This window comes from Myotis yumanensis, unplaced genomic scaffold, assembly GCF_028538775.1.
Source record: "Myotis yumanensis isolate MYYU_CA2020_CCGP unplaced genomic scaffold, mMyoYum1.0.hap1 SCAF_1, whole genome shotgun sequence".
Taxonomy (NCBI): Eukaryota; Metazoa; Chordata; class Mammalia; order Chiroptera; family Vespertilionidae; genus Myotis; species Myotis yumanensis.
This window is the reverse complement of record NW_027223752.1, coordinates 103,141,803-103,213,891: the sequence shown is the minus strand read 5'-3', so window position 1 is coordinate 103,213,891 and position 72,089 is coordinate 103,141,803. Positions and strand designations below refer to the sequence as shown.

General features: G+C 39.9%; 1 protein-coding gene across 1 annotated transcript; it reads right to left on the bottom strand.

Moving 5' to 3' along the window:
- Positions 1 to 33,450: 33,450 nt before the first annotated feature.
- Positions 33,451 to 61,972, bottom strand: MTPAP (mitochondrial poly(A) polymerase). The gene is made up of 9 exons (XM_070428670.1): positions 61,814 to 61,972; positions 57,904 to 58,076; positions 57,142 to 57,375; positions 55,794 to 56,018; positions 45,096 to 45,307; positions 41,829 to 42,055; positions 36,216 to 36,308; positions 36,049 to 36,122; positions 33,451 to 34,190 (listed from the first exon to the last, which is right to left on the bottom strand). The coding sequence occupies exons 1-9, from the start codon at positions 61,965 to 61,967 to the stop codon at positions 33,831 to 33,833; spliced, it is 1,752 nt and encodes a 583-aa protein (XP_070284771.1). The 5' UTR covers positions 61,968 to 61,972; the 3' UTR covers positions 33,451 to 33,830.
- Positions 61,973 to 72,089: the final 10,117 nt, after the last annotated feature.

Sequence of the window (72,089 nt, the reverse complement as noted above, 5' to 3'; positions counted from 1 at the left end):
GTGCGCTGACCACCAGGGGGCATGTGCAGAACATGGTGGGTGTTGGCCACGGCAGGATGGTGGAGCAGGTGAGCGGGGGCACCAGACCAAGGCGGGGTGCCAGTCGCTGTCATCGGGTGAGCCTCTGGTGGTTACTGAAAATTCTTTGCTCCCATGCTCCACAGTCCCTCCCGGCACTTGCCCCCGCTGCCGGTGATGGCCCTGCTCGCACCCGCTGATGGTGCGCAGTGATTGGGGCTGGACCCTGCAGCAGGTGCAGGACATCGGCGCCATCAGTGGGTGCGAGCAGCAGCTGCCAGCCTCAATTGCTCCTGAGGGATTCTCCACCTCCCCCTGCTCCTGAGGGGTGATCTAGGCAGCAGCCGCCATTGACACCTGCTGCTGATGCCAGCCCCAATCACTCCGCACTGTCAGTGGCTGCAAGCGAGGCCGGCACCATCAGCACATGGGAGCGGCAGTGGTGGGAGTGGGGCTGCCAGCAGAGAGGGGACCAGGGGTCACAGTGGCAGGGGCTAGGCAGGGGCATGGAGGATGGGCCAAGACCCACCCCTGTGCCCACTGCAGCCTTGCAGCCAACAGTTCCTTTCAAGGTGCATGAATTCGTGCACTGGACCCCTGGTGTGTGTGTGTGTGTGTGTGTGTGTGTGTGTGTGTGTGTAAAGAGCTAGGGTCATAACATCCATGACTGGAGATTCGACCGAATACCAGGCTGTGTACGCAGCTGGTGAGCAGGCTGAACTGCTGACCTCTGGGAGAGAGAGAGAGAGAGAGAAAGAGAGGTGGGGCCGATCAGCAGCAGCAGCGCCTGCTGGCGAGGCCAGAGAGAGAAGCAGGGTGATCAGACCCTGCTTCTCTCTCCCGGCCTCGCCAGCAGCCAAGCCTCTCTCTCTCTCCCAGAGGTCAGCAGTTCAGCCCGCTTGCCAGCAGCCTGGACCAAATGCCAGGCTCCACAGGCAGCAGGTGAGCAGACTGAACTGCTAACCTCTCAGAGAGAGAGAGAGAGAGAGAGAGAGAGAGAGAGAGAGAGCAGCAGGGCTGATCAGCAGTGGCAGCAGCTGATGGTGAGACCCGGAGAGAAGCATGGTGATCAAATCTTGCTTCTCTCCAGGTCTCACCAGCAGCCAAGCCTCTCTCTCTCTCCCAGAGGTCAGCAGTTAAACCCCCTCACCAGCAGCCTGGAACGAACACCAGGCTGCGCACACAGCAGGCAAGTGGGCTGAGCTGCTGACCTCTCAGAGAGAGAGAGAAGCAGGGCTGATCAGCAGTGGCAGTGCCTGCTGGCGAGGTCGGAGAGAAAAGCAGGATGATCAGACCCTACTTTTTTCTCCCGGACTTGCCAGCAGCCAAGCCTCTCTATCTCTCTCCCAGAGGTCAGCAGTTCAGCCTGCTGGCCAGCAGCCTAGGCAGCTGCTGAACAGCCCCGCCTCTTTGATCAGGCCCGGAGATAGGCCTGGAGATGCTGACTGGCATAGAAACTGACCAATCAGAACCAAATCTGGGTGAAGTGCAAGGAGCCAATGGCTGCTTAGGAGGCAGGGCTTTTGACACTGACTGGCATAGAAACCGACCAATCAGAACCAAATCTGGGTGAACTGTGAAGGCAGACCCTAAGGTCAGGGCTGAGGAGGGTTTTTAAGGGCAACAGCTGTTTGGTGTAAGGTGTAAGAAAGTGGTTCAATTTTTTAATGACCGGTTTGGCAGTATAGTGCATATGGCCAGCTATCAGTCCAGATATAGGGATTATGTGTTTTTGTCTGGCAAGAGCATCTCCTCCTGCTGAAAAAGGCTCCCCGCCCCCATTTAAACAACCCTATCCTATATAATCTATCTATACTAATGAAAGGGAAATATGCTAATTAGATCAGGTCGACAAGCTATCTTCCAGATGTCCAACTTCCTTCCAGACAAAGCCATTGTGGTGGGGGCCGAGACAGAGGCACTTAGGGGCAATCAGGCTGGCAGGGAAGGGCAGTTGGGGGTGACCAGGTCGACAGGGGAGGGCAGTTGGGGGTGAGATCAGTCTAGCAGAGGAGGGCAGTTGGGGGAAGGTAGTTAGGAGCAATCAGTCCAGCAGGGGGGCAAGATAGGGGCGATCAGGCCAGCAGGCAGAGGGGTTAGGGGCAATCAGGCAGGCAAGCAGATGGGTTTAGGGCAATCAGGCAGGCAGGCAGGCAAGTGGTTAGAAGCCAGTTGTCCCAGATTGCAAGAGGGATGTCCGACTACCAGCAGTTGGACATCCCCCAAGGGGTCCCAGATTGGAGAGGGTGCAGGCCAGGCTGAGGAACCCCCCTCCATGCACGAATTTCATGCACCGGGCCTCATGTATATAATAAACCCTAATATGCAAAGAGACCGAACGGCAGAACCGAACAACCGGTCACCATGTTGTGCTCTGACCACCCAGGGGTGTACGTGAAACATGGTGGGCATCAGCAGCAGGCAGCAGAGCGTAGAACATGGCAGGTGTCGGCCGTGGTGGGATGGCGGAGCAGGTAAACAGGGGTGCCAGACCAAGGTGGGGTGCTAGTCACTGTCATCGGGGCGAGCCTCTGATGGTTACTGAAAATTCTTTGCTCCTGTGCACCGCAGTCCTGCCCAGCACTCGCACCTGCTGCTGGTGCCAGAGCCACCGTTAGCACCCACTGCCTGCCGGCACCCGGCACCGACCCTGATCAGTCGGCGCTGTCAGTGAGTGCGAGCAGCAGCTGCTGACTCCGATCACCCCTCAGGGTTTCCCCACCTTCCCCTGCTCCTGAGTGGCAATCGGGGCTAGCAGGTGCCTCTCACACCCGCTGCTGGCAATGGCCCCACTTGCACCTGCTGCCGCTGCTGCTTGCACCCACTGCCAGTGCCCGGTGCTGGTCCCAATCGCTCTTGGTGCCATTAGCGAGTGCAAGCGGGGCCGGCACTGTCAGCATGTGGGAACGGCAGGAGCGGGGCTGCTGGCAGACAGGGGACCAGGGGCTGTGGCAGGAGGGGCTGGGCAGGGGCGTGGAGGATGGGCTGAGACCCACCCCTCTGCCCACCACAGCCTCACAGCCCACAGTTCCTTTTAAGGTGTATGAATTTGTGCACTGGGCCCCTAGTCCTATATAATAAAAGCCTAATATGCTAAGTGTCCAGTCTTCCAATTGCCCATTCAACCAATCAAAGCAGAATATGCTAATGAAATGCTAAGGCTGCTCAACCACTCACTATGACATGCACAGACCATCAGGGGGCAGATGCTCAACACAGGAGCTGTCTCCTGGTGGTCAGTGCGCTCCCACAGGGGGAGAGCCGCTCAGCCAGAAGCCAAGGCTCATGGCTGGTGAGCACAGCGGTGGTGGTGGGAGCCTCTCACACCTCTGCAGCAGCGCTAAGGGCTCATGACTGCGAGAGGGCGCAGGCCGGGCTGAGGGAACCCCTCCCGTCAGTGCACGAATTTCGTTCACCAGGCCTCTAGTCCTTCATAAAATGAAGGAGCAATAGTCACCCATAGACCTGTCCTACAATAAATGCTAAAGGAAACCTTCAAGCTTGAATGAAAAGACAGTATACATTACTAAAAGCCATATGAAGAAATAAAGAACACCAATAAAGGTAACTACCTGAGTAAATGGAAAAGCTAGTAAATCTTGTTTATAAATCTTATTTTATTTTCTATATGATTTAAGAGATGAATGCATAAATTAATAATTATAAATCTATGTCATGGCCACACATATATAATAGATGTAATCTGTGATAATTTGAACATAAAATGGGGACAGAACTATATAAGAGCATAGATTTTGTATACTATTGAAGCTAAATTGCTATTAATTCAAACTAGATTGTTATAAATTTAAGATGTTAATTTTAATCACCAGTATAACCACTAAGTAAAAACAAAATACAGAAAAGTAAATAAGAAGAGAATCGAAATAGTATGTTAGAACAAAGAAACAGTAAAGAAGGCAGTATGGAGGAATTGTGGAACCAAAAAAACCCCAACATAAACAAATAGCAAAATGGCAGAAGTAATCAGTAACTGTTTTAAATGAAAATAGATTAAGCTCTCCAATTAAAAGGCAGAAATGGCAGAATGGTTTAGAAATATGATCCAACTATACTCTACCTATGTCCCTCCCTCCTTCTCCAGTATTCTGCAATGCAAACCACTGAGCCTTGGTTTCCATTTTCTTAATTCAGGAAGTCCTTTTATTTCTTTCCAGAGCTGCAGCTGGAGACGCTCAAGCAGTGAGCTGGGAAACCATAGGGCTCACTTCCTTTTTCTCTTAGGTCCAAATTCATGAAAACTGCATTTTTGTGGGGTTGGGTTTTTTTCATACTGTTTGGTATTTTAATTACTACATGAGAGAGTAAGTCCAGTTCCCGTTACTCCATCTTGGCTGGAAGCAGAAGCCATTTTTTTATAAAAAATGTTTTTATCTATAAAAGTTTTACAATGGCTTAGGGATTAATTTTTTAAGTCATTCAATTCTATTAAACTTTGGTTTTCACTAATTACTCTATAAACTGAAGTAATATAATAACCTTATAATAGTCCAAGAAAAAAAAACTATTTCTTTGGCCTTTAAAAAAATATTTTAATGACAAATATATTAATTAAAAAGGCATTCTAGTTTTTTTTTAGCATACTATAAAGTGCTTTATAATACTCTTAATGAATAAAGTAATCTTTTACCTTTTCTCTTCCATGAGTAAGAGAAAAAAATAATTTTGTATGTGCTGTCAACTATCCATTGCCAGTAAGCTATTTTTCATGTGTCAAGAAAATACTACCATGTGCACTAGGTCAATTATGGACTTATATTAATTACAGCTGTTATAGTAGTAAAGAAAGAACGCTTGGGCAGGCATTCTAATTACTGACCTGGAAACAGAACAACTAGAAATGTGGTTCTAAGTTTTCTTTAAAAAATAAAACTTCTCGATCTAAAAACATTAATTTATATAGCAGAAAACTTATGTTTGTATATATTTTAGGTTCAATGAAAATAATTTTGTGTGTCTATGTCTGTAGTTGGTCTCTTTCTCTGAAAACAGCTTTAGATTAGAAACGGGAAACAGCTTTATATTTGAAACAGGGAAACTGCCATTGGGAATGTGAAAAATACTGTTTTCAATCCCTGTCTGTCTAATCCATGGATGCAACCCTGCAGATATAAAGGGCTGACAGTATTTATTGGGAAAAAATCCACATGTAAGTGCACCCGCACTGCTCAAACAATGTTGCTCAAGGGTCAATTCTATTACCTCCCAGTTTCTTTTTAGCTGAAACTGAGGTCCCTGATTTCTTGCTACTTGTTAGTAGGGATTGCTCTCAGCTCTTAGAAGTCACCCTCAGATCCTACCTAGCCACAAGGCCCTTCACAACATGGCAGCTACTTCTAAGCTGGCAGGAATTTTTCTCTCCAGTCTGCTAAGAAGTCTTAGGTCCTAAAAATGAAAGGAATGATTCAACTACCACCTTTGCCATTTAAGGAGAGTGACGATTCCATCAGATTCGTCACAGGACTGATCACACTAAAAGACAGAGGAGTATACGGGATGTATACTCAAGGGGGCAGGAATCTTAGGACCATTTTAGAATTCTGCCTACAACATTATGCATTAATTTTAATCTTATTTTTAGGAAAATAAGATTAAAGATTTATGTGGCAGCTGGGCTCTTACATTTTTCTTGGTACTATCTCTATTAATATCTTTAAAATCATTGGCTAAGATAGTGGGGGGACTTAAGGAGTAATGGAAAGAAAGTGATGTTTATTGATTACTAATACATGCCAGGTTCCTTTACTTCATAGTTTATTCCATATCAGTGGAAATAATTGCATCTGAACTAAGGAGGTACTATAAAAAACATGTTAGTCAAATCAAATATTAGAGTATTATTAAGGTTCTCAAGTACAGTTAAGAAAATTACATGATGATAACAACTGTCATTAAGTTGAAAGGCTAAACTAGTATTTCAAAATTCTCCTTAATGTGTGATTGGGTATGCTTTTGATGGTCTTGGAAAACAAATACTCAACACTTCCCAGTGTAATGAACTTTTTTCAAAAAAAGCAAGACAGATTTAATTACACAGAATTTAAAACAGACTGTAGCTTATGTAACTAAATTTAATGACCTAAAATATTTCTCCTAAATCATGCTGCACATATTTTATGAATCTATTAATAAGATTTATTCCAGGATGGTACTGTACATATTTATATGTACTCTAGTACATAATCATAGTCAAATCTTTCATCATCTAGAACAGCAGCCTGTGGATCGCGACCCCTTTGGGGGTCGAACAACCCTTTCACAGGGGTCCCCTAAGACCATCGGAAAACACATATATAATTGCATATTGTTTTTGTGATTAATCACTATGCTTTAATTATGTTCAATTTGTAACAATGAAAATACATTCTGCATATCAGATATTTACATTATGATTCATAACAGTAGCAAAATTACAGTTATGAAGTAGCAACGAAAATAATTTTATGGTTGAGGTCACCACAACATGAGGAACTGTATTAAAGGGTCGTGGCATTAGGAAGGTTGAGAATCACTGATCTAGAAGATCAAATATAGCTAATATTGCTTGAAAAATAGGTACTACAAAGGGTTTTAGAATTAAGAAACATTGCCGAAACCGGTTTGGCTCAGTGGATAGAGCGTCGGCCTGCGGACTGAAGGGTCCCAGGTTCGATTCCGGTCAAGGGCATGTACCTGGGTTGCGGGCACGTCCCCAGTAGGAGATGTGCAGGAGGCAGCTGGTCGATGTTTCTCTCTCATCGATGTTTCTAGCTCTCTATCTCTCTCCCTTCCTCTCTGCGGAAAATCAATAAAATATATTTAAAAAAAAAAAAAAAAAGAAACATTTTAAACCACATTTAAATTCAAAGATTACTTAACATAACTTTCATCTTGAAGCAACAAGAAGTTTGAAGTACTGTCTTTGTTCAGAGAAATCAAGATAATACCAAATAATTGCAGTTTTCAAAAATGATTTTATTAAATATTTAAAGGCTTGAATTAAAGTACTTGGCAATAGTGATGCTAGAATATTTGTAGCAAATTATAAATACAAGTTGAAAACTCAAAATAATGACAGCTATTTTTAATTGCTTCTTCTCTGTTACATAAATATAGAATGACTACACAGCTGAAAAACTACAAATATGAAACAAACATTAGAGAAATAACTGACTCACAAGATAGAAACACCTAAATTATTTCACTGGTGTAAAAATGCACTAAAATTTTATTCATGGATAAGATATCCTGATAATAACATAGGCTTAAAGTTCAAAAAAGAATTTCTATACCTTCTCTTATAAATCCCTTATAAATTTTTCAAGATGTTTTCTGGCCTAAAATGCTTGATTCTTGTTTAGGCCAGATACATATTTTGGGAAACTGGAAGAAAAATTGTATTTCATATTTGTTTGAGATATCTCAATACGGTTGGAAAAAAAAATATTTTCCTCATTCTTATTTGGGCATTTTGCACTCATTCACACATGGCATAAATTTAAACTTTGAATTTGCATGTATAAAATCCTCTATGAGGGAATCACAGTCCAGAAATAAATGCTGGCACTTTTTTATTTCTGAGGCAGAGCACAAGACATTTGCAGTACCCTGTTTCCTATGGGTGAACTAGGCACTCATTCCAGCCCGGTGTTTGCACTTGTACTCAAAACCCAACTCAAAGCATGTTGACAGTGAGATAGCATTTGAAAGCTCTTTACAAGAAAGCAAACTAAATGCATAATATACATAATTCCTATAAAGTTAAAAATATATATGAGGACCAGAAAGCTAGAATCACAAAGAACTCAATTATTTCCAGTAATGGCAAACTGATTAATATACACCAACTCTCTCACTAAAAACTAGAAAAGCTGGGCAAAACAAAAACCTGAATGCTAACCAGGCAGTGAAAAATTACAGGACTGTGGAGAAGTAAACTTACACAGGTAATTCTAGCATTTGGGGCTGCTTTTCCCAGAGGGTCATCTGCTGACCAGGCAATTCCAAAATTCAGACTTGAGCAGAGCTTTCAAAAGACTCACAAGAAAAGGGGACCAAAGCTGGAATCAGGAGTTCAGGGCCTACGAAGGAGAAAGGTCCTGGCTTTGGATGGGCCACACTCTGAATAAAGATGAACGAGAATCTGGAACTGAATGCAACTTCAAAATCTCAAGGCCTTTCTAGATCCAAGTGATCCAGGATCATGAGTACTCCTACTTGCCTTCCCCAAGCAAAACGAAATCATCCTCCCTGAAATAATCTCTATTTTTCACATACAGTGCCAATATATAAAATAACAACTAGGAATACTAGGAAAGAAATCAACATAATAAAACAGAGAATCCAGGTAATCCAGTTGTCAGTCAAAGACTTCAAAATAAGTATATTTTATACAAGAAAATCAGATAAGATTGAGTATTTTGTCAGAAAATTAGGAAAAAGGGAATCAAGAAAAATAGCAGCCAAACTGAAAATACAACTAAATTGGAGAACATTCACCTGGAATTACCAACTGAGGTGCCGCTGAGGAGGAGACTTATATCAAGAAAGGACAGAAAACACCTGAAGACTGGTAGGAAGGGCAAGATCACAAGAGGAGCTGACTCAGCTTCCAGGGGTGGCAGGCTGAGAGTGAGGAGGGAGCTCTCAGATACAGGTAGGTCTGTTCCCTCAGAAGATAGAGGCCCAGAACCCAGGTTGGGATCCACAGCCTGAAGCACCAGAGCTGAGACTCGTGGCCCACGAAACATCCAGCCATGAAAGGAAGCAGGGCCGCTGGCCACAGTGGAGTCTGGAGACTATAGACTGGAGCTGTTGGAGAGAAAGCTGCAATTTCATTTTTTATTTGTTTGTTAGTTCGTTTAAATCCAGAGAACAGAAGTTTTCATTTGCAGCTACTCATCACAGGCTTTGGTGCAGGGATGGAGGCAAGGACTTTAGGTGCCTAAGGAGGGGCTGTGGTGGGGAGCATTGTGGGGACAGGTGGAAAAGCAGCAGCCAGGAGTATTAGGTCTTAGCCCCCAAACCAAAAGGACCATTTTTACTGAGAGGAGCTAGCTGCTCCCAGCAGCCGGAGAGCAGGTAAAGGAAAAATAAAACCACCCTAGGTGATACAACCTGCCTCACCCACATGTTCCCTGCATGCCACACCTTGCATTTTGAGCTTTTCAGAGGAAACAAAAGCATAGGCCAAGCTTAAGGGTTTGAAGGGTCTCAAGGAGCCCTCAGTGACTGGATTGGGGTTAGGACAGTGATGGCAAACCTATGACACGCGTGTCAGAGGTGACACGCGAACTCATTTTTTTGGTTGATTTTTCTTTGTTACATGGCATTTAAATATATAAAATAAATATTAAAAATATAAGTCTTTGATTTACTATGGTTGCAAATATCAAAAAATTTCTATATGTGACACGGCACCAGAGTTAAGTTAGGGTTTTTCAAACTGCGGACACGCCGAGCTCAAAAGGTTCACCATCACTGGGTTAGGACAACTGCCACAATATCCTGGGAGCCAGACTGATATTTTACCTGCACAGGAGAACTGATAAAAACTTCAGGTTTCCAGCCCACCCCATTGGTCTCAAAAAAAGGATCTCTGTCCAGCCAAGAGCAGAATAGCTATGGGACAGGGAATCAAACCCACCATATTCCCTGAAAGCTAAACAGCACCCCTTACCCCCCACCTAAAGCTTATTCAGAAACAGACTATTGAGTTATTAATATAGACAGCTGGCTACCAGGCAAAGGCAGGCAGAGGTGGAGCCTGGGGAACCAGGGAAAAATTCCTGACCCAGCCCTGGGCCTCATGCTGCTAACAAACCGACTTTAGAGGGCAGATTGGCCACTCCTGCTTGCAGCCAAGGCCTATGGAGACAGAACCAAGCAGTGGATCAGTGAATCACTTGAAGCATCACACAGGTTGCCAAAAGCCAAAAGACAGTGCTTGACAATGGTTAGCACCTAAGCACCAAACAGGAAGCCCAGAATTGGCAGATAGAACATGAACTTAAAAATCCACTACAATAAAAAACAATCAAACACATGGAGGCTAAATAGCATGCTATTAAACAATAAATGGGTTACCAAAGAGATCAAAGAAGAAATTTAAAAAACAAAAAAAGGACCCTGGCAACAAATGAAAACAAACACATAACAATGCAAAATCTCTTGGATACAGCAAGAGCAGTCCTGAGAGGGAAGTTCATAGTACTACAAGCCTAGGTAAAAAAAAAACACACACCAAAAATAAACCAAGAAAAATTAATAATAAACTATTTAACCCCACAACTTAAAGAATTAGAAAGAGAACAACAAGAAAAGCCCAGAGTAAGTAGAAGGAAGGAAAAATAAAGATCAGGGTGGAAATAAATGACATAAAGACTGAAAAAAACAATACAAAAGATCAATAAAACCAAGAGCTGGTTCTTTGAAAACATAAACAAGATTGATGAACCTCTAGCCAAAATCATCAAGAAACGAACAGAGAAGACCCAAGTAAACAAAATCAGAAATGAAAGAGGTAAAGTAACATGTGACCCCACAGAAATACAAAGGATCATAAAAAAATACTATGAACAACCTGGATTAAATGCACATACTCTTAGAAAAATACAATCTTCCAAAACTCAGTCAGGGAGAATCAGAAAACCTGAATAGGCCAATAACTACTGATGAAATTAAAGTAGTAACAATAATAAAAAAAATCCCAGCAAACAAAAGCCTTGCTCTGGATGTCTTCACAGGTGAGTTTTACCGAACATTCAAAGAGGAACTAATACCTATCCTTCTCAAACTATTGCAAAAAATTCAAGAGGAAGTCAGATTTCCAAGCTCTTTCTATGAAGCCAGCATTACCCTAATCACAAAACCAGATAAAGACACTACAAAGAAAGAGAATTACAGACCAATATCCATAGTGAACATAGATGCTAAAATCCTCAAAAAAATATTAGCAAATTGGATCCAGCATTACATTAGAAAGATCATACACCACACCCAAGTGGGATTTATTCCAGGTATGCAAGGCTGGTACAATATTTGCAAATCAATAAATGTGATACATCACATAAACAAATTGAATGACAAATCACATTATCATATAAATTGATGCAGAAAAAGCACAATAAAATCCAACAACCTGTTTTGATAAAAACTCTCAGCAAAATGGGATCATACTGCAACATAATAAAAGGCATCCAAATTGCAAAAAAGGAAGTAAAACTGTCATTATTTGTAGATGACATGATATTGTACATAGAAAACTCTAAAGACTCCATCTAAAAATTACTAGATTTACTACATGAATTCAGCAATGTAGCAGGATACAAAATTAACACCCCAAAATTGATAGTATTTTTTACATCAATAATGAATTCTGAGAAAGAGAAACTAAACAAATAATCCCATTTACCACTGCAACAAAAAAAATTAAGATGCTTAGCAATAAACTTAACCAAGGAGGTAAAAGACTTGCACTCAGAAAACTACAGGACACTGAAAAAAGTGATAGAGGAAGATATAAACAAGTGGAAGAATATACAATGTTTATGGATTGGTATAATCAACATCATTAAAATGTCCTTACTCCCAAAGCAATCTATAGATTCAATGCAATCCCTATTAAAATACCAATGGCACATTTCACAGCTAGAACAAACACTCCAAAAATTTATATGGAACAAAAAAGACCCTGTATAGCCACAGCAATCTTGAGAAAGAAGAACAAAGTTGGAGGAATCACAATACTAGATATCAAGTTATACTACAAAGCGAGTGTACTCAAAACAGCCTGGTACTAGCACAAGAACAGGTCTATGGATCAATAGAAAAGAACAGAGAACCAGAAATCAACCCAAATTTGACAAAGGTGGCCAGAGAGTACAATAGGGTAAAGATAGTCTCTTCAATAAATGGTGTTGGAAAAATTGGACAGGTACATGCAAAAAATTGAAACTGGACCACCAACTTACACCATACATAAGAATAAACTCAAAATGGATAAAAGACTTATCAGTAAATGTAAGTCATGAAACCATAAAAGTCTTAGAAGAAATCATAGGCAGCAAAATTTAAGATATATCTCATAGTAATATGTTTACCAGTACTCTTTCTTTGTCTGCTAAACTCTTTATTTCACCTTCAATTTTGAATGATAGCCGTGCTGGATAGAGTAGTCTTGCATTCAGTCCCTTGGTTTTCATTACCTTGTATACTTTATTCCATTCCCATCTAGCCTGAAGTGTTTCTTTTGAGAAGTCAGCTGACAGTGTAATGGAAGCTCCCTTTTAGGTAACTTTCTGTCTCTCTCTTGCAGCCTTTAAGATTCTTTCTTTGTCTTTGACATTTTAATTAATATGTGCCTAGCTGTGGGTCTTTTTGGTTTCATCTTGGTTGGGATTCTTCAATGACTTTTTCCTTCATCAGGTTAGGGAAATTATTTACCATAATTTCTCCAAACAAATTTTTTATTCCTTGCTTGGATTCTTCTCCTTCTGGAACCCCTATGATCTGAATGTTATATTTCATGTTGTTCCAAAGCTTCCTTAGACTCTCCTCCTTCTTTTTAATTTGCTTTTTCCATTTACTGCTCTGCATGACTGTTTTTTTCTCCCTTGTCTTTTAATTTGCTGATTTGGTCCTCAGCTTCTTCTAGTCTACTATTGAATGCTTCTAGGGTGTTCTTTATTTCAGCTATGTAATTCCTCCTTTCCAATTGATTTTTATTTATTGTTTCAATCTCTCTTTTCATGTTAGTATAGCCCTGTTTGAGAACCTTATAATTCTCATGAAGTTGCTTGTAATTCTGATTTGTTTGAGAAGCCTTAGTGCCATTACTCAGAATTCCTTATCTGACAAATTGCTTGCTTCCATTTTATTTAGTTCCTTTTCTGGCAGTTCCTCTTGGCTTTCATTTGGGGATTGTTTCTTTGTCTCCCCCTTTTTGCTTTTCCTTTGTTTTTGTTTCTATGTATTAGATCAATCTGCTATGCCTCTCAGAATTTTTGAGTGGTTTTATGTAGTTGGTGTTTTTTGGGACCCAGTGGTGCAGTGTGTTAGATCTCCTGTGCTGGATGCTCTAGGAGAGCCCCTTACTTGAGTTATTTGTGTTCTCCTGTTGTAGTTGGTTCTTGAATGTTATTGTCCCATTCGTGGATGGAATATCATCTCAGGCCAGCTGATTATGTGGCTCACTCCTAACTATGTGGCTCACCCCTGACCACGTCGTGCAAACTATTGTGGAGGTGCTGAATGAACAAAACAAAATACAACACAACACAACACAACACAAAACAAAAGAAACAAAACAAAAACATGCAGAAGACCCCACAGCACCAACAAAAGGAACCACCAGAGAAGAGAAAATTAGGAAAGAGGAAAAAGCAAGAATGATAAAGAAAAAGAATGAAAGAAAAAATATGAAGATAAAACAAAACAAACAAACCCATAAAAAAACACAAACAAACAAAAAAGGCGGGTGGAGAAAAAGGAATATGTAGGTGCAATGCAGAAATAAAGAAAATAAGGATGATGAATTGGGGGAAAAGGGGAAGGAAAATTGTTTAAAATAAAGGAAAAAGAAAAGAAAAACATTTTGAAAGGGAAAAGAGAAACCAGATAGACCAAAAATAAGAAAATAAAAAAATATGGAAAAGCAGGAGAAAAGGAAAAAAGAGAAAGAAAAAAAAGATTGAGTAGGAAAAGGGAAGGGGAAAATTAGATAATGAACAAAACATTAGAGACTAGAACCAATAAAGCAATTAGACTAAGAAGATAAATTTTAAAAAAAGAGAAAACAATAAAAAATGAAAAGAGGAGGAAAAAAGAAGAAGAAGTGGTATATATTTCAGCAGAGTTTAATGCACCTGGGAGCTCCCTTTGGATCAGACTCTTCTGTTCTATCTGCCAATTCTGGGCTTCCCATGAGGTACTGAGGTGCTAACCACTATTGAGAAACTGTCCTCCTTTGGCTTTCAGCAACCAGCTTGAAGCTCCAAGCGATCCACAGTTTGTGTCTATCACCACAGGACTTGGCTACAAGCAGGAGGGGCCAATCTACCCTCTAAAGCAGGTTTGTTAGCAGCATGGGGCCCAGGGCTGGGTCAGCAAACTTCCCCTGATTCCCCAGGCTCTGCCTCTGCCCACCTTTGCTTGCTAGCCAGCTGTCAATCTTAATCACTCAAAAGTCTGTTTCTGAAAAAGCACTGGGGGGCGGGGGAGGGGGGGGGTGGCGTGTACGGGGGCGGGGGGGGGCGGGCAGGTACTGTTCAGATTTCAGGGAATATGGTTGGTGTGTTTCCCTGTCCCAGAGCTATTCCTCCATGAGTGGCCCAAAATATTACTCTGCCCTAGCCTGGGCAGAGATCCTTGTAGGCAGTCCAGGGTGTTTGGTTGGAAACCTGGAGTTTCCCGCGGGGAAAGTACCAGTCATATTGCGGGCATAGTGGGGCAGAAGGCACTCCTCCATTCCAGTCACTGAAGCTCCGAGACTGTTCAAACCTGAAGGCTTGGCCTCTGCTTTTGTTTCCTCTGAAAAGTTCAAAATGCAGGGTGTGGCAGGCAGGGCTCCTGAGGGTGGGGAAGACAGTATCACCTGGGACAGGGTTTATTCCTGTTCCTGCCTTGTGGTTACTTCGAAGGGCTAGCTCTTCTCAGTAAAAATGGCTGTTTCAGTTTGTGGGCCTACAACCTAATACTCCTTACTACTGCTTTTCCTTGTTTCCCCACAATGCTTCCCACCCAAGCCTCTCCTTAGGCACCTCAAGTCTGCGCCTCTGTCCCTGCACCAAAGCCAAGGATGAGTAGCTGCAAATGAAAACTCCTGTGCTCTGGGTTTAAAACAAACAAACAAACAAACATGCAGCTTTCTCTCCTATGGGTTCCAGTATACTATCTCCAGACACCATTATGGCCAGCAGCCCTGCTTCCTTTCATGGCTGGATGTTTCGTGGGCCACGAGTCTCAGCTCTGGTGCTTCAGGCTGTGGATCCCAACCTGGGTTCTGGGCCTCTATCTTCTGAGGGAACAGAGCTGCCTGTATCTGAGAGCTCCCTCCTCACTCTCAGCCTGCCACCCTTGGAAGCTGAGTCAGCTCCTCTTGTGATCTTGCCCTTCCTACCAGTCTTTAGGTGTTTTCTGTCTTTCCTTGATATAAGTTCTCTCCTCAGCTGGACCTCAGTTGGTAATTCTGAGTGTATGTTCCCCACTTTAGTTGAATTTCCAGTCTGGCCCTGGGAGGAGGTGCAAAAAAAATCTACTTACTTGACTGCCATTTTCTCCTCTCTTCCACTTTTTCTTTTTTTTTTTAATGCTCACCCAAAGAGTGAGGATAATTCCATTGATTTTTAGAGAGAGGAGAGAAACATCAATGTGACAGAGACACATCGATTGGTTGCCTCCCATACATTGCCCAACTTGGAGGAGGGGAGGTCCGCAGGGAGCGGGGATTGGACCCGCAACCCAGGTACATGCCCTTGACCAGGCATCAAACCTGAGACCCTCAGGTGTGAAGGCCAATGCTCTAACCACTGAGCCATGCTGGCCAAGGCTACTTGTCCATTTTAATTGCTTCAATAAGCTATCTTTGCCTTTGTTTTTGCCTGTAAACTTATAGATTTGTAGATCTCATTAGAAAAATTAGCCCTTTTCCACTAATATCAGAATTTTTTAGTGGTACAGCTTTCCATTTAGTCAAATTTATCAATATACAATTGACCCTTGAACACCACCAGTGGTAGAAGCACTGACCTGCTTACTTGAAAATTTTATTTAACTACAGTCAGCCTTCTTCTACATTCAGATTCCCCACTCCCAACAGAGTTGACCCAAAGAAGTTTATATATTTCTTTGAACTGTGCAAGTCAACTAAAGTGTGAAGTCAAGTGAAAAACATCTGCATATAAGGACCTGCAAAGTTCAAACCCATGTTGTTCAAGGGCCAACTGTATTCTTTCATAAGTGCATATCATTCTTTAAAAGATATACCCCCTTACTCCAAGTTATAATATTCATCCATGACTTTTTACTTTAAGATGTCACTTTTTCCCCCTCCACATTTAAATTCCAACTCATCTGGAATTTATCTGGGTATAAAAGTGACAATGGGATCAAACTTTTTTCCTATAGCTAACAGTTGTCCCTACACAACTTACTGAATACTTCATCTTTCTAATGATTTTATATGCTGCCTTTAGCATATTACTAAATTCACACATGTATCTTGAATACATTTCTAGACTGTTGTATTGGTCTACCTCAAACCAGTAGCATTAAATTACTAATGTCATATATTTTAACTAAAGGCCCAGTGCATGAAATTCGTGCACTGGGGTGGGGGTTGTCCCTCAGCCCAGCCTGCACCCTCTCCAATCTGGGACCTCTTGGAGGATGTCTGACTGCCGGTTTAGGCCCGATCCCTGTGGGCCTAAACTGGCAGTTGGACATCCCTCTCACAATCTGGAACTGCTGGCTCCCAACCACTCGCCTGCCTGCCTGCCTGATTGCCTCTAACTGCTTCTGCCTGCCAGCCTGATCACCCCTAACCACTCCCCTGCCAGCCTGATCAACGCCTAACTGCTCCCATGCTGGCCCGATTGCCCCCCAACTGCCCTTCCCTGCCGGCCCGGTTGCCTCCAACTGCCCTCCCTGTTATGCCCAGATTTAAGGATCCCCAAGAAACCACACCAGGGAGCCAGCCAGGTCCGATGCAAAAGCATAAGAGTCTTTATTCGAGCTAGCTCGGCTCCCCCACCTCGCAGACACAGCAGCAGGAAGCAGAGAGAGAGAACTCTGTGTGGAGAGGGGTTTTATAGGGGGGTTGGAGTAAGGGGAGGAGAAAGGACTGTGGGCCCTGCCGATTGGCCAGGCGCAAGTCGGTGTCTTGTTACACAGGATGTGGTCATATCTATGGTGACTTCCCTTGATTGTCATTGGTTAGTTTAAAGAAGTCCTGGGTGTGGCTAGCAGAGGCTTGGGCTTCCGGGAAAAAGCCTTGCCAAGCACATGGCCAAGGTAAGATGGAGGGCATAGCCCTTACCCTGGGGCAAGATGGAGGGCGTAGCCCTCACCCTTTCATTCCCCTGCAGGCCTGGTCCTCCCCAGCTGCCCTCCCCTGCCAACCCAGTTGCCCCCAACTGCCCTCCCCTGCAGACCTGGTCACCCCCAACTGCCCTCCCCTGCCAGACTGGTCACCCCCAACTGCCCTCCCCTGCCAGAAGCCGGTCCATCCTTGCTGCTTGACACAGTCGCTGCAGGGAAGAAACATCTGCACAGCATGTTTCAAGGGACCTGGTGTATATGGCATACTGTTCTTAATATGTTTTCTCACTTTAGCGCTATGTGCTTTAACCAAGGTCACCTCTCCGAGAAAGGTTGTTTCCCTAGGTAGGGATTTTTCCCTGAAGTTAGGGAGGGAATAAAACCCCTTAACTAAATGCCAGGCGGGTAGTTAATCACTTTAACTACAAACAGTCACCCTTAAGCTACATAATTTTTACTCCCTGGAATGGAGATAAGAAACGCCCTAACCTTTGGAATAGAAATTGACAGGATTAAAATCAAATGGTATAAATACAGATGTAACAAGACAATAAAACACAGAACCTGGCTGGAGATCCTAGATAGAACTTGGCTGGAGATCCTGGCTAGAGATCCTGGCTAGGCTGCTGATCAACTGAATGCTGTCTCTGTGTCATTCCTTCTTTGCCGACTCCGTCCACACCGTGGGGAACTCCTGGACCTGCTGGGGCAGGACCCCAGCACTCCCCTGCAGGCCTTGTTGCCCCGAACTGCCCTCCCTTGCTGGTCTGATCACCCACAACTGCCCTCCCCTGCCAGCCATGTTGTGGTGGCCATCTTGTGACCACATGGGGGTGATCATCTTTGACCACATGGGGCAGTGATCTTGTGCGAGGGTGTGATGATCAATTTGCATATTACCTCTTTATTATATAGAATGGTATTTACTAAAATTAATTTTTTTTCTCCTAGCTATTCTTTTTTTTTTTAATATATATTTTATTGATTTTTTTACAGAGAGGAAGGGAGAGAGATAGAGAGTTAGAAACATCGATGAGAGAGAAACATCGACCAGCTGCCTCCTGCACACCTCCTATTGGGGATGTGCCCGCAACCAAGGTACATGCCCTTGACCGGAATCGAACCTGGGACCTTTCAGTCCGCAGGCCGACGCTCTATCCACTGAGCCAAACCGGTTTGGCATCCTAGCTATTCTTATATAATTATTCTTCCAGATATACTTCTGGTGACTCAAATTTCTTATAAAAATGCTTATAGGATTTTGACTGCATCATCAATTCATAAATATATGTAGGCAGAACTATTACTCTAATACTAAGCCCTTTTATTCAATAATAAAAATCAGTTTTCCAGCAATTCAAACCTTTCATATCTTAGTAGTGCTTCTTGATTTATGGTATCGGCTACATGTAGTAAGCATGGGTATATGTTTACTGAATAAATAACTCCACTGAACCAGTATTTTGGGATTAAGCATCATATCAGAAAAGTCTGAAAATGTTACATTAGTGGAGGAGCCCTGGCCGATGTGGCTCAGTTGGTTGGGCGTCATCCTATGCACTGAAAGGCTGCTGGTTTGATTCCCGGGCATGTATGGGCTTGATCCCTGGTAGGGGGCATGCAGGTGGACAATCCATATTTTGCTCCCACTTTCTCTTTCTCTCCCCTTCCTCTCTAAAATACATAAATTTTTAAGAAGTCAGTGTTTACTTAAAAAAAATGGAGTTTATATACAAAATATATTTTGGATGTTACAGAAAAAATCCTGTGCTTTTTACTAATTAGAACCTTTAATCAATCTTTTTTGTTCACCTATACAAAAATGTTCACTGATATTTAGAATGACCTTAAGGCTCTGCACAATTCCAAGGTATCTGTAGAATCACAACAAACACATAATTTAATATTGATTTACCACAAAATGTACTTTCTTGAATCCTACTCCTTAGAAAATTGATGGTTTAAATGGGTACACAGAAAGGGGAAAGCATAAGTTTGGGAAGTGAGCTAATAGATTAGTATTGTGTTAAAGTAGGAACGAAATAAAAGAAACATTAACTAAGCTAATGGCAACAGAAATAGAAAAAAAATTAATCAAATAAGGGGGGAAAAGGATCCAAAAATTTGAGCTATGGTGGCAGAAAACAATGGCACTAACAACAGAAATAGGCAAATTATGAGGTTAGCCAATTTTAAAGAAAATAATTTCAATTTAACACAGGCCGAATTAGAGGTAAAGAACTCTAGTTAAAGCACAAAGTCCAGTGCACAATAAAGATGAAGTTCTAGAGCAGCCGTGGGCAAACTACGGCCCGAGGGCCGGATCCAGCCCGTTTGAAATTAATAAAACTAAAAAAAAAAAAGACCGTACCCTTTTATGTAATGATGTTTACTTTGAATTTATATTAGTTCACACAAACACTCCATCCATGCTTTTGTTCCGGCCCTCTGGTCCAGTTTAAGAACCCACTGTGGCCCTCGAGTCAAAAAGTTTGCCCACCCCTGTTCTAGAGGGTGAGTCTAAGATAATGACTTGACAGTTATATGCCCAGATGTGATACCAAAGCTATGGACATCAATATTACCTGAAAAAAATGTGTTTATTTGTGTGGAGAGTGGCTACAGTGCTTGGACAGATTCAAGCCTTGGACTAATGAGAGGGCACAGTCCTCTCATGGCCACGTGCAAGTCCCAGCTTGGAGGGCAGAGCCCTCCCAGCACAATTATAGCCAACAGCTATAGTTGTAAGCTTGAACCTATGGTCCGAACACGTGGCCCCATGTGCCTGAGTGATGTGGGCTTGACAGAGTTCAGGTGCGTGTAATTGAGCAGATCAAAACCCACAAGAATGTTGTAAACACCTTGACCATGCCCTTACTTTGCCTCGTGGAATCTGGCTTGTAGTCCATGCTGCTGTTGCTAGCTCTCATTCAGAGGACAGCGTCACACCCAGACCCAGCTTTTTTCTCTTGTCTGTCTTTTCTCAATCCTTCACTGCCCTCTCTCAGGGTCACTGAGATCCTAGATAGAACTTGGCTGGAGATCCTGGCTAGAGATCCTGTATTTTTAAATAAATTGTGATCTCATACAACCTGGCTGAGCTGGCGCGGCACATAAGGCACCCAACGTGGGGATGAGTATGCCATGGCCGTGCCAGTTTGCCACATATTTGAACCCATCTTACCCCTCTACCACAGAAAAATGAAGTGCTACTACTCTTCATTTTAAGTGTAGCTACTGCTTTTTAAAAAGGTAAACAAATCAAATATAAAAATATGCATCTCCAAAAAACTTGTATGCATATATGCATAACCTATTGACACAGACAAAAGAGTGGTGAAGGACTGGGGCAGGGGTGGGGGGTTAAAAGGGGTCAATGGGGGGAGGGAGGGGACATATGTAATACTTTCAACAATAAAGATTTAAAAATAAAATAAAATAGCAAAAAAAATGCATCTCTTTCAAAAGCAATCAGTAAAATAAATTAATAAAAATATATGCAGGGTCGGCCAGCAAAGGCACAGCGACCACGCCATCTTGGGGAACAGAGCTGCTTGAGACTAGGATCCTGGCCTCAGCACCACCCAGTCTGATCTCAGAAGCATACCAGGACCCTGCAGCTACTGGGGACAGAGACCTGCGACCACAGCTACAGACCTTCGGACACCAAAAGTTCAGAAATCCCTGCAGCAGATCCGTGAGTAACAGAGCCCATCCCCCCTTCCCCCAGGCTCGCGGGCAGCTCCAGAGTAAGTAACTGATAGACCTACCCCTTGCCGGGGCCTCAGCGCTGCAGGAACTTTGGCCAGGAAGTGCGCAAGCACCTTTGAACTGATCCTATGCGCACTGCGGGCTTTGGAGCCCTGGGCTGGGAGCAATAGCGCGAACAGGAATTTGTCCACCTAGCACAGGCCCAGGGACCCTGTTTCTCAGGGCAGGAGGCAGCACCAAGCACCAGTGACTTGACTGTGTTTCTTATCACCTGCGCCTGAGATCCTGATTTCCTGTGCATTCATACTAAGAGCCAGTGAATCCAATTCCTGGTGCAAGGGCACACAGGGACCCTGATTCTCAAGGGGAGGTCACACGAAGCAACAGAGACTCTGATACTGGACTCTTGGGGAACTCTGACTCCTGGCGCAAGCTAGGGGGCTCTGGTTTTCAACACGCTCCAGGGGGGCCTCTATTTCAGCACAGTGCAGGCAGGGTCCCTAATTCTAAGGGCACGTGCAAGGCCACATTGAGCGCTGGCAACACTGACACAGAGCAAGCCTGGTTCCCACCAACCAACAACAACCACACATCTTAGTGTCAGAGCTCTTCAGTGACACTAGGGTGGTGGGAGCCTCCCACTGCACACGGCCCAGGCCCACACATCTCGACCTTTGAACCATCAGGAGATAATCAGAATGAAGAGACGACACAACACCCAGAGGAAAGACAATGAGGAATCACCAAGAAAGGAAATTAATGAAGTTGAAGCGTGCAACATGACAGAAAAAGAATTCAGAATAATGGTTGTACAATTCATTCACCAGATGGATGAGAAAATCAACAACCTATGCAAGAATCAGGAAGAAATGAAAGGTGATATAGCTACAATCAAAAACACCACGGAAAGTTTCAACAGCAGACTAGAAGAAGCAGAGGACCGAATTAGTGAGTTAGAAGATAAGGCAGAGAAACAAGCTCAATCTGAACAGCAACTGGAGAAAAAAATTAAAAAACAGGAGGAGAGCCTAAGGGAGCTTCGGGACACCATGAAACGAAGTAACATACGCATAATAGGGCTGCAAGAAGGACAAGAAGAGCAGCAAGGATTAGAAAATCTATTTGAAGAAATAATGACAGAAAACTTCCCAGATATGGGGAAGAAAAAAGTTCCACAAGTACAGAGAGTCCCAGGCAAGATGAACCCCAAAAGACCGACACCAAGACACGTCATAATAACGATGGCAAATGTACAAGACAAAGAGAATCTTAAAGGCTGCAAGAGAGAAAAAGAGAGTTACCTACAAAAGATCCCCCATCAGATTATCAAACGATTTCTCAACAGAAACACATCAGGCCAGAAAAGAATGGACAGAAATTTACAAAGTGATGCAAAGCAAAGGACTGAATCCAAGAATACTCTATCCAGCAAGGCTATCATTCAAAATTGAAGGGAAATAAGAAGCTTCACAGACAAAAAAAGGCTAAGGGAGTTCATCACCACCAAGCCAGCAATGCAAGAAATGCTAAAGGGACTGGTGTAAAAAGAAGAAATAAAAAGCCCAGAAAGAAAGCAGCCACAAAAAAATAGAAATGGCTACAAACAAGTACCTTTCAATAATAACTTTAAATGTAAATGGACTAAATGGTCCAATCAAAAGACATCCAGTGGCTGAATGGATAAAAAAACATGACCCATACATTTGCTGTCTACAAGAGACCCACCTCATTAGAAGGGACTCACACAGACTGAAAGTGAAGGGATGGAAAAATATCTTTCAGGCAAATGGAAATGAAAAAAAAGCTGGGGTAGCAATACTTATATCGGACAAAATAGACCTCAAAGTGAAGGCCATAACAAGAGATAAGGAAGGCCACTTCATAATACTAAAGGGATCAATACAACAAGAGGATATAACCCTGATAAACATAGATGCACCCAATGCAGGAGCACCCACATACATAAGAAAACTCCTGGAAGATATCAGGGGAGAGATCGACAACAATACAATCATAGTAGGGGACTTTAATACACCACTGACATCACTGGATAAATCCGCTAGACAAACAATCAGCAAAGAAACAGCAATCCTAAATGACTCACTAGATCAGATGGACTTAATTGACATCTTCAGAACACTGCACCCCAAAGCCACAAAATATACGTTCTTCTCAAGTGCTCATGGGACATCTTCAAAAATAGACCACATATTGGGTCACAAACAAAGTCTCCCCAAATTCAAGAAGATGGAAATCATACCAAGCATCTTCTCAGACCACAAGGGCATAATATTAGAAATAAACTACAATAAAAACAACCCAAAATACTCAAACACTTGGAAGCTGAATAGCATGTTATTAAATATTGATTGGGTTACCAATGAGATCAAAGAAGAAATTGAAAACATCCTGGACACTAATGACAATGAAAACACAACAATCCAAAATCTTTGGGACACAATGAAAGCAGTCCTGAGAGGGAAGTTTATAGCTCTACAGGCCTACCTCAACAAACAAGAAAAAATGGTAGCAAATCACCTAACTCTACAACTCAAAGAATTAGAAAGAGAGCAACAAGAAAAGCCCAGAGTGAGCAGAAGGAAGGAGATAATAAAGATTAGAGCAGAAATAAATGACATAGAGACCAAAAAAACAATACAGAAAATCAATGAAACCAAGAGCTGGTTCTTTGAAAGGATAAACAAGATTGACAAACCTCTAGCCAGGCTCACCAAGAAGCAAAGAGAGAGGACCCAAATAAACAAAATAAAAAATGATAGAGGGGAAATAACAACAGACCCCACAGAAATACAAATGATTGTTAAAAAATACTATGAACAACTCTACTCCAACAAACTAGACAACCTGAAGGAAATGGACATATTTCTAGAAAAATACAACATTCCAAAACTCAATCAGGAAGAATCTAGAAATCTCAACAGGCCAATAACTATGGAAGAAATTGAAGCAGTCATCAAAAAGCTTCCAGCAAACAAAAGCCCAGGACCAGACGGCTTCACAGGGGAGTTTTACCAAACATTCAAGGAAGAACTAAAACCTATCCTCCTCAGACTACTACAAAAAATCCAAGAGGAAGGAACACTTCCAAGCTCATTCTATGAAGCCAGCATCACCCTAATACCAAAACCAGGTAAAGACAACACAAGGAAAGAGAATTACAGGCCAATATCCCTCATGAACATAGATGCCAAAATCCTCAACAAAATCTTAGCAAATCGGATCCAGCAGTACATCAGAAAGATCATACACCATGACCAAGTAGGATTTATCCCAGGGATGCAAGGATGGTACAATATCTGCAAATCAATAAACGTGATACACCACATAAACAAATTGAAAGAAAAAAACCACATGGTCATATCAATTGATGCAGAAAAAGCGTTTGACAAAATTCAACACCCATTTTTGATAAAAACTCTCAGCAAGGTGGGAATAGAAGGATCATACCTCAACATAATAAAAGCCATATATGACAAGCCCACAGCCAACATCATACTCAATGGACAAAAACTAACACCATTTCCCCTAAGAACAGGAACAAGACAGGGATGCCCAATCTCACCACTCCTGTTTGACATAGTACTGGAAGTATTAGCCATTGCAATTAGACAAGAAGAAGAAATAAAATGTATCCAAATTGGAAAAGAAGAAGTAAAACTGTCCTTATTTGCAGATGACATGATATTATACTTAAAAAACCCTAAAGACTCCATCAAAAAACTATTAGACTTAATAAAAGAATTCGGCAATGTAGCAGGATACAGAATTAACGCCAAGAAATCTATGGCATTTCTATACACCAATAGTGAACTTGCAGAAAGAGAGACTAAAAAAGCAATCCCATTTACCATCGCACCAAAAAAATTAAGCTACCTAGGAATAAACTTAACTAAAGAGGTAAAAGACCTCTACTCAGAAAACTACAGGACGTTGAAAAAAGAGATAGAGGAAGACATAAAGAGATGGAAGAACATACCATGTTCTTGGATTGGTAGAATCAACATCATTAAAATGTCCATACTGCCCAAAGCAATCTATAAATTCAACGCACTTTCCATTAAAATACCAACGGCATATTTCACAGATCTAGAACGAACTCTCCAAAAATTCATCTGGAATAAAAAACGACCCCGAATAGTGGCAGCGATCCTGAGAAAGGAACAAAGTAGGTGGGATCTCAATACCAGATATCAAGCTGTATTACAAAGCCACTGTTCTCAAAACTGCCTGGTACTGGCACAAGAACAGACATATAGATCAATGGAATAGAATAGAGAGCCCAGAAATCAGCCCCAACCAATATGCTCAATTAATATTTGACAAAGGAGGCAAGAACATACAATGGAGTCAAGACAGTCTCTTCAATAAATGGTGTTGGGAAAATTGGACAGATACATGCAAGAAAATGAAACTAGACCACCAATTTACACCATACACAAAAATAAACTCAAAATGGATAAAGGACTTAAATATACGACGGGAAACCATAAAAATACTAGAAGAATCCAAAGGCAACAAAATCTCAGACATATGCCGAAGCAATTTCTTCACCGATACAGATCCTAGGGCATTGGTAACTAAAGAGAAAATAAACAAATGGGACTACATCAAAATAAAAAGTTTCTGCACAGCAAAAGAAACCATCAACAAAACAACAAGAAAGCCCACTACATGGGAGAACATATTTGCCAACATTATATCTGATAAGGGCCTAATCTCCAACATTTATAGGGAACTCACACAACTTAACAAAAGGAAGATAAACAATCCAATCAAAAAATGGGCAAAGGACCTAAATAGACACCTTTCAAAAGAGGACATTCAGAAAGCCAAGAGACATATGAAAACATGCTCAAAGTCACTAATCATCCGAGAGATGCAAATCAAAACAACAATGAGGTACCATCTCACACCTGTCAGAATGGCTATCATCAACAAATCAACAAACGACAAGTGCTGGAGAGGATGTGGAGAAAAAGGAACACTTGTGCACTGCTAGTGGGAATGCAGACTGGTGCAGCCACCATGGAAGACAGTATGGAGTTTCCTCAAAAAACTGGAAATGGAACTCCCATTTGACCCTGTGATCCCACTTCTAGGAATATATCCCAAGAAACCAAAAACACCAATCAGAAAGGATATATGCACCCCTATGTTCATAGCAGCACAATTCACCATAGCTAAGATTTGGAAACAGCCTAAGTGCCCATCAGTAGATGAATGGATTAGAAAACTGTGGTACATCTACACGATGGAATACTATGCTGCTGTAAAAAAGAAGGAACTCTTACCATTTGCAACAGCATGGATGGAAATGGAGAGCATTATGCTAAGTGAAATAAGCCAGTCAATGAAGGAAAAATACCACATGATCTCACTCATTCATGGATAATAGAGACCATTATAAACTTTTGAACAATAATAGATACAGAGGCAGAGTTGCCTCGAACACACTGTCAACCTACAGCAGGAAGGCCGGGGAGGGTAGGGGGAGCAGGGGGGTGGTAAGAGATCAATCAAAGGACTTGTATGCATGCATATAAGCATAACCAATGGACATAAGACACTGGGGGGTAGGGGAGGCCAGGGGAGTGTCAAGGGTGGGGGGAAAAAAAGGAGAAATATGTAATACTCTTTGTAATAATTTAAGCAATAAAAAAATATATTAAAATATATATATATATATATATGCAAAAGGTGCTATGGTTCTCTTTTTAAAAACTAAGTTATATAAAGCTGAAAGAAACCACTCAATACTAATAATTGGTAACTTTATAACCAATAATGCCAAAGAACCAAGCACAGAAACTCCAAAGATGCTTATTGTAGGCTCAATTAAACAATGACAGAGAGGAAGATGTGAAAGGACATTATCACATACGTCATTAAAAACAGCCCTTCTAAATCACCAAAATTAATTGCCAAAGGGGAAAAAAATGTAGTTGGTTTTATATCATGTGTATTATATAATTGCAATATATATATAAGAGTAAAAAAATCAGGCTTTGAGTTTCATATTCCATTATAAGATATCTGCCAGCTTCAAACTCCATATTTTACTGTTAAGACAGTTTTGCAAAACGAGAGAACATGTCTGTATGCTATTTTACACCCTACTCCAAGTCCATCTGTAAACTAAGCAAAATTAATTAAAACATTAATCATTAAGCTGCATTAATCTAAGCCCAGTACTAGTAACTCTGCAATAGAAAATGTTTCAAAAATGTAACATTCATTGTACCTGACACGTTTATGTTAAAGAATTTTGGTAATGCAGAATGTAATGCAGGTCTAATTAGTAATATTTTCATTAACTTGCTGTTTTATTTGATAACATCCATTATAGTAAGTTTTCAATATACCCTACTTCAAAATAAAACCCAGAAAAAAAAATCTATAATTCATATTTTTCATTATATTAGACTTGCCCTGTTCCAAATTACACATTACTAATTTGGTAATTACAGAATTAGCATATTACAAATTAGGTAATATTAAGTATTCTTCATAGTGTAACATTTACTTCTTCAAATTATATCTTTCCAATGCCCTTCAAAATGTCTCAACACTACATTTTCAAGAGTTCAGAAACTTTACCATGAAAAGTTTAAATGTACTCATCTACAAATAGACATAAAAAAGTGAGCAATACCTTTAATTTAATTTTGACTCCACTTATTTTTTAAAGGTGGATGGATACACATACACACAGGTAACACAGGGATCACATTTAAAATACAAACACTGTATTTTTAAATAAATTGTGATCTCATACATCCAATATCAGATACTTCAGATTAAAATTTTTATCTAAACTAGACATTTTCTGGGAATTGCTCCATGGGAATTCCAGAGGAACATTGTGTTTATGTTCTTTGTAATATGCATCCACAAGGTATTGAACTCAGCATGGAAACCAAAGTAAGTCTTTCAAGTATTTAAAATAAATTTTCCAACATCATCCCAAGTTGAAAAGTGATTTCTGGTCATGTTTTCATTCCTTCCCAAGTATATATTACATAGAATTTCTCATTAATCAGGTTTTACAAAAAATTATATGTTATGACCTGGTATTTCCTGATGATAACTTTAAACTATTTAATTTGGACTTCCTTATTAAGTATTAAGAATACTCTCCTGAGTTATATGAGCATCAGCTTCTGGATCTTTATGGAAAATTTAACAGACAAATTTTACCCAACTTAATAATGAGACCTATGGTACTCAATTTTGAAGAAAATTTAAAAGCCGTGATCTAAAACTACTTGGTATCAACAGATTGTCTAAAAGCACTGCTTTGATTTTTATGACTCTCTTATATCAAAACCTTTAATAGTTTACCACTGAAAATACAGTATGGGGCAAATGTAGGTTTACAGTTGTGTTTGTGCAAGTTTATTCTTGCATTATTATTTATTACTAAAGGCCCGGTGCCCAAAAATTCATGCACTAGAGGGGAGTCCCTCAGCCCGGCCTGTCCCCTCTCACAGTCCGGAAGCCCTAAGGGGATGATGTCCTACTGACTGGGAAGGGGCCTAAGTTGCAGTCTGGTCTCCCTCTGCGGGAGGCGATGGGGCCAATCAGGGGAAGGCATTGCCCCCATCACCCCGTGGCTGCTGCTGCCTCTCGCCTCCCTCTGTGGGAGGCGATCAGGGGAAGGCGACATCTCCATCACGCCTCTGCTGCTGCCATGGCCACCGCCACAGCTGACGGCTGCCTGAGCCTCGGACCTCACGGCCACAGTGCCTTGCCTGAGCCTTGGGCCAGCCCTGGCAGCGGCAGCTGCCATCCGCAGCTTGCCTGAGTCTCAGGCAGCCGCTGCAGCTTTGTTGGGAAGACATCTGCTCTAATTAGCATATTACCCTTTCATTAGTATAGACTAGAGGCCTGGTGCACGAAATTCATGTACGGAGGGGGGTTGTCCCTCAGCCAGGCCTGCATCCTCTCCAATCTGGGACCCCTCAGGGGATGTCTGACTGCCGGGATCGGGCCTCTTGCAATCCAGGACCACTGGCTTTTAACTGCTCCCCTGCCTGCCTGCCTAATGCCCCTAACAGCCCTCCCCTACCGGCCTGGTGGCCCCCGATGGCCCTCCCCTGCTGGCCTGGTCACCCCCAACTGCCCTCCATTTCCAGCCTGATCTTGCCCCCAACTGTCCTCCCCTACCAGTCTGATCTCACCCTTAACCCCCTGGCAGCCTGATCTCTCCCCTAACTTCCTCTGCCTCAGCCCCCACCACCATCATGGCTTTGTCCCAAAGGAAGTCCTTTTATTAGTATAGATCAGGGATGGGCAAACTTTTTGACTCGAGGGCCACAGTGGGTTCTTAAACTGGACCGAAGGGCCAGAACAAAAGCATGGATGGAGTGTTTGTGTGAACTAATATAAATTCAAAGTAAACATCATTACATAAAAGGGTACGGTCTTTTTTTTTTTTTAGTTTTATTCATTTCAAACGGGCTGGATCTGGCCCGCGGGCCGTAGTTTGCCCACGGCGATTGATAGTATTTTCCATAGAAACAACTGTAAACCTACTTTTGCCCCACCCTGTACATTTAACTTCTTATAACTTGCCATTGGCAGTCCTTCATAATCTCACTCAACCTTCTTCTGAGCACCACAGTAAAAACTATATCCCAATCTGAACTCACAGTTCTCCAGCCATGCTTCCCTCTTCCTAACTCCTAAGGAGGCTGGCTGTCCTCTTTTCCCAGAACAACAGTCCTGGTGCCCCTCCCTTGGTCTACCTTCCATCCCTTCATACCTCCCCTAACCTGCCCTCTATCTGATAAAGTCCTTTCTGATAAGCTCAGGCAGAAATGGTTTCTACATTTCTAGAGCATTTTGAAAGTCCCACACCTACAATCTTTCCTGAAGGGACTGAATCAAAATACAGTAACAGCCACTCACCAATTCAATCATGCCAAACTGGGAAGCAGAGAGTTGCTACCTAGACAAGCTGCCACTGCAGGCTTTGCAGCAGATGTTCACTGGGTTGGCTTAAATGATACATGCAAATGTAGCTCTTCCCTTCAGTGGCAACTGAATTTCTTAAGTCCAAGGAATTTCTAGAAACATGGAGTTACTTGAAACAATCAAATTCTGTTATCACCTGATTATAGCCCTAGAGCAAAAAAAGAAGAGGCAAGTAGGAAATGACAGCGTGAAGAAAATCCTTCTTCAACTGTCTTCTCTTTTTTCCTGTATGATGACTAAAGGTTAGTGAATGAGAGCAATTATACTGTGTTATCCTAGAATGTCTCTGGCCAATTTGCTAATATCCTAAAGACTGGCAATAATTCCAAGAATTATACTAATTAGCTTTTAAATCTGGAATGATATATGACTGAAATCAATCTGATCAGTGTAGGCTAATATCAAACTACTTTCATATGCTGAATAAAACTCATTGTAAGTGAAAGCTACTGAATAAAAGCGTAGTAATAGCTAGAGGAAAAGAAAAACCTTGAAAAAATTATTTTTAACTAAAAAAATGACAATCTAATCTATAAAATATAATAAAAACTACCTTCAAAAATTTGGAATGTGGACATATAGATGGCCAAGAGGCATATGAAAATATGCTCAAAATCACTGATCATCAGAGAGATGCAAATTAAAATGACAATGAGGTATCACCTCACTCCCCTCAGAATGGCTACTATCAACAAATCAACAAATGACAACTGCTGGTGAGGATGTGGCCCTGGTGGTGGGAATGCAGACTGGTGCAGCCATTATGGAAAACAGTATGGAGTTTCCTCAAAAAATTAAATATGGAACTGCCATTTGACCCAGGGATCCCACTTCTAAGAATATATCCTAAGAAAACCAAAACACCAATCAGAAAGAATGTATGCACCTCTATGTTCATAGCAGCACAATTTACAATAGCTAAGATCTGGAAACAGCCCTAGTGCCCATCAGTGATGAGTGGATAAAAAAGCTGTGGTACATTTATACCATGGAATACTATGCAGCACTAAAAAAGAAGAATCTCTTACCCTTTGAGACAGCATGGAGGGACCTGGAGAGTATCAAGCTAAGTGAAATAAGTCAGTCAGAGAAAGACAAGTATCACATAATCTCACTCATATGTGGAATCTAATTAACAAAATAAACTGATAAACAGAGTGGATGCAGAGACATGGAAGCATGGAACAGAATGCAGAAGCTTGGAGGGAAGGTGGAAGAGGGTGGGTGGGAGGTAATCAACCAAAGACCTTGTATGCATATATGCATAATCCATGGACAAAAACAATAGAGTGGTGAAGACCTGGGGCAAGGGTGGGAATGGGCTGAAGGGGGTCAATGGGGGAAAAGGGGGGACATATGTAGCACTTTTAACAATAAAGATTTTAAAAAATAAAAAATAAAAATAGAACAAAAAAATACATTTGGATTGTGACACAATGAACTTATGAGAATACATTAAATTTGGTTGTAGTTCACATTCAGTTAACTAGAATTAAAACTTGGTATTAAAAGAACATTAAAATCTTAAAATTTATCATAAGCTTGGGTTGCGGGAAACGAATTAAGTCGGCTCGCGTGAATTGCGCGTACTCCGCGGGAGCCGTCTTAAACTCGGTTCATATAGATTTGCGGTGGAGTGCGGGAAACGTGTAAACTCGGGCCGATTGTAACTGCGTATTACCAAATATTTCATTTCAATCGAACCCATACTTCAAAAGATATAGGCATTTTAACGCGCCATCTTATATTTTGGCGGGAAATTCACCCGCAACCCAAGTGTTAAGTTTAAAAAGTAAAGTAGACCTACAGTATCAAAATTGTCTATACATTACAAAAAAGAAAATGCTAACACATATACACTTTATGTACTTATATGATCATGTTAGACATAATACCAATCTAAAAGAGACAATGTCCAAATAATGAACAAAAAAAATCATCTCATTTAGAAACTCTTAAATATGTTTTTAAAATTTTTTAATTCTTAATACAGATTTCTAGCCCAACAAAATAAACCTAATTAAAGAACAAATGAAAAATGGCTTTTAAAGACACCATTTCTATAAAAGAATACTAATACTTATTTGTTGTTTCAGATGTTGGTTATGCACAGAACTTATTTGCTTCATAACAAGTCTATTGGAGTTTCCCAAAATATCCCAAGAAGAGCTCATTATAGTTTCTGACTGAAAATTTACATGGGAAACTAATTTGAAAACTACTACACACTCTAAATGTTAATCTTGAATAGCCAAGAACAGTCACATACCACAAACACAAAAAAGGAATGGTTAAAGAACCGAGTACTACGTGCCAGACTCTTGATGTAACACTCTATGTAACTCATCCAATCTTCACAAGCTGTAAGATAGGCACCATTATCATCACTATCCTATACTAGTGGCCCGTTGCACGAAGATTCGCACAATAGGCCTTCCTTCCCCTGGCTGCCGGCACCAGTTTTCTTCCGGCACCTGGGACCCAGGCCTTTGGTCCGGCTACAGCGGAGAAGCCAAGCCTCGAGGCTAGGCTTCTCCCCTGCAGCCACAGCGAGGCTTGGCAAATTAATCGCCATTTTTGTTGGGTTAATTTGCATAGTCACTCTGATTGGCTGGTGGGCATAGCAGAGTGACACCAATTTGCATGTTTCTCTTTTATTAGTGTAGATAATAAAATCCTAATATGCAAATAGACTGAACAGCAGAATGACCGGTCGCCATGATGCGCACTGACCACCAGAGAGAAGATGCTCAACACAGGAACTGCCCCCTGGTGGTCAGTGCGCTCCCACAGGAGGAGCTCTACTCAGCCAGAAGCCGAGCTCATGGCTGGCAAGCACAGCAGCACTGGTGGGAACCTTTCCTCACTCCGTGGCAGCGCTAAGGACCCCGAAGGGGATGTCCCCCTGCTGGCTTAGGCCCGTTCCCTGCGAGAGGGTACAGGCAGGGCTGAGGGACCACCCCTGCCACCCCTCCCCCCACCCCAGTGTATGAATGTCGTGCACTCGGCCTCTAGTTTACAGATGAAAAAACTGGGGGCCCAGAGACACTGAGTAATTTACCAGGAAGCCAGCCTAGCTCAAGTCCCTGTTTTCAAGCACTACACTTTTTGCTTCTTAACCGTTTGAGTCCCAAGCATGCGATCGCGCTGCTTGGTATTTCTCGACATAAAATAAAACAAGCGCTATCACGTTGTTTGGGTCTTTTCGTACTCATTTAGAGAAAGCACGGTTGCGCTGTTTGGGATTCTTCGACAGTGTTTTTTCAATACCCCCTGGGACTCAAACGAATCGTATGTTTTCTCGACATAAAATCTCAGCAGCGCGATTGCGCTGCTTGGGACTCAAATGGTTAAAATGGAAGTTACTCCACAGGAAATGTAATGGAATTATATTTCAATACACATCTATTTCCTAAAGGAAGAAAGAGTTCTCAAAAGAGAACTGAAGAAATACTACAAATATTAATAGAAACAGGGTTTTCTTTTTTTAAAATAGGAAAAGTAACTAAATAATATTTAAAATACAATGTACTGATATGGCATAGAATATCCTGAATGTAGTGAGTGAAGTGTCTGTATTCATCTTTTAAAAACATGAACATTTTTTGAAATCATTACCAACCTGTTTTAATTTATATGTGAATAAGAGCACTTTGCTCAAAGAATACAAAAGTATATACTAAAGAGTACTACCAAAATCTGAAGCTTTATTTTACTCATTGAATGTATATGTACATACCAGGGACTGACATAGATATAAACAATGGTGTGATTCTAAAACTAATTATTACCATTTGCTCTGTACAGTTCATCTATTAAAGTACATTCCAATCTTCTTTCACCTGCTCCTCCTTGTGGCTGCTGTTTTAATAAACTGCCACTGGGTAGCAGCCTGAAAATGTCTCAGAACTTCAGACCAGGAAAAGGGCCCAGCAAGAAGATGGAAGATCAAGAAAAGAGACATCACATGAAAGTTGAGCTCTGTGAAAATTCCATACCAGTTCTTCCAGGCAGTCCAAAGATCATGTTATAGAATAAAACCAGTTCATGAAGCAAAGTAGTACCCATTATGCCTGTGTACTAACTGTTCTTTTCCCATTGGTGTTTGTGGAGTTTTCTGGACTGCTTTTTATGGATTCCAACAAGTTTTTAATTCTCTCACTTGCAGGTTTCTTCCTTTTCTTCTTGTCATGAGATACACTCTTTGCTATAGAAGGTAGCAACAAGGCTGCCAGCCCCCATGGCTGATTACTTGATGGGGAAGGGTGATCTTTATCTTCCTGATGTAAAATCCAGGCACTTTCTCTGGCCAGATCTACAAATTTTTGCAGCTGGCTTTGACTTACATTTTTACTGATGTTGAGAGAAGTTTCAAAAGGATTCTGAATGTGCAATGGAGAAGGTTCAGGTTTGTTCTGTTCCCTTCCCTATAGATTATTACAAGGAAGAAAAAAATATATACATACATGAAGGGCTCAGATATAAGAACAGTTTGGTTTAATAAAAATGTCAAAAAAATGTAAGCCCTGGCCTGTGTGGCTCACTTGATTAGAGTGTTGACCCATACACCAAAAGACTGCAGGTTTGATTCCCAGTCAGGGCACATACCCAGGTTGTGGGTTCCATTCCCGGTCAGGGGTCATGGGGGAGGCAACCTTGATTGATGTTTCTCTCTCTCTGTCTCCGTTCTTCTCTTAAAATCAATAAAAATAAAAAACATGTAAAATACCACAATTAACTTTACAGAGTAAACAATTTCTTTCCTAAGAGGATTAGGTATATATGTGTGTTATGCATTTGTGTATATGTGTGTGTATTTCTAAATGATTTTTCATTGTAGTTTTATGAGTATTCTTTAGAAGAAAATTAATTTAGTTGATAAGCTATGCATGATGCTGCTCAGGTAACAATATCTGAACTAAGTCAATCAATAATAAGTATTTTTAAAATAACAAATCTTTTACTTAACAGGACAGATCTAAGAAAAAAGAATGAAAAAGAAAAATGGCAGAATATAAGGGAAAGAAACATTTATGTTCGAGACTTGCTAAAAACATATCTACTATATTGAGAATAGAACATACAAAATTAGCAACCTTAAATTAAATATAGTAATTAATGTTTCCTGCATATAAAGTCAGAAAGGAAGAAAAGGAACAAAAGATTATTCATTATTCATTTCAAAACATTTTAAGTTTCCTATTTCATCATTCCTAAATATCCAACAAAATAAGGCTCTGCCAGGTATGACATCTCATAGAAAGAAAAAAAAAAAAAGCTGAAGCTATGACTCATATGAGCATCAGTGATCCACTAGCTGATATTATCTTCTCTTTCAAATGATATCACACATTACTTAAAAATTATAAAACAAATGGTCAAGATTCTCCAATGTGAGTGAGCACCTGTTTATTCCCTAACTTTTCTCATGTCACTACTCAACAGGGCTCCTGCCTGTCCATCATCTCTGAGCCCTAGCGGTAAGAGCACAGAAAGGATAAAGAATTTTATCTGTTCAGTAACCTTTTTCTAATCTGAAATCTAATTACAAATCAGATTGCATTCCTCTTCCCCACACTTTTTAAAAACAAAATCTCCATCAGCAGGACAAAGGTTAGGGAAGAATGCACAAAGTTGAGTTGAAGAAACAGCAAATAAAAGATATCTGAGGATGTGTTTTATGAAACCACTCTTACAAGGGTTGTAAACAAATGTCCAAACGATAAACAGAATAAACCCAAACAGAGAACTATCTCAAGTAACCCCCTACCCCCCATTTTATAAACAAATTTTCCCTAGGGATCTACTCCAATTTTCTTTTTCAGAAAAATGTCTATCATTCCAACTATTCAGATGAGCCAAAATCATAAGTTCACTTGCCAAAATAAATTAAATCCTAAAGGCTCAAATTGAGGGAATCACTAAAATCTATCTTTCAGAACAGATATCCAATTTGTTCCCTAGGAACACAAATCCAGTTTTAAAAGAACTGTATATAAAATTATGCTTTCCAGAAAACTTTTCAGAATTATATTCCACATTTTGAAAGATACAGTATTAGATATTGAAAGAACTGGCTACTGCTCTTCCAAAAAAACTAGATGACTGATCTTAGTTAAGTTATGTAGCTCATCTAGGCACCAATTCCTTATTAATATTTATTACTATAGAGTTGAAATGTAATATAACATTTGTTAGAATGTTTTGAAAACTAAACTAACTAATTGAATATTAGTATAGTAGGAGACCAGATACCTAATCACCAAATATTAAAATATTATTTACCTGTCGAATATTTATGGAATTTTTATTGAAAGCAAAATTTCCAAAATATTCAAAAAATTCCTTCAGTAGTAATTCTGCAAGAAAAGAAAATAAGAAGAAAGTCTGTTTCAATCCAAAATAGAACACACACACACAAAAAAAGAAAAAAGGAAAAAGAAGACACTTACCTAATGTTTCTGTGTTTTTTGAAGGTTTAATTCTATTCAAGTCACAAATAAAAGTACAGTTGTGGCCTTCTATTATACATTTATCTTCTGCATCTTACATAAACAAAAACAAAAAATGTTTCACATTATATTTCAAAGGTATTTCCTATTTCAGAAAATAAATCTGTAATTAAATAAATCAAAGTTATAGATGAATGTTTCCTATTATTACTCAGTGTTATATACATTTATGGTTAATGGGATTTAAAAGATTTAGACTTACACTACAGTGAAAAGAACATTACATTTAATTTAGCCTACTAGAATTGCCTTTGAACAACCAAGAATTCTTAATCTATCTTTTGAGATAGTCAGTTTTCTAGTTATAAATGAAAATGTAGACAGTGCCCATCTTTCCCCAACTCAAATTTTGGCACTATCTTTGATCAATAATATTGCATTTTTATCTCTATTTCAATTCTTATCACCTTTCTAAGCATTTTCAACAATACATCCATGACACAATCTGATACTCTAAGTGTTTTGAAAAACAAACAAGTAATTTCTACAATGCAATACTTTGAAGAGACTGGAATTCAGTACAACAAATTTAACAGCACACTGGATGTAAACATTCCCCTTTTCTAACAGTATATATACCTTTAGAGGTAATCATTTCCCTAATTATTAATAAATATACAACTACCAAAAAAATCCCTCACCATTCTAATCTACCTTCTTTCCAGTGTATAATATTATAGGAAAACTCTGAATTTTCAAAAATCGAATCAACGTCCACCTAACCTGAAAGCATTTCTTAACTCCAAGGTTGGTGCTCCACGCTTTTGTCCCTTTAGCACTTATCTGACTGTATTCTGATTGTATATATACTGTCTACTCCCCTACATCAGTCTGGGAGTACAAAGGCCACTGTCCTGTCCATGATTGCCTCTCCATCCAGTCTAATCCACAAAAAGTGTCTAACATATAGCAGGCACATAACCAATAAACTGATCGCTGATGTTTGATTTTGAATGCTTATCTATAATTGTCAGAGAAATTAGAAAGGGACAAGATAAATCAACAGAAAAGGTAAAGTCCTACGTGCTCCTCCCACCAGGCCATATGTTCCAATAACACTAATCCTCTCTGGGAGGCAGCCTATATATTAGTTAAAAGCACAGGCTTTATAAAGATGGTGAAATAAACAGATGAAACTACCTTTACCTCCTCCTAAAACATCACTAAAATGAGAGTAAAATGATATAAAATCTTAAGATAGAGAACAGAAGAGATAAGAGCGAGAAAAAAAAAATTTAAGTTGAAGGACAGAGGGATAAGTAGTAATGACTTAGGAGATCTGAAAACGCTGAATCCTAAACCAGCAGTAAAGAAAGCCAGGAAGAAAACCAAATATACACAAGGCAGAGCCCCTGACGGCTCAGGGATTGGAGGACCAGTTTTGACTGGAATTTTGATGGTTAAAGAAGTACTGAAGTCTTCCAGATCTCTTCTTCCCTAACAAAAATTTCAGTATGCTAATAGCCAGGTCTATTCTTCCAGAAAAAGAAAAAAAAAAAAAGGTTAAGAGTCATTTCTGGGGAATATGAATAGCTCAGAAGGAATGACCCAGAGATAGTGACATGTAAAGATCTCCAACATGAAACAGTCCAGCCAAACTGCCCTACAATGAACATTAATCAGTCAACAAACCCCACCTAAGCTCAAAGATTCAAATTAACTCTCTGGTTTCTAACTCCAACATGAGCAGAAATTCAAAGATTATCAGACATCTGAGGAAGGACTCTAACATGAGACTAAACAAAATAAAATGAAAAGCTATTTAGAAAAAAGAGGTTAGGCAAAGCAGAATAGAATATTTGCTTCTAATTTGAGAAAAGATTTATTTAGACATCTAGTAGCAAGTTGGAGACTCAATTACTGTTAAGTACATGAAAACTAAACAAACAAAAAACCAACAAGAAAATAAGTAGTATCAAAAACTATTAACTCCAAAAATATATAAACAGTTGGGCAGGAAAAGAAATTAATTTTAGTTTACTCCATGGATCAGATATGAATAATGTTTACAAAGTCATAATAGTGTGAAGTACATACCAAAATTATGCTATAGCTACACTCAAAATATTAGGGGTGTGTGGTGGGGGGCTACAGGAGGAAAGAGTTAATTCCTCTTCTTATATAAAAGGAAGTCATAGATGGTACCTAAACCTAAAAGTCAAGAATTTTATTTTAGCAATATCTATGATTTAAAACATCAAGCAGATCAGCTGGAGTTAAAAGTGATTGCCCACAGAAAGAGGCAAAAGAAGCAGAAGGAGGATTAGGCTCAGAGGCTGAGTTATTGTGATAAAGTTTGCAGAACATTTTTACTCTTTATCTATATGCATGTGTAACTTTGATAGAACTGAACAGTTGTTTTCATCAGACAACATTAAGAGAGTGAAAAGGGAACCATGGTGTATATATATTTGAGATATATAGATATACATATACATACAGAATATGTGACAAAGGATGCATGCAAAATATATAAAGAATTCCTACAAATAGAAAGTGACAGATAATCCAATAAAAAAAATAAGGCAAAAGACTTACAGAAACCTCACAAGAGATACACAAATGTCTAATAAATATATGAAAAGGTGTTCAATTTCATTAGTCACTGGGGAAAAGAAAATCAAAGCACACCATGAACCACTACACATGCAGTAAAAACAGCTAACATAAGAAAAAAATAATACCAGGTACAAAGATGTACAGCAATTAAAACTTGTATACAATACTTGTAGGAGTTTATACTTTAGAAAACTCTTCGGCAATGTCTCTAAAGCTGAATATACCCAAATTCTAAGTTTTAGAAATTCCACTACTATAAACAGGGGGGGAAGTCTTTGTAACATATATGATTGTCTAACTGATATGTTGTACACCTGAAACTAATACAAAATAATACTGAATGTAAACTGTAATTGAAAAAATAAAAAATAAAGTTCTGATTTTTAAAAAAAGAAAAAAAAAGAAATTCTACTCCTAGTATATATTTGACAAAAATAAGCATCCTGTTCACCAAAAGAAATGTGCGTGAATCATCACACTAACACTACCTATAATAGTCCCAAACTTCAAATTGCCCAAATGCCCAACAAAAATAAAATTTAAAAATTTTTTGGTATATTGACATAACTGAATACTACATAAGCAATGGAAACGAATACAATAACGATATGAATGAATCTCCTAAAAATAATGTTGAGAGGGAAAACATCATATACGAACTAACATACTATACTATACCTTTTACATGAGAATAACAGATCAAATTATTCTATGCTATGAAAAGAAAAGGATGGAACACACAAGAAAATTAGAGACATATGAGGGAAAGTAGTGGAGATTTAAGAAAACAGAAATTCCAGAGTAACCAAAAGATAAAAGATGCCATCACTCTCATTACAAACAGCTTTTAACTTTAAAATGTTCACCCACACATTTGAAATCTCTTTACTGAACTACTATGATGGACCCAATACTATGTCAGGAACAAAGATGCAGAGATGAATCAGACAGCCTGCTCTAGAAAAGCTTGGCCAAGGCCAGCTGATCAAAGAACTACAATAATCTAACTGTTGTTACAATACAGGTGTGCACAGGGTGCTTAGAAGACAGCAGAGCACTGCCTTCTGCGAGGAAGGCAGGAAAGTCTGAACAAATGATACCTTGGACTGGGTTTCCCTTCTCGCTTCCCTGGCTGAATCCTGAAGAGCTTCTCCACGTAAAAAGAGGAGGAAGGAAGAACACCATAGCAGGCAAAGAGACAGAGATGTGAAAAAGAACAAATATCTGAGGATCAGCAAGGTGCTTAGAGAGCTGAAGATCCTGATTTGCACACCAGAATGAATGCTGGAGAAGAGCAGAAAAAAGAAGCTAACAAAGGGCCCTAAATACAACACTATAAACTTTGGAATTTAACTTACTTTAGGTTCTAAACAGTGGTTAACAAAGTTCCAGAAGTGCTAGAAGGTATTCTAGACATTCATGCTGCCCTCTATTAAACACAAACAAGGAAGCAAACAAAATACATTTTTTCCTTTTAAAAAAATACAAATAGCCTCTATCTATCAAATATAAAAACTCTTTTATAGGAAATTTAACATATTACTAGAATTTCAAAAACTAAATATCTTTGCATTTATTGGCAATGTGCTATGTACAGAGAAGCAACTGCAGAAAACAGCCTGAAATTTTCTCTTACCATGTTTAAAAATGTGAAAAACTTTAAACAACCAATTTGGTATTTTGAAGTTAAAAACTAAACAATTCCAAAACTAGTTTCATCTTTTAAATAGATTTGGAATAAAAACTCAACATGTCATTTTAAACTTGTCCATAAATCATACTCTTTTCTCAAAATAATTAGCAGAACGTTAAATCTCTGTACTACAGTGAGTTCCTGAGAATATTGTCCATATCCCCACTGCACCAAAAATAACAGCAAACACATAGTAAGTAACCAATATTTAGTGAATGAATAACCAAACAATGAGATTTATTTCAATCTCAAAAGTGAGAAAAATGGCCACTACTCTACCTGAAAACTTCCTACTTTCCATGAACCTATCACACTGAGCTCTTTTTAGAGCTCAATTTCAAGATATACTTACAGTGTTCACTCGAAAGATTATTTATAATTTGGATAAAAAAGGAAAAATGGCATAGAAAAGAGAATTTACAGACCCAGGTAAAAATAAATAGTGTGAAAAAGAGCTAAGATAAAATGTTAAGAGAATAATCACAGTATTAGCAGGAATATGGAACATGTTAAGAGAAATGATGGGAGAAGAGGTTGGAGAATTGAGTTGTGGCTAAACAAGTGAAAGTCTTAAAACAACAAGCTAAGTAAACTGAGGTTTATTCTATAAGGAATACAATCCCTTTTTAAAGTTACTTTAAACTGGGAAGATTTAGAGATGTACTTTAAAAAACTGTCAGGCAACAATATACAGGATGGGTAAACTACAGAGTGTACATACATTTTGAGTGTATTCCTAAATTAGCTTTCTTTTAGAATTTAGGACTTTAATACTTTATATCTCCTCAAGCAGTCTATCAAAATTTTAATTTTTAAATGTAAATTAAATAGTATAATAATTTTAAAATTTATCTAAGATTGCTTATAAACTTTAAAAAACTTAGGATCTTAAAACATCATGAAACAATTAGAAATCTAGAAATAGCTTCAGATTTAGAAAGCCATCTATGAATCTGTAATCCACTCAAATGGCTTATCTGGGATATGCTTTTTTTCCCCCTAAGTTTGGTCAAACTAAGGGAGAGGCTCCAACTGTCTCATGATAGTTGTAAACCTTGTCAACTAACGCAAAAACAAAACAACCAAATTCTCAAAAATTTCTATAGGCCTCAGTTTTGCAACTCATCACCTCTCATAACCCCTCATGGGCATAAAAAAGTAAAAAGCATTTAGAAAAAGTTTAGATCCACAAGGCTTTAAAAATATATAAGAAAAATTATCTGACTAATCAACACACATGACATGGTAATTATATTCACTCAAAACGTTAGAAAGAAAATAGAGACTACTTCTAGTCTTACCTGCTAGGGTTTTTAAGTAGTCTAGTGTTGGAAGAATAGGGGGTGATCTCCTCTGGAGAAAAAAGATGACCATCATTGTAAGGGAGAAATTTGTAATCCAAGCACCGGGAATACTACTTGTTAATGAATGTGCTCGAGCCCAGCAACGGATACTAAACACCAAGGCCCTCACTCGTGAGTCCAGGGCACCATATATATAAAGGAGTTCAGAACTTTTCAAGGCAATCCTTCCAAAGAAAAAAATAAAAGAATTTTCAACCCTCCAAATTATGATCCCCAAAGTAGAATAAAACACACACCTAGAAACATATCTAAATATATCTTCCTATATCTGAATGTATTCAGATCAATGAGACCAGATAATCAAAAAAGTATGATGTATTTGCAATATAAAATTTAATGTGAATAGCTGAATATCAAATACATTAATTACCATTAAAACATTCTTCTAAATGTTGGCAATTACAATATACTTCTAAAACTTAGAGTTTTTATTTTTTATTTTTATTTATTTTTTTTTAATATATATTTTATTGATTTTTTACAGAGAGGAAGGGAGAGAGATAGAGAGTTAGAAACATCGATGAGAGAGAAACATCGATCAGCTGCCTCCTGCACATCTCCTACTGGGGATGTGTCCGCAACCCAGGTACATGCCCTTGACCGGAATCGAACCTGGGACCTTTCAGTCCGCAAGCCGACGCTCTATCCACTGAGCCAAACCGGTTTCGGCGAAAAACTTAGAGTTTTTAAATCAAAGTTCCTAAACATGACTTAAGTGAAACACACTATATAAGGGCTCTTTAATAACTGTCAATAAAGGCAAGTAAGGGGCTTTGCACATCAGTTTCACATGATTATCTAGTTCTTTGGTAGACAAATTAGCCTAAAAACAGAGGTAAACATTCTACTTATTTATTCAAGTATAAATGTCTTAAAATTCAGCCAAAATTACATAAGTCTACTACTTATAAAAACCGAAACCCACAAGGAGAAAGTGTCTATTAAGAAATCAAACTTCAGAGCCTATCTTCCATAACTTTCCTAGTCATAATGTTATAATGCAAAGATTATTAACCAGGAATATTTTTAAATATTTAAGCTCTTACTAATCAAAACATGTCTAGTAATTTCTCAAAGAAGAGACATAGGGCACTAAATCATTTAATGGTATCCACTTCAAAATGTCTATGAAAGTACCACAATGCCATTTACTTCCTGAGTTGAAAGAGAATACAAGAAATGGCAAATTAGAAATTCACAGTGATTAAATGTTTTACTGTGTAGTGTGGTATTCCTACAAATATCACATGGATTCAAGTATTTTTCTGTCAAAAATAATTTTTGTAAAAGTTGCCTGTGTTTTTATGCAACTAGTGATAATGTTATCTTTATTTAGGATAAAAAGTATTTTATCTATGTAAATGAAGCTGAAAAATAAATATCAAATAGTGATATCTGATATAAAGAAACAATGCAAAGATTAAAAACCTGAAGCATATTAAAACAAATTTTTCAAAACCTGTCCCACAAGACAATGAAAATAACACTATTATAGACAAATACTAGTGGCCCGGTGCACGAAATTCGTGCATGGGAGGAGGGTGTCCCTCAGCCCAGCCTTGATCCTCTCGTTGGAAGGTTAGAGGCTAGTAGAAATCTTCCTTGTGAATATCTCCATGGAGCTGAGGGCAGGTGTCTAAGGTGGTTGTGTCTCAGCTTTCCCATCATCACCAGGGCCCAGGCTTGGGGTCCTCATGTCTTCCTTACTCTCCTCACCTTTGGTGCTCTAACCTCTTGAGAGGTGGGTGGAGAGGGATAGGTCTGTGGAAGCCAAAACTCAGGCTAAGACATCTTAGGGCTGGACACTGAATATCTCTTGGTTTCCTTGTTTGCTTTAAGCTCTTTGGAGAGAGCCTAGCCTACATGTACTAAACCAAAGGGCTTTGGTCCCATCCCACAGAAGAAGCAGAGATCTGGAAGGTCCCAGGAGGGGAAGGTTCAGGACTCCTGTGGCCTTGGCCACCCTGCTGGAGAAGCAGAGCAAAGCATGGGGTGTGGCATAGAGACACCCTTGGCAGGGCCCTGTGTGAGGCTGGCCGAGGCGTCCGGCCTGGGCAGCGGCGGGGACCCGCAGCTGCAGTGGCCCCGAGATCGCGGGCTCCGCTTTAGGCCCAGGCAAGGGACCCCTAGCTCCCGGGACTGCCAGCTTCGCCCATGCCCAGCTCCCATCGCTGGCTCCACCCCTACTTCCCGCTATCACTGGCCAGGGCGGCAAAGGCACCCGATTCTCCCATCATGGCCCTGGGGGCCACCTTTGCCCTGCCCCCCGGCTCTTAGCTCCCCTCTGGGTTTCCGATCACTGTCAGTGGCAGGGGGCTTCTTCCTGCTTTCCCTTTCGCCTCCCTGCATTGTGCCTACGTATGCAAATTAATCGCCATCTTAGTTGGCAGTTAATTTGCATATCGCCCTGATTAGCCAATGAAAAGGGTAGCGGTCATACGCTAATTACCATGTTTCTCTTTTATTAGATTAGATAAATGCCATTTTGTTCTATTTTACATACTAGAAAGAAAATATACTGTTAGAAAGTGCAGTATATATTTTTACTTATTTTTACTTCATGGGCTACTTGAGAAAAATTCAGAAATACTCAGCACTGTCTTGTTAGTGAAAACTTGAGTTTAATTAAATGAGAATACTAGAGCTAAAAAATAAACTCAATTAAAAAGTTTTCCCCTATGAGAACAAAAACAGACTAAAAAAGGTAATGATAGTATGAAAACTGCTAAAGAAAAACTACAAGTCTAAAACCACTCAGACTACTTTTTGAGTCAAGCAAATACCATACTTGTTTAGGACACAAAGTTGATTATACCTAGAGGTAATTCAGAGGTCAAACTCAAGTTGCTACTCTATTTTCTAAGTATACTGTGAAGACTACATAGAGAAGACTATATACTATAGGTACGTTCATGTTGTCATCAAGCTGCATAGGTAAGAAAAATGAAATACAACTCTTCCAGAAGATGATGTTAGGTATGATAACATTTTTAACACAATATCCTAACATTATACTTTTGAATTCCAAAAAACTAATACTTAATAGCATAAGAGAAAGTATTTCCTACTTTTCAATCCAAGTGTACAAATCTTTAAAAAAGATTATTATTAAAGCATCCAAAGCCACTAGACTGTTGTTTAAGAAAAACTATGTTAATTCCTTATAATATTTACATTTAAGATGATAAACTCAAGAGATCATACCTATTGTTAGTAGTCAAATCACACTGAAATCCAGAGGCCTGGTGTGAGAATCTCACCAGCGGACACCGAGCATTTAATATTTTTTGTACACCCACACAACCAGGGCCAAAGTTGTCAAGGCATTCTCCTATCACAGAGAGGATCTTCTGAGTTGCAATTCTTTCTGAAGGAACATTTTTCACTTGAAATTCCATCAGAAAATTTCCTGAAGTCTGAATAATAAAAACATTTGTTAATAGGAGCTTTTTATAAAAAGGAATCTCTTACATAAACTTTTTCAAAAGAATGCTCTAAATCATTCCTGACAAACAAAACAAGAACAAAACAAAAAAACACAGCCAAAAGCAGATTTGACAGTATATGTACAAGATCAGTAGATCAACACAAGAAAAAGACAGTATAAACAGACTTAATTATATATAGAAATTTAATACTTAATAACATAAACTGCAAATTACTGGGGGAAAATTACTATTCAACAAATGAGTCAAGTGACCATTAAAAAAAACACAACTATTTAAATCCCTACTTTGGTCCAAAAACCAAAGTAAACTCAAGGTGAATAAAAAATTTAAATGTACAAAGTTTAAAAGTTTTATCAATAAAGTACAATAAGTGAATATTTTTACAATCTCATAGTAGTGAAGGACTCTCTAACCATTACACAAAATTCCAGAGCACACAAAAGAAAAAATATTATATAAAAATCAAAACCATCTTAAGGCAAAGCATATATTCATTACTAGATAAGAAACAAAGTAAGATAAATGTCACATAAAGGGCTACTTTTCCTAATTTATAAATAAGAGTCTGTACATATGAAAAGGAGGAAAACACACCCAATTCTAAAAATGGGCAAAAAGACTTGAATAAGAAATTAACAGAACAAATAAAACTGGCTAAGAAACACAGTACAAGATGTTCTTGTATTCTAGAAAGTAAAGAGACTTTTCATTTATCAGTCTGGCAAAGACAAAAAGGCTGACAGGATCAGCACTGGTAGTTGTAAGGAAGCATGTATAGTATACACTGACAGGGGAAGTGTAAACTGGGACATACTTTTGCACAACTTCAATATCTATTGTAATTTTAAATATATACTTTGATAGCCATTACAATTCAAGGACATTATCTCAAAGAAAAACTTGCATAAAGGAATCAATTTACAAAGCTGCTCACTCACTGCAGCATTATCTGTGAGGCTCCCTACCCTCAATCACCCTTTCTTCCAGAACTCATTCCTAAAAGGATCCAGGCTCCAACAACATTTATCATGGAAATGTACCCCTTACTCCCAGCTGAGTGGACCAGCACTATAGAAGTGTACCATCCATTCATCCAGAAATCTCTACTAGACATTGGAGCTGAGGCTCAGAAGCAATCATGTGGCTGAAATATGTGACTCAGAAGTTTGAGGGCAGGTGCATTCTATACCACAAATGAAAATGTAAAGCAAGTCAATGAGGGAAGAGGGAGAGCAGAGTGAAGGGGAGAAAGGAAGATAAATAAAGCAAATTTGTGGGAAGAGAGAAAAAACACTTCATGAATTCTTGATAGTTTACTCTTCCTAGTTCTAGTGCTTTCCTAAGACTCATCCACATTGCTGGCCCTGGGTTCTATGGTGCTTCCTCTACTACCTTTTTTCCCCTTTGTTTAAGCTAGTTGGATTGGTTTCTGCTATGTATAATCAAAGAATATTATGCTCTGTCTGGCAGCTCAGCAGTTAAACGTTGACCTATGAACCTGGAGGCCATGTTCGGTTCCCAGTCAGGACACATACCCAGGTTGTAGGCTCGATCCCCAGTGGGGGGTGTGCAGGAGGCAGCCAGTCAATGGTTCTCTCTCATCATTGATGTTTCTCCTTCTCTCCTTCCTTCCTTCCTTCCTTCCTTCCTTCCTTCCTTCCTTCCTTCCTTCCTTCCTTCTTTTCCTTCCTTCCTTCCTCCCTCCCTCCCTCCCTCCCTCCCTTCCTCTCTCTCTGTCTCTTTCTTTCTTTCTTTCTTTCTTTCTTTCTTTCTCTTTCTTTCTTTTTCTTCCTTCCTTCCTTCCTTCCTTCCTTCCTTTCTTTTCTTTCTTTCCTTCCTTCCTTCCTCCCTCCCTCCCTCCCTCCCCCCCTTCCTTCTTTCTCTTTTATTTTCCTTTTCTTTCTTTCTTTCTTTCTTTCTTTCTTTCTTTCTTTCTTTCTTTCTTTCTTTCTTTCTTTCTTTCTTTCTCTTTCTTTCTTTCTTTCTTTCTTTCTTTCTTTCTTTCTTTCTTTCTTTCCTTCCTTCCTTCCTTCCTTCCTTCCTTCCTTCTTTCTTTTCTCTCTCTCTCTCTCTCTCACCCTCCCCTCTCCCTTCCTCTCTGAAATCAATAAATATATATTTTTTAAAAAGAATATTACTTAATATACCAGTAGTTGGCAATAAAAATGGGGAAAAAAGAATACCACCCTAGTTGCCTAAAAGAATGAAAGACTGCTTAAAAGTATGATACATTGATTCCAGGAAATATTCCACAGCCATTAAAAATGGTGAGTAGATAGAACTGCCAAAACCCTATTAACTGGGGGTGGGAAATCAAGTTATCTGTATAGATTAAGTTATAATATATAAAGATTAACTTTGTGTTTAAAAAAAGAAAAGAATTTCTAGCCTCACTTGGGTGGACATCTTGCCTTGCACTGAGAGGCTGCTAGTGTGATTCCCTGTCAGGACATATGCCAGATTGAAGGCTCAATTCCCAGTAGGGGGCGTGCAGCTGATGGGTGTTAAGTTCTCCCTCTTTTTCTAAATATCAATAAACCATTCTTTAAAAAAAAAAAAATGTCTACATGAATAGAAAAAAAGTTCAGAAAAAAATAAACTAGTCAGAGTAGTTATCTCTGGAGGTGGTGGGACCATCAGAAATATTTACATTATACATTTGTGTAACTATTACTTCATGATCAGAAAAAAAGGATTTAAAAATATACAAATGTGACATGTATACAAACAATCCCCACAAATCAATGTTATATATTCTCTATTGAGTTTTGCCACCTAGATAGATTTCTATTTACTAGTAAACTTTTGTATTAGATTAAAAAATGGATTTCCTTTGAAAACATTAACATTTCAAAAATCTAGTTTAGTTCCTTTACTATAACATCTTTGTAACTTTTGTTTCCCTAGTCCAGTGGCCGGCAAACTGTGGCTCGTGAGCCACATGCGGCTCTTTGGCCCCTTGAGTGTGGCTTTTCCACAAAATACCGACTTCTGCGCATGGGCCACGAAGTTTCAATCACACTGTATGTGCGCCCCCGCACGTGGTATTTTGTGGAAGAGCCACACTCAAGGGCCAAAGAGCCGCATGTGGCTCACGAGCCACAGTTTGCCGGCCACTGCCCTAGTCCATTCTGTTTTCAAATACAAGTACACAAATTTATTTGGAAGGAGAAACCCAAACAAGAAGAACCAATAAATAAAATATGGAGCTCCTTAATGAAAATGCAAAGAAAGAAAAACATCTTCTATCAAGAGTAAGCAGGTTTGACTTCTCCCAAAAAGACATACAAATGGCCAGCAGATATATGAAAAGATGCTCAACTTCACTACCTACTAGGGAAATGAAAATCAAAACTATGAGATACCACCTCTCACACCTGTTAGAATAGCTATCATCAAAAGGACAAGTAATAACAAGTGTTGGAGAGATTGTGGAGAAGAAAGATTTCTATTTACTAGCAAACTTACATTCCTGAGGTGGGAATGTAAACTGGTACAGCCAATATGGAAAACAGCATGGAGGTTCTTAAAAAAATTAAGAATAGAGTTACCATATGACCCAACAACTCCTCTTCTGGGTATCTAACCAAAAACATTTATTTGTAAAGATATATGCATCTCTACGTTCACTGCAGCATTATTCATGGTGACCAACACATGGAACAACTGAAGTACCCTTCAATAGATGACTGGAGAAAGAAGTGGTAAATACATACAATGGAATGTTATTCAGCAATAAGAAAAGATGAAATACTGCCATTTGTGACAACATAGGTGGCTCTTGAGAATATTATGCTAAGCGAAATAAGTCTAGGAGGAAAAAGTCAAGAACTGTATGATTTCACTCACCTGTGGTATATAAAACTGAAAGTAACAAATGAACAAACAAGACTAACAAAAACTCATAGACACAGAAAACAGTGGTGGTTACCAGAGGGAAAGGGGGGGGTGGGGGGAGGCAGTAAATGGTAAAGGGGGTCAAATACATGGTGATGGAAGAGATTTGATTTTGGATGGTAAACGCACAATGCAATACACAGATGATGTATTAAAGAACTGTAAACTTGAAACATAATTTTACTGACCAATATCACCCCAATAAATTTAATTTAAAAAGATTAAGCAGGTCTGGAATAAAAAGACATATTTGGGGTCAAACCATCTAAGGATGGCAAAAGAAAGGCAACAGGGAGAGTAGTATCAGACTAAATGGTAGAGGAGAAATGCTTGGCTCAGCTGCATCGATGTGAGAGAGAAACATTGATCAGTTGACTCCCACATGTGTCCTGACCTCCAAGATCAAACCCCAAACTTTGCTAAGTATGTGTCCTGGCCAGGAATTGAACTACGACACTCCAATGGACTGAGCCACCCAGACAGGGCAGTAAATATTTCTTATTAATTTTGTTATTCCTCATAGCACTACTTAATTTCAGATAAAATTTTTAAATATTATTGCATGTTCTTCCTAATCTCAATAGTATTATGCCACTATCTAACAAAGATAAAACAGAAGTTAAGGACCTTGACCATAGCAATAATTTAGGTGATAGAAAATAGGACTTAGCTACCAATTTTTACCTCTATTTCTTAAATCCACTAGGATACACAAACCGATTAGAAAAAGAAAAACTGAAAGAGAAAAGGCAAGTTTTAACTTAGGATTTTGTGCTAAAATAATCTTGGTGAAAAGTTAGGTGACACATTTCACATGTAAGCATCTTTCACACATTAAAAAATTTATGAAAATTTACAACTTTAGTTAGTAAATAAATAAGCAAATTATCTGTTTAGTACCTGTGCTACACAGAACAGTCCACACAGTCCTCTAAGACAATCAAGAGTCTAACATATTCCTCCTAACTGCCCTCAACTCAGACACCCACAAAGTACTAGAAAGTAAAAAGGAGGAGAGTTCACAACTGCATGAAGTAGTCAAAAAAGATGTGTTATGAATTAAAAAGTGCTTTTTTTCATTATAATTCATTTAATGTTTATATTAGTAAAGCAATTATTATGTTAAATATTCCAAAGTACACATTCTTAACAACACTGCAAAGTTAAACCTACATATAAAATAATGCCAAATTGTTTGGTGAGACTGAGGCACTACCTTTTAATGTATTTTCTAAGTACTAGCTATATTTCAGAAACCTAAGACCCAACTACAAGGTTCCAACTCCTTTCTCTGCTTCCAACAGAACATTTTGTGTTTCTTACTTGTACAATCTTATATAATAAAAGCCTAATATGCTAAGTGCCTGGTTGTCTGTTCAACCAATCAAAGCATAATATGCTAATGCTATGCTAAAGCCGCTCAACTGCTCGCTATGAGGTGCACTGACCACCAGGGGGCAGACACTCCAACTGGTAAGTTAGTTTGCTGCCGGGATCCTGCTGATCAGGACTGAGTGAGATGGGCTGGACATGCCCTAGAGCTTCTCGCAGTTCCTCCCTGGCTGGCCAACCTCCCGTGTCCCTCCTCAGCCCCAATAGTGCACTGGTGGGGTCCCTTGGCTTAGCCTGTGCCCTCTCGCAATCTGGGACTCCTTGGGGGATGTTGGAGAGCCGGTTTCGACCCGATCCCGCTCAACACAGGAGCTGCCCCCTGGTGGTCAGTGTGCTCCCATAGGGGGAGCGCTGCTCAGCCAGAAGCCAGGCTCATGGCTGACGAGTACAGCGGCAGTGGCAGGAGCCTCTCCTGCCTCTGAGGCAGCGCTAAGGATGTCCGACTGATGGCTCCCGGACTGTAAGAGGGCGCAGGCCGGGCTGAGGGATTCCCCCCACCCAGTGCATGAATTTTGTGCACCGGGCCTCTAGTAATAAAATAATACCACCACTGCTGATGGTGGTCAACATTTGAACATTTATTAAGTGCTAAGTACTGTCCTGTGTTCCACATATATTAGTGCAATCAATCCCCTCAAGCACTACAGTAATGTTCCAATTTTACAGCTAGCACATTTGAGGCACAGAAATGGAAGTAACTTACCCAGGATCATATAGCTAGGAAGTAGAATTTCTTCTACAGTCTGGCTCCTTGGCTTTCAACTATTACAACACATTACTATGCACCTTGATTAAACATTGAAGTCTTTTATTTAAAACTAGAGGCCCAGTGCATGAAAATTTGTGCACTGGGGGGGGAGGGGCGGATGTGTCCCTCAGCCTGGCCTGTGCCCTCTCGTAGTCCGGGATCCCTCAGGGGATGTCCACTTGCCGGCTTAGGCCCGCTCCCTGTTAGTCAGACATCCTTAGCGTTGCCGAGGATATCTCGCAGCTGTCAGCCCAGCTTGTGGCTGAGCGGAGCTCCCCATGGGAGAGCATTGACCACCAGGGAGCAGCTCCTGCATTGAGCGTCTGCCCCCTGGTAGTCAGTGCGCATCATAGCAACCAGTCCTTCCCAGTCGTTCTGCCATTAGGGTCAATTTGCATATTACCCTTTTATTATATAGATAGCCTAACACAATTGGAATGTCTTTGCCAGAAACTTAATGTAATTTCAAATACATGTTAGTAAAAGACAACCATTCATTTCCAAGTGTTTCCTATTCTTTCAATTCAGTAAGTATATACTGAGCATATTAAGTATGCCAGATACTATGTGGGATAAAAAAAAATGATCAGACATGGTTCCTGTCCTATATCAAGGTTATGATATAGTAAGACATACTCAACCACTAACTAAATATAACATGGGATTTACGGAACACAAGCAAGATACTACAACAGAGAAGACTGGAGAAAAAAAAATCAAGGATGGTTTCAAGATGGCAGTGTCAGAACTAGGCCTTGAACACGGTTAGAAATGACAGTCAGGGAATGGAGGAAAAGAGCAATCCTCTCTGAAAGAGTGTTTGGTTACTACTCATATTCTAAAAGTATGAAAATTATAATTGTTAGTTAAGTGGAAAACTAGGCATGAAAATGTCATGATAAATGATTTGTAAAATTAATTAAGAGGTAGATCATTTCAATATTATGCTAAAGAGATGAGCCGTTCTAGGTTTGTGAGAAGACCCAACCTTGTGTTTAAGACCTCTAGTACAGACTGAAGGTTAGAATACCAAAGTATGACACAAGAAATGAGGTAGAGAGCAGGATGCTTTGACAATAATCTAAGTGAGAGTTTCTAAGGGACTATGTGACTATAGTTTTGAGGATCTAAATGAAGAGGTGAACATAAAAGTAAACTTAGAAGCAGAATTAAGTAAGATGGCCTGGCCCTAGCTTGTTTGGGTCAGTGGATAGAGCGTCGGACTGAGGACCAAAGGGTACCAGGCTCAATTCCGGTTGTACCTTGGTTGCAGGTTCAATCCCTGGCCCAGTTGGGGCATGTGTGGGAGGCAACCAATCAATGTGTCTCTCACATTGATGTCTCTCTCTCTCTCTCTCTCTCTCTCCTTTCCCTCCCCCACCCTCTCTCCATTCCACTCTCTCTAAAAATCAATGGAAAGCCCTAACAGGTCTTGCTCAGTTAATAGCGCATTGGCCTGTGGACTGAAGGGTCCTGGGTTCAATTCCAGTTAAGGGCACATGCCTGGGTGTGGGCTCAATCCCCAGTAGGGGACATGCAGGAGGCAGCCAATCAATGACTCCCTCTCATCATGGATGTTTCTATTTCTCCCTCCTTCTCCCTGCCTCTCTGAAATCAATAAAAATACATTAAAGAAAATCAATGGAAAAAATATCCTCAGATGAGGATTAACAAAAGAAGAAAAAAGAACAAATGTCAAGAAAGCTAAAATACTGTAATTAACATGAAACATATATAAGAACATTTATAAAAATGTGTAAAGAATATTTGCAAGAGATAAAAATAAGTTTTGTTTTCAAAATGTTAAGTCTGAAGTGTCAACTGGACATCCACAAAGAGATGACTGATAGTTTGAAATACATAAAAAAAGAGTTAAAAAAATATTTTTTAAAAAATATTTTTTTATTGATTTCAGAGAGGAAGGGAGGGGAAGAGATAGAAACATCAATGATGAGAGAGAATCATTGATTAGCTGCCTCCTGCATGCCCCAACTGGGGATCAAGCCTGTAACCTGGGCATGTGCCCTTGACTGGAATTGAACCTGGGACCTTTCAGTTCAAGGCCAACGCTCTATCCACTGAGCAAAACCAGCCAGGACAAAAAAAAAATCTAACGTTTTATAAAAACACAAGACACCTCTGCAAAGTTGTAATTAAATTAACACATCCCTTACATTGTTTGGGAGAATGGCAGATATACTGGTTAACTTTACTCTGTTAGACATGGAGGTTAATAAGAATATGAATGAAATACATAAATTCTAAACTATAAGAGAAAAAGGGTTAGGAAGCAGGAATAAAGAAAGCATTAATCCAACAACAGGAGGCAAGAAAGAGAGTGAAAAGTAACAAAAAAGCATAAAAAGTAGAAAATAAGAAATAGAAATTAATCCAAAAATTATCATTAATAATCAACAAATACATTGAACTAAAAATTTGCAGATTTGAGTAAAAGCATAAAATTTAGTGATTTGCTATTTATGAGACATACCCCAAATGTAACTATATAAAGGCTGAAAAGAAAGATATAAAAGAAGATATGTGAGGCAAATAGCAAGTGGCCATCTAAACAAACAAAATTTAAGAAAAAAGCACTTAGAGATAAAGGACATAATCTACATATATAAAAGTCTAATATGCAAAGTGTCTCCTTGGGAGTTCAACTGACCAGGAGTTCGATCGCTCGCTATGACTTGCGCTGACCACCAGGGGGCAGCTTGGAACAAAGGAAGTCTCCAGCCAGCAGCTGGAAGGCCCCAATCGACCCTGATTGTCAGCCAAGCCTAGGGACCCTATCCATGCATGAATTTTGTGCACCGGGCCTCTAGTTTAATAATAAATAAACCTAATAAAAAGATATAACAAATCATATACCTATATGTATCTAACATAGCATTGAATAAAACAAAAATCAAAGGAATTCTTAAAGGAGACGTTAACAAAGCCAAACATCATGAGATTTAAAAAATATTTTAGGCAGGCCAGTGTGGCTCAGTGGTTGTACATTGACCTATGGACTAAGGACAGTGGTCGGCAAACTCATTAGTCAACAGAGCCAAATATCAACAGTACTTCTTCAAAATAGACTCGCCCAGGCCGAAAACCGACTTCTGCACATGGGCCATGAAGTTTCAATCGCACTGTACGTGCACCCCCACGTGGAATTTTGTGGAAGAGCCACAGTGAAGGGGCCAAAGAGCCACATGTGGCTCGAGAGCCACAGTTTGCCGACCACAGGACTAGGAGGTCACTGGGTTCGATTCCCGGTCAGGGCACATGCCCAGGTTGTGGGCTCGATCCCCGGTGGGGGACATGCAGGAGGCAGCCAATCAATGATTCTCTCTCATCCCTGATGTTTCTATCTCTCTCCTCCCTTCCTCTCTGAAATCAACAAAAATTTTAGTAAATAAATAAATAAATAAAAATATTTCAAGCCTGGCCAGCATGGCTCAGTGGTAAAGTGTGGACTTAAGGACCAGCAGTCAAGGTTGATTCTCAGTAAGGGCATATGTCCAGGTTGCGGGCTTGATCCCCAGTGTGGGGTGTGCAGGAGGCAGTGATCAATGATTCTCTCTCATCATTGATGTTTCTCTCTCTCTCTCCCTTCCTTCCCTCCCTCCCTCCCTCCCCTTTCCTCTCTGAAATCAATAATATATTTTTTTAAAAAATACATTTCAATAACTATTTCACACAGATAAGAAACTAGTTAAGATACAGATAATTTGGCCCTAGCCAGTTTGGCTCAGTGGATAGAGCATCGGCCTGCAGACTGCAAGGAACTGGGTTCGATTCGAGTCAAGGGCATGTGCCTAGTTTGTGGGCTCAATCCCACTGTGGGGTATGCAGGAGGCAGTCAATCGATGATTCTCTCTCATCAGTGATGTTTCTATCTCTCTCTGAAATCAATAAAAATATATTTTTTTAAAAATACAGATAATTTGAATACAATAAGTAATGTTAGCCTCTCCAAAGAATTTCTGAACTCTTGAACCATTTTATTACACAGGTATAGAATATTCACCAAAAAAATGATCACATATTAGACAAATACAAAGAAAGACTTTACAATTCCAAAGAATCAATATCAAATAGACCATATTCTTTTTTTGTTGTTGTTAATCCTAACCCAAGGATATTTTTTCCATTTATTTTTTTAGAGAGAGTGAAAGGAAGATAGGAAGATAGAGGGGGAGGGAAGGGAGAAGGAGAGAGAGGGAGGGAGAGAGAAGAAACACCAATGTGAGAGAGGCACATCAATTGGTTGCCTCCTGCACATGCCCCAACCGGGGCCGGGGATCGAACCCGCAACCCAAGTATGTACTCTTGACTTTAGAAATCAACAGTTATAATTTATTTAAAAGATTTTCTTTACTTTTCTATTATATCAATTTTAGTGATCTAAAGATATATAATTACCTTGTGAGCATTGAATTTTCCAATTTCATCTAGATCCAAAAACATATCCAAATCACATCCTAATTTCCCAAAACTGTTCACTGAAGAGCCAAAAGGTCTGACTGCACAGTCTGGAAAATATGCAGCCGCTATGTCTTCAATAAGAGAACAGGTGAGATAGCGGAGCTTCGTGTTCTCCTCTGTGAGCTGGAACTCCTTCAGGAGTGTGTTCAGCTGATCATCTATCTAGCTGGCCAAAACAAAAACAACAAAACATAGAAAATATACAGGTCATATAAAGAAACTGTCATTATACTTCTAGAGATGGTTTTGGAGACCTACCTTAAAAATACGAAATCTTTTTTCTTCAACCTTAAAAGAGATTTTTTAAAATACCCATAAAAAAGCACTGAGAAATAATGACATCAGCAAAATAAAAGTTAACCAGAATTAAAACTACTACTTTTCTTAGCAATGAGTACAAAGTATTTTCTTAGGAAAATGAAAATAGTAAAATGCTCCAGAAGAGGAAGTCAAAAACAATAAAAAAGATGGACATTTTTTAAAAAGTTGGGAGGACAGAAGAACTAATGTTAAAAGCAAGAAACACCAGAAATAAGCAATGCTTCAAGTAATAAAGGCCCAAGATCTATGTTCCCTAAAATAACAATCATATATATATATATATATATATACACACACCATATTCTAGTATATGATGTGTGTATATAGACATGATTATCATCAGTCATACATATACACATATATATGACTGCTGCTAAAATGATTACATTTTGCAGGTGTACACTGGAATTAAATACTTAAAATACAAATCATAGCCTTAAATGCCCATATTTGAAAATAATATTAAGAATAAACTGAAGCATTCAACTCAAAAAATAAATAAATAAAAGCAAAGGAAATATAAAAGGTTAAAAGTAAAATTTTTAAAATTAGAAAATCAAACCACACAATATTATTGTTATAAATAAAACTATGAACTGATTCTTTGAAGGGACTACTAAACTAGCTAAAATTTTGATAAATCTAAGAAAAAACAAAACTAACATAAACATTATTAGAGCAGAAACAAAAGAGATAAAACCAGAAAAGAGATATTTTAAAATTTGGAGAACAATGCCACGTATAAATTTATCATTTTGTTGACAAGAGAAAGAAAGCCGAAAACTTTGGAAGAATATGGTTATTTCTGAGGAGTACAAATTGGGTATGGGGTCAGGGAGTGGGGAAGAATTACTTGTATTTTTCACTCAACATATTCTGTAGTTTGAATATTTAATAATAAGAACTTATATAAAATAATGCAAACATATTTTTTAAAGTTGGGTAACTATATCTATAAACTTACACTTTCAGCATCACAAAGTAATTCAAAGAGCTTCTTGCTTGAAGGAGGCGATTGATTACAGCATGGTATACATGACTGTTCGGAAGTCTCGTTTGATGAATTCTTCAACTTTAAATTGAAGAAACGTGATCTGAATGGAATTGCAGCCTCTGTGCCCATGCTTGGAGTACGAGTTAAATTCTGCAATGAAGCTACACTTTCCTTTTGACAGAATTCTACAACAGCATAAAGACCCTATATCAAAAACATAAAAATAGAACACATTTCAAAATGATGTGTTTACCACAGTAATATTTTAGTTCATATTTCAAAGCAATTATTATAAGGTGAGAAAATATTAATTTTTAAAATTTAAAAATGATATGCTTCTAACAGGAGCATTGGTTTTAATCATTATAAACAGATAAGAAAAAACATTATTATAAAGTGATAATAGTCAAGAGAAGCTGAAAAGAATGCTAAAATAGAAAATTAAAAGGCAAAACAAAGATCCCTCCTACTGTTCTTTATCCCTAAGATAATGGGATTATTTGAAGTATTCAAATAATGAAATCCTTCAATTATAAGCAATTACAGAATTGCTTATAATTCTGTAATCCTCCTATAAGGAGTTCTATTCTCATATCTCAAGCATAAATCTCTTAGAGAAATTTAAATAAAGAAAAATGTAGAATAGCCAAAGAGAACTTAACTTTACCACATGCAAAGAGGCAAAAGAGCTAGAAATAAAAATAGTAAGTTTATTGTTTTTCAAATACTTACAAAGCTTTCAAAGAAGAAATGATTATTTATAGGTCCATGTTGGGATAAATACTTGAGAAACTTTTTTTCACTGATTTTATTTGGGCAAAGTATTAAAATAGTCCGCTGTGCCTGTTCTCGTCTTTCTTTTTGCACCTCAGAGAATCTCTTTTTGGGAGTCCTGTCTTCCGAGCCTATGAATGAGACAAAACCAATTCTAACATGTATAAAACTTAAAAGTATATTTTGATCAAGTACATAAAAATTTTGTTTCTAACTAAAACCAACATTATCCTAACCTCATCTTCTTCTCTTCTAAGGATGAAGCTATACTACTTCAATTTTCATTGTACCATTTTTCTTGTGACTATCATTAAAACTGCCCACTTTCCACCCTGTCCAGATAGCTCAGTTGATTAGAGCACTATCCCAATACACCAAGGTTGTGGGTTCAATCCCTGGTCAGGACACATACAAGAATCAATGACTACATAAATAAGTGGAACAACAAATCGATGTTTCTCTCTCTCTCTCTGCCCTCACCTCTCTAAAATCAATCAATAAATTTTTTTAAGTGTTTCAACTGTCCACTTTGTTTTTATTTTTTTTGATCCTTACCCAAAGATATTTTCCCACTTATCTTTAGAGAGAGTGGAAGAGAGAGGGAAAGACAGAGAAATATTGATGTGAGAGAAACACATCCATTGGTTACGACTGACCAGGGCCTGGGCTGGGGAGGAGCCTGCAACCCAACTGAGGTAAGGTACTGTCCTTGACCAGAATCGAACCCAGGACCCTTTGGTCTGCAGTCCTATGCTCTATCCACTGAGCCAAACCAGCTAGGGTTGTTTTGATTTACTATATTCAATGCATAGTGCTAAAAAGAGTTCCACAGGATTTTAAAAGCAAAACCAGGAAAGTAAAGTCACTCATTTGACATTTCCACAAATACACACATACAAAATCTGTGTAAATTGTAACATTCCACAGCCTGAAATTATTATAAGCTTGAGTTTACTAAGACAATAAGGTTAGAAATTTAATATAGTGAACTAAGTTATTACAGTTTTTCTTTGTCAAGGGTCTGGATTAGGCTTAAACAATTAACAATTATCAACTATCATGTGCTCAGGGAAATCAAAGAATTTAAAACCTAGTTGCTGCTCATAAAGAGCTCATGACAATTTTATTAAAGAAAGAGGGTAAAAAAATTTTTTATTAACAACCACTCTAGAGGTTAGGGGTTTACAATCACAGGAAATAAAGAAAATAAGAGCTGTGATGGTCAAGAATTAAATACTACTAATCCACTGACCACAAAGAAAAGATCAACAAGTGAACCAAATATAAAGAGAAAGAAAATCATTTAAGTTAAAGTCAAACACTGAATCTTAGGAATTCATTTTTTAATCCAAAATATTTAACTTATAGTTGGATGACTTAAAAGTGCTTCTTCTAAAAATCTGGAATGGTATAATCTAGAGATTATAATTCACCATGTCTAGTAACAACACCCTCCAAAAAATTGCAAAGAGATTAAATGGAAAATGTAACGGATGTATGGAAATCAAGAGGCTTTTAACATCATATTCTTTCAAAAGATTATTATAAAACTAAAAGACAGCCTGGCCAGCATGGCTTAGTGGTTGAGTACTGACCTATGACCTATGAGCCAGGAGGTCACGGTTTAGGTTTAATTCCGGGTCAGTGCACAGACCCAGGTTATGGGTCTGGTCCCCAGTGGGAAGGTGAGAGGGGGTCGCGCAGGAAGCAACCAATCAGTGATTCTCTCTCTCCCTCTCCCTTCCTCTCTGAAATAAATAAAAATATATTTTAATAAAACTAATAAAGGAAATACTGTAAACACACTATACTTTGATTTCAGCAAATTCCAAGACATCCTCATAGATCAATCAAAAGCTCTTTCTTAGAATTTTTCAAATTCAGGTGAAAGATTATTTTCATTCTTCCCTTTGAAGAAAGCTATGAGCACAGGGACATGAAGCTACTGGTGGCCATGCTCCCCACCATCCACATCCCCAAATAGAAGAACCTGAGATAATGAAGCCACCAAACAACAGCTGAGGAAAAAATACCTCACACTGACCACATCCATCCAGTCAACCTTAAAGCAGCTATGTATTTTTCTGGAGTTTGGTTACATGGGTTGGTATTCCTCCCTTTTCTACTGAAGATCATTTAAATTAGCTTCTGTCACCTGCACCCAAGAATCCTGAATAATATACTACATAATTCTTATTCTTAAATAAGATTTCTTTCTACTACTCACATGAAAGCTATGTTAAAACTAAGATTATCGTGGAAATGGGAAATTAGTCGATTTTAGCCTATTTTAAACATTTTTCAACCATTAGAGGTTGACCAAAAATGAAATTGCCTGATTTATGAAACAGTGTCCTCCTTGTTACTAGAAAATATTACTAGGAATGTTCTGGCAATGAGTTTTCACACTGAGTAAAAAACTGAATTAATCCTTTCAATTACAAAATTATATGCTTCTAAGTGAGTATAAGGTGTAGTTACCTTCTCTTTTTAAAACTGAAGAAGAAATTCAAATGAGGATTTTATACTGTCCCTGAGTGCTTAGCCAGTTATATTATCCTAATGATACAAAATGAAACACATTTCCTAAGAAAAACAATAAAGCTGTGTTAAGTGAGTAGTCTTGGAATCAGAAGGTTTTATTCTTATCTTAGCTACTGAACAGCTGGGTAATTTTGAATTAGCCACTTGGACTAGTCTATTTCCTCATCTATCAAATAAAGTAATAATAATTCCTTCCACATCTACTTTAAAGAGTTTTATTTTTCAGAGCACATGAAAATACTCTGAAATTTAAACCACTATACAGATGTTAAATTATAATAGCTTGTTTGGCATAATCCTTAAATTTCCAGAGTTCCTTAAGAATTTTTAACACAAGCAGCTTCTAAGTCCAATCCAATCAGTATTCCAATGAAACGTCATATTAAGTAATATTTCTCCCTGTCCATACAGTCTGATGGGGAGAGCAAGCCTATCATTTATTTTATGGGGAAAAAACTTTGCTTGTTTAGCCTGCTTCAGAACTGCTCCCAGAAACAATTTCATATCTTAAAACTAGAGCTCCAAGAAATAGAAGAAATCAACACGTTTTGTTTACCGCTCCACTTGAGGTCTAAACTCAGCTCCGTGACACTGCACAAGTCATTCAGCTCTTCGAGTCTCGTGCCACGTCTGTAAAACGGGTCCACTGACACATTTCTTGCTAGACTGTTTTAAGGACTGTAAACATGCACACAATTCTTGGACCACAGAGGGGTTCAATAACCGTGGGCTTGTCCATACACAAGCCCATAAAATGTAGAACGCCTTCAGGGCAATAAATAGCCTGTTCCAGTGAATGCCTATCTGCTACCAGATTTATTTTGCTCACAACGGATAAAATCACCAAGTCAACGGCAGCGGACTTCACCGGCAGAGCCCTACAGTTGGGAGCCAGGATCGTGGTTATTCATCAAGACTTCACTACACTTGGCCTCCATCAGCAATTCGTATCAAAATCAGAAACACCTGTGAGTCATGAAGTACCTGACTGGTAGGTGGCACCTACGTTATCATTGGGAATATTATTTCGCCAGATTGTAAAATACTAGCAAGTTGTGTTCTTGACCTGAACTTGAGAGGTTTAAGCAATTCCATTGCGGCGCACAGGAGTCCGCAGAGAAAAGAAGGCCACACACCCCACGCCACGAGCCACCGGGGCAGCCCTAGGTCCCCCGGGGGTGTCAGGAGCACAGGACGCAGCCTCACCCTCGGTTCCACGGCCGATCCCACGGGCCACGCGTTCGCCCGCGATCCCAGTCTCTTCCCCCTTCCCCGCCCGCGGCGGACCGGGCTACAGAGCAAACCGGGGACACGGCGCCATCACCTGTCTCCGAGCTCCCCGAGGACGGCTGTTCCCCCCTGGCGTCTGCGGCCACGGTTCCTGGGCAATTCAGCCGCCTGTGGATGGGACGCAGGACTTGACTTCTCTGAGTGCACATGGACAAGCGGCTCAACAGGCCCACGCCGCGAGCCGCCATTGCGAGAGCAGTGGACGCGCTGAGACGAAAGGGCACGCAGCTTCGCGCAGGCGCGCTGAGGCGAAAAGAACGGGCAGTCTAGAGGGTCAAACTAGGCGAAAGGCGTTTGCTTACAAAAGAAGACATTAAGTCCGGAATGAAAACGCTTGAGCTCTCAGACGTGTTTTGTTTCCACTCCCCCAGAGTTCTGTAAAAGAAGACCCAATAGCCCGCCCGGCCTGTGGCTCCGGTTTTGAGTGCGGCCCCTCCAACAGGTCGCCGGTTGATAACTCTATATTTAATATTTTGAGGAGCAAAACCGGTCAGGGCACTGCCCGGGTTTCAGGCTCCATCCTCAGTGTGGGTGTACCGGAGGCATCCAATGGATGGTTCTCATACATGTTTCTGTCTCTCTCTCCCTCTCCTTTCCGCTCTCTATAAAATCAATAAAGACATATTAAAAACATAAATACAAGGAGACCCAACAGTTTGAGCATGCCCCGAGTCGTGAAAAGAAACAGCGCAAGGTCATGAGGAAGAGGTACTGACTTGGGAATTTATACTTTGGGTATAAATAACAAGAGTTTTTCTTTACCAGATACTGCTCTAAGTTCTTTCATGTATTGACTCTTCATCCTTATGACCACCCTATGAGGTGGGAACTGTTAATAATCTCTATTTATGTATGGGGAGATTAAGGCATGGGCAAGTTAATATTCCTAAAGTCACACAGTCAGAGCAGAAATAGGCGTTAAACCTCGGTTGTGTGGTACAGGGTTCATTTTTCTTTCTTCATGTAAACAAGTTTATTGAAATTTAATCTATATATTAAACAGTTCACCTCTTTAGGTATACATGCAATAGCTTTTGTTTTTAGTATAGTCACAAAATTGTGCAAAATGCACCACCATCATTTTACGTATCAAATCCAAAAGAAGCCTTGTGCTCCTAGCTATCACCCACGCCCCACCACCACACTCCCCCCAGCCCTTCATAACCACTTATCTACTTTCTGTCTCGATGGAATTGCCTGTACTATACATTTCATATTAATAGAATCATGCAATATGTTGTTTTTTAGCAACTGGTTTCTTTCAAGGTTCATCCATGTTGTAGCATCTGACAGTACTTCATTCCTTTCTATGGCCAAGTAATATTTCATCATATGGTGCTAAAAGATAAATTGAGGCATATTGAAAGTGTTGAATTTATTTGAGCAAAAATTAATTTAAATTGGGAAGTATTCAATCTAGCAGATAGAAAGGAGCTCCAACGAGCTGTACAAAATGAAAGACTTTTATAGGCAGAAGGGAGGGAGAATAAGGAAATTATACTAGCAAAAAAGCAGGTTGGTTATTGCAAAGTTACTTTACTTAAGGGAATAGCAGGTGTCTACCAGGCAGATTACTTAAATAGTGCTGATCAGGCGACGATTGGTTTGATTCCATTTCTAGGGGAGCTGAAACTATAATTCAGTTAAGTTGGTTTGGTGACTTGGGGCTTAGCATGAGCAAGTCCATTTTGGACCTGTTGCCTTGTTTTCAACAATGGATATGCCACATATGGTTATCCATTCACCCGTTAATGTACATTTGTGTTGTTTATATCTTCTTGCTATTGTAAGTAACTAGAGGCCCGGTACACAAAATTCGTGCACTGGGGATGGGCCTGGGGGGGGGGGGGGGGGAGGGGGGTCCCTTAGCCTGGCCTGTGCCCTCTCGCAGTCCGGACCCCCTCCCTCCTTACCGCCCACCTGCTTGCTGCTTCCTACTGCTTGGCTTGCTGCTCCTTAGTGCTGCTGCGAAGGCTCCCGCCACCACCGCTGCACTCGCCAGCTGCCCTGGCCCCTGCTGTGGGTCAGAGCTCCTTTGCTACAGCAAAGGTTTGGGTTCCATTCTGCCAGGGCACCTACTTAGGTTTCAGGTTGATCCCCGGTCGGGGCTGACTGCTGCTCAGGAAGTGACTGAGGACTGTGTGCTCTAGTCATTCGGTGGGGAGCTGGGGTTCCATTGCCAACCTGGCCGACTCTGATCCCCACTACCCCCTCTCCTACATCAAGGACGACTTCAACCATGGCAGCTGCATGGCCTCCACCAGCGTATACATCTGCATGGGTAGGTCACCCTCTCCGTGGCTCGCCAGGCGTGGCTGCTGCACAGTCGCCCCAGAGGCGGATTTGCGGGTTCCCAGGGAGAGCGCCCTCCATGACAGACTCCCAGGGAGAGCTGGGTTGGAGGGAAAGCACTTCACCTGGAGCAGAGCACCTGTCCTGTGCAGGACTCGCAGGGTTTGTGTCTCTGATCCTGCCCTCAGCAGCCCCAGCACTGTGGTGGTGGGGCTTGGTGCTGCTGGGTTCAGGGTCCCCCTGCGGGTTTGTACCTCTGATCCGGCCCCCAGCAGCCCCAGCGCCATGGTGGCAGGGCTTGGGTCTGCTGGGTGCCAGGCCCTCCTGTGTGTTGTGTCTCTCATCCGGCCTCCAACAGCCCCAGCACCGCGGTGGCTGGCCTTGGATTTGCTGGGTGCCGGGCCTGTGGGTTTGTGTCTCTGATACCCCCAGCAGCCCCAGCACCTTGATGGCAGGGCTTGGGACTGCTGGGTGCTGGGGCTGCAGATCTGTGTCTTCGATCAGGCCCCAGCACCGCGGTGGCTGGCCTTGGGTCTGCTGGGTGCCGGGCCTGCAGGTTTGTGTTTCTGATCAGGCCCCCAGCAGCCCCTGCAAGAATAGGGCTTCCTCGGGCCGATTGAGCCACCAAGCCCCGCTGCCCAGGACCGCACACGGGGGGTCCCGGCTGGGGACGGGGCTTAGGCGGCATGTTTGCGCCGTCAAGCCCCTCCACCCAGAACCACACACGGGGACTCCGCGGCCCAGGGCTGCACACGGTGGTTCCGGCTGGGGGCGGGGCTTAGGCGGCACACGGGGGCCTGGATGGTGGCTCGAGCTGGCCCTCCCTGCCTGCAGTATGCAAATTAGCCACCATCTTTGTTGGTGGTTAATTTGCATATTGCACTGATTAGCCAATGGGAGGCATAGCGAAGGTACGGTCAATTACCATGTTTGTCTATTATTAGATAGGATATTGCTATAAACGGTCATGTGTAAGCTTTTGTGTGAACATATGTTTTCACTTCCCTTGGGTGGAAGGACTGGATTATATGATAACTCTATATTTAATATTTTGAGGAGCTACTAGGCTAGTTTCCAAAGCAGCTGCACATTTTCATTCCCACTAGTAGTGTTCAAGAGTTCCAATTTCTGTACATTCTTACCAATGCTTGTTATTTTCTGCATTTTTAAAAATAATAGTCATCCTAATGGCTATGAAGTAGTATCTCACTTTATTGATTTGATGAATGTCGAGCTCTCCTCATGTGATTTTTGGCTATATGTGCATTTTCTTTGGATAAGTGCTTTTTTTCAGAGCAGATATTTTTAAATTAGATTATTTGTCTTTTTATTATTGTTTTAAAAGTTTGTTATATATTCTGGATATAAGTACCTTATCAGGTATATGATTTGCAAATACTCTATCCCATTCTGAGGGATGAATTTCACTTTCTTGATGGTTCCTTTGAAACAAAATTAATTTTGATGAAATCCATTTATATTTTCCCTTGTATTGCTTATGCTTTTAGTGTCATATTTAAGAAACATTGCCTAATTCAAGGTTGTGGAGATTTACACCTATTTCTAAGATTTTTAAAAAATTTTTAGCTCTTACATTTAGGTCTTTGATCCATTTTGAGTTAATTTTTGTATATGGTATGAGGTAAGGACCCAACTTCATGTTTTTGGACATGGATACCCAATTGTCTCAGTACTATTTGTTGTAAAGACTCTACTTTCCCCATTAAATGGTATTGTCATACTTATTGAAATCAGGTGATCATAAGACACCTGGGTTTATTTCTAGATTCTCAACTCTGTTCTCGACCTTTATGCCTATTCTTATGCCAGTGCACACTGTCTTAATTACTGTAGCTTTGTAGAAAGTTTTAAATCAAGAGGTGTGACTTCTCAAACTTTCTTCTTCTTTTTCATAATTGTTTTGGCTATTAAGGTTCCCTGCATTTCCATATGAATTTTAGGATGAACTTGTTAGTTGTTGCCAAAACAGGTAGGATTTTGATAGGGATTGTGTTGAATCTGTAGATCAATTTCAGTAGTATTGTCATCTTCACAATATTAAATCTTCTAAAACATGAACATGGGAGGTTCTTCCATTTATTTCATTCTTTAACAGTGTTTTTCAGTTTTCAGTGTATAAGCCTTACAATCTTATTACATTTATTTCTAAGTATTTTTTTCTATGTGACACTATTATAAACAGATTTGTTTTCTCAATTTTGTTTTTGGATTGTTTACCCAAAGTTATAGAAATACAATTGATTTTTGTATATTGACATTATATCCTACTAGAGGCCCAATGCATGAAGATTCGTGCAAGAATGGGCCTTCCTTCCCCTGGCTGCTGGCACCACCTTCACTTGGGCATGGAGCCACCTTTCTGCCTTCCCATGCTGCCCAGAAGCCTGGAGTGGCTGGGGCAGTGCAGAATGCCTGCGTCCTGCCCAGCTACCAGCTGCTTGGTGCCTGTGCATGCAAATTAACCCACAATCTTTGTTGGGTTAATTTGTATACTCACTCCTGATTGTCTGGTGGGCATAGTGAAGGTATGGTCAATTTGCATCTTTCTCTTTTATTAGTGTAGATAATCAAGCTGACAACCTTGGATTCCTGAAATAACCCCACTGGTTCATGGTGTATAATCCTTTTTACATGTTGCTGCACTCAGCTTGGCTCTTTTTACCATACTCAGCATAGTCTGTCCTCAGCCCACTGGGGACATGTTGTGATCATGCCATTCTTGTTCTTTTTTTTCCCAAAACCCTCCAGGGTTGTTTTTTTCCATTCTATTATTTATGAAAACACAATTTGTAATAAAAATTTAAATGTAAGCCATGTCTGAGTTTCTTTGAATCACTTGAAGAACAACCTTTAAAAATGTCCTTCAGACAGAGTTCCCCAGTCTGGACTGCCAGGCGGTGTGTAGGGTGAGGGCGTCCGAGGCCTGGGATTTGGAAGTGAGTGATTACCGATGCATGGATGGAGGGATGGATAGATGAGTGGGTGGGTGGATGAATGGTTCGGCGGACAAATGCACAGATGGATGCACGGAGGTTGGTCTCAGAAGTCCTGGGTGTGTGCCCTGTGCATCTTTTCTGAGATCCTGTGGAAACCAGGGGTTCCCCTGGCCCCACTTCACACACAGGGCATGGTTTCTATTTTAAACCAGCGCATTTCAGACTAGGCCAATGTTGGCATTTTGACCAGATTAATTTTTAATTTGGGAAGTGTGATGGGGGTGCATCTTAAGGGGCGTTGCAGTGCCCCCCCTCCCGGCTCCCCAGGCCCGGTCACTACGACTATCAGTTCGTTCTTGGTGCCTAGGAGTGTGTTTGGTCATTCACTTTGTTCTGTAGATTCCACATCGAAGGGAAAATCTTGGAATAACTTGTCTGTCTGACGGGCCTCTCTCACTCAGCATATTGAATCCCATGCAATTCCAGGTTGTAAATATTTGTTTTCTGTATTTTCCTATAGAATCATGACCAAATAGTGATTGTAATTTACCAATGGAATTACTGTATCTTATATTTTTTAATTGATGATTTTTGAGAGAGAGAGAGAGAGAGAGAGAGAGAGATTTCTTGTTGCACTTAGCATTGCATTTATTGGTTGACTCCTGTCTGTGCCCTGACCAGGCACGGAACCTGCAAACTTGACCTAGGAGAAAGACACACTAACCAACTGAGTTGTCTTGAGGAGAAGCAATAAACGCTGATGTTATTGTTGAAATAGATTTTGGAGCTCGGCCGGTGTGGCTCAGTTGTTGAGTGTCGACCAATGAACCAACAGATCACTGGATTGTTTCCTGGTCAGGCACATGCCCAGCTTTCAGGCTCAGTCCCCATTGGAGGGCCAGCAGGTGTCAACTAATTGATCTTTCTTTCTTTCTTTCTTCCTTCCTTCCTTCCTTCCTTCCTTCCTTCCTTCCTTCCTTCCTTCCTTTCTTTCTTTCTTTCTTCCTTTCTTTCTTTCTTTCTCTCTCTCTCTGTCTCCCCCCACTTTCTCTCTCTCTCCTCTTCATTCGTCTCTCTCTAAAATCAATAAAATGAAATATTCTTTAAAAGAAAAAAAATGTCCTTCAAATAGTTTGGCAATATTTGTCAAAATTAAAATGCACATAAGCTTTGACCCAGCAATTCTACTTCTAGAAGTTTATTGTGTAGATATACTTGTTCAATCTTGCAGCTGATTCCTTATAGCAAGAGTTAATAACCTAAGTAAATAAGGAGGCTCTTTATTTTTATCTGGAGTCATCTTCAAAATTTATTATTAAAATTGCAGCCCAGCCAGCATGGCTCAGTGGTTGAGCGTCGACTTATTAACCAGGAAGTCACGGTTTGATTCCCAGTCAGGGCACATGCTGGGTTGTGGGCTTAATTCCCAGTGTGGGGCATGCAGAAGGCAGCCGATCAATGATTCTCTCTCATCATTGATGTTTCTATCTCTCTCTCTCCCTTCTCCTCAGAAATCAATAAAAATATATTTTTAAAAATTTGCTAAGTAAAATAAGCAACACACACACAAAAAGCACATTTGCTTGTATGCATACAGACTATCTCTGGAAGGATATGCTAAAACCGGTAGCCTTGTTTGACTTTGGAAATGAAACAAAGGCTGGAAGACCACTGTGGAAAGAGAATATTTATACCTTTGAATTTTTAAATATTTTAAGCATATAATTCTAAATTTTATTGATTTTTTTAAATTAAATCTTTATTGTTCAGATTATTACATTTGTTCCTCTTTTTTCCCCCCCAAAACTCCCCTCCTTCCAGCTCCCACACCACCCTCCGCCTTCACTCCCCACCCACTGTCCTCATCCATAGGTGCAGGATTTTTGTCCAGTCTCTTTCCGCATATCCCACACCCCTTTTCCCCCCAAGAATAGTCAGTCCACTCCCTTTCTATGTCCCTGATTCTATTATAATCACCAGTTCATTCTGTACATCAGGTTATTTATTCACTTGATTCTTAGATTCACTTGTTGATAGATGCATATTTGTTGTTCATAATTTGTATCTTTACCTTTTTCTTCTTCTTCCTCTTCTTAAAGGATACCTTTCAGCATTTCATATAATACTGGTTTGGTGGTGATGAACTCCTTTCGCTTTTCCTTATCTGTGAAGCTCTTTATCTGACCTTCACTTCTGAATGATAGCTTTGCTGGATAAAGTAATCTTGGTTGTAGGTTCTTGGCATTCATCACTTTGAATATTTCTTCTGGCCTGCAAAGTTTCTGTTGAGAAATCAGCTGACAGTCATATGGGTACTCCCTTGTAGGTAACTGACTTTCTTTCTCTTGCTGCTTTTAAGAGTCTCTCTTTGTCTTTTGCTCTTGGCATTTTAATTATGATGTGTCTTGGTGTGGTCCTCTTTGGATTCCTTTTGTTTGGGGTTCTCTGTGCTTCCTGGACTTGTAAGTCTATTTCTTTCACCAGGTGGGGGAAGTTTTCTGTCATTATTTCTTCAAATAGGTTTTCAATATCTTGCTCTCTCTCATCTTCTGGTACCCCTATAATTCTGATGTTGGTACGTTTGAAGCTGTCCCAGAGGCTCCTTACACTATCTTTGTATTTTTGGGTTCTTTTTTCATTTTGCTTTTCCGGTTGGGTGTTTTTTGCTTCTTCGCATTTCAAATCTTTGACTTGATTCTTGTGCTCCTCTGGTCTGCTGTTGGGAGTCTGTATAATATTCTTTATTTCAGTCAGTGTATGCTTACTTTCTAGATGGTCCTTTATCACACCATCAAGGGTCTCATTAGATTTCCTGTACATCTCATCAAGTTTATCGACAGACTCTAGAAGCCTCTTGAGAGACCTCAAAAGTGTGGTTCTGAACTCAGTATCTTCCCTTGATAGTTTTGTCCTGTTTCTTTGTCTCCGCATTTTTTACGCTTTCTTGGTATACCCCCTAGTGGTCTTTGTGCGCAGTCTTGTTGTAGTTAAGCCTTGATTGTTGTAGTTAATACTAGAGGGATTTGACCTCCAGGCCAACTGGCTGTGATAATCAGCTGTGTCTGCAGTGGAAGAACTTGTGTCCTCTAGGGAGGTGCTAATCTAGCCTTTGCCTGAGGCTATCCGGCAAATGCCTCTGTGCAAGGCTTGGGTGGGGTGGGTCCCACGGGATCAACAGGCTGGAGGAGGGAGCAGTTATGGCTGCTCTCAGTCCGTCCCCAGGGGCTCTGCCTCTCTGTCCCAGCAACAGCTGCAAACCTCGGAGGGACCGTAGCCAGACAGTCCTGCTTCTCCCGTTTGAGTCTGGGTCCCTAGAGACTCGCCCGGATCTGGAGCTCAGAGTCTGAGGCTCCCTCCGGATTGAAACAGACAACCGCACCCTCAGCCACCAGCCCGCGCCGCACGCACTCCCCACCTTAGTATTTTACTTCAGCACTGCCCCTCCTCTGATTCTCGGTTCCTCCTAGTTGTAGAACTTCCACTCAGCCAGCCTTCCTGTGGTTCTGGATGATGTCCATTCCATCTTTTAGTTGTATTTTTGAAGTGGTTGTTCGAGGCAGCAAACTCCGGTGTTAACCTATGCCGCCATCTTGGTTTCTCTCTAAATTTTATTGATTTTTTAAAAAAATACATGTTTTTATTGATTTGAGAGAGAGAGGGAGGGAGAGGGACAGAGAGATATATCAATCTGCTGCATTGACCCTGCAACCCAGGCATGTGCCCTGACCCAGAATCAATCCAGCAACCTCTTGGTTCATGGGTTGGCACTCAACTACTGAGCCATACCAGTGAGGCCTAGGTTTTATTTAAAATACTTCTTAATTAAAAATGTGACATGTATTTATTTTAATTATTTTTGTCTCTATTCTCTAAATTCTCTATATTGAATATGTGTTATTTTCATATTGGGAAAATTTCAAGGAGATTATTTAACACTTTTGGAAAATGTAACATTATTTTTCCGTGTATAAGATGCCCCCCACTTTTCCAACCCAAACGTAAGACATCAATATTTTAAACTTTTTGCTGGCTTTCCTCTTAAGGCAGCGGTTTTTAAACTGTGGGTCGAGACCCCTTTGGGGGTCGAATGACCTTTTCACAGGTGTTGCCTAAGACCATTGGAAAACACATATATAATTGCATATTGTTTTTGTGATTAATTACTATGCTTTAATTATGTTCAGTTTATAACAATGAAATTGAGGGTCACCACAACATGAGGAACTGTATTAAAGGGTTGCGGCATTAGGAAGGTTGAGAACCACTGTCTTAAGGCCTTCTTCTTTTTTGGCATCTTAAGGAATTATTCTTCCTGTTTTCTCCACTGTCTGATCATACACTCAGTAGAAGGAGGAGGTCCAAATTGTCTCTCTGCAGCTCTATTTCCATGCTCTCTGGCATAGCTGATTACATTCAGTTTGAATTTTGCAGAGTAAGACAATCGCTTACTGGTATATATCTTTTTATTTTTTGACATCTTTATAGGCTCAGAATGCTCTGGTCCCTGTTGCATATGCACACTCTCTACCTCCACCTCCAATTATGGCATCAGCTGACGTCAGTAACAATAAGGCTCGTGATTGGAGGAAGCCTGTTTGACAAGGTATGGGCAGCTACACACCAGCGCAGCTCCCTCCTAGGCTGACTTCTGTGTATAAGAAGCCCCTCGATTTTCAGTCTAATAATTTTAGAAAAAAATGATGTCTTATATGCAGAAAAATATGGTGTTCTATTGACAAAGAATTACTCTATTTTTTTTTCTTATACCACAGGTTAAGTGAAAAGAAATAGAAACTGCTGCTGAAAATGCAGTCACCATTTTTCCAGCTATTAAATAAAAATGTAGCCCTAGCTGGTTTGGCTCAGTAGATAGAGCGTCAGTCTGTGGACTGTAGGGTCCCAGGTTTGATTCCAGTCAAGGGCACGTACCTCGGTTGCAGGTTCCCTGGCCTTGGTCGGAGTGCATGCAGGAGGCAACCAATTGATGTTTCTCTCTGTCTCTCCCTCTCCCTTCCACTCTCTCTAAAAAGCAATGGAAAAATATCCTTGAGTAAGGGTTAA

Coding starts and splice junctions, on each gene's coding strand:
- MTPAP (XM_070428670.1), bottom strand. CDS start 61,967: ATGGCGGCTCGCGGCGTGGGCCTGTTGAGCCGCTTGTCCATGTGCACT. Junction 42,056..45,095: donor GATTTGACTACTAACAATAG/GTATGATCTCTT, acceptor TTTCTTTGGAAG/GATTGCCTTGAAAAGTTCTG. Junction 34,191..36,048: donor ATTCCATAAATATTCGACAG/GTAAATAATATT, acceptor AATAATCTATAG/GGAAGGGAACAGAACAAACC.